At 43.1% G+C, this 71,879-nt stretch overlaps 2 long non-coding RNA genes across 2 annotated transcripts; both read left to right on the top strand.

Annotated features, from left to right (window-relative positions):
- Nucleotides 1-13,773: 13,773 nt before the first annotated feature.
- On the top strand, nt 13,774-39,558 carry LOC148124861 (uncharacterized). Its single transcript, XR_015744916.1, has 3 exons — nt 13,774-13,841; nt 15,421-15,496; nt 39,511-39,558. It is a non-coding gene; the product is annotated as an uncharacterized LOC148124861 (long non-coding RNA).
- Nucleotides 39,559-57,874: 18,316 nt separating this feature from the next.
- On the top strand, nt 57,875-64,127 carry LOC148124860 (uncharacterized). The gene is made up of 2 exons (XR_015744994.1): nt 57,875-58,092; nt 62,208-64,127. It is a non-coding gene; the product is annotated as an uncharacterized LOC148124860 (long non-coding RNA).
- The last annotated feature ends 7,752 nt before the right edge of the window (nt 64,128-71,879 follow it).

The raw sequence follows: 71,879 nt of genomic DNA, 5'->3' as shown, positions 1-71,879 counted from the left end.
CTGGTCTTGATGTTGCTACTTGTAGAAATGCAGAACAAATTTCCAACAGCCGAAAAACTAGGCCATGTTAAAACAACAAATAAATATTCTCAAAGTGCTCACTCAGTCCTGAAATGAGGAAAGTGAAAAGCAGGACTTGGGGCTGTGCTCTTGTTCCCTCGGCAGTGCTGTTGAAAGACCTACTGCTGTGATATGATAACATATATGAACAGGATCTCCTTCCAAAGAGTTTGATGTAATAGTTTTGGACAGCAGCGAATACAAAGTTAGCGATGACAACAGATTATCATCTACCTCCTTGACTCCGCTCTAATCAAACAGCACCGATGTTGTTTCCGACCCTTCCTAACCCAGCCTGCTGCAAACCCAACGTTTACATCCTCAAACTGTTGTTTCATCCTCAACCTCCCCCAAAAAACTTTAACCTTAAACTGTCTACCGTGCCATTACCATTGTTCCCATACCTGATAAAATACTGACGCTTCCTTATCTTTTAAACTCAGCATTAGTTTACCCATTTCAGCACAATTCGTAACTTTTTGTATAACCAGTTCCTCTACAGGTGTATATGGCTGTTTTATAGCTGGATAGATCGGAGACAGATTAAGGATAGCTAATTATTAAATATAGAATACAGATAGAATAAGAATATAATTATGCACAAATTAATATTTGTAAATATTGCACAAATGATTGTTATATGATAAGCACCACGAATAGCTGTTATTGAATGATATATTTTCTTTATGTTTTTAATGTAATAAAAATTCAATGAAGTTTATTTAAAAAAAAATAAACCATGGACCTCACTCCATTCCTCAGAGATCTGCGTGCATAAGCACACCAGCCTACCATCCTTGTCCTACTGGTCCCATTTATTCGCACTCATTTATTATGTATACCCATTCATACTTATATGTTTATACGTTATGTTCACACTTATACTTGTTTTCTCATACATGCTTGACAAACAAACAAATAAATTAAATAAATAAATTCAGGGAACATCTGGCCCTCTCTCCATCATCTTTCAGAACCAGAGGCCTGGCGTTTGCTTTTTCTCAACGGGGTAACAATCGAGCCCAGTTGCAGTGATTCAAACCCTTCTCGTGAAGGTCCAGTGCCAAAATATGGGCCTGATTGTGAGAAGCTATAATCAACAATGTGTCACAGCTGTTGTTTGGGCTTATTATTAGATATAACTGCCTCTGGCGCGCTCAGGCTGACTGTTGACTTCCCTTCCACAAATGAGAACGCATTTGCTTTGCTAGCAATTCCCCCTCCACCCCTCGGTGCAAAGTTGCACGGTGCGGCTGAGATTTAGACGCCATGAGCTGGCTTTGGTGTTCAGATGCCACAGCCAGGAGGTCAACCCACACGCTGAAGTTAGGAAAAGGGAGCCGTTGGATTGAGGAGGCTTCGTTTCGGACTCGGTCAAAGTGGCTGCTTCAAGCCCAGGTTGCGTCTGCAGTGACAGCGGCTAACGGTTTCCAGAGCCGAGGAAAAATTGGCAATGCCTTTCTGGAATGTTAGAAGGTAAACGTTTATTTTTGTATTTCCATCCATTCCTGGACGGGCTCATTCTCTCTTTCCCTCTCCCATCTATATAATGTAACGAGACCACCAAGCCTGCCTCTGTCTTCCAACCCACAATATTCAATTCACATTTGTTGCTTTTTGTAAGAAGTTTCCCTGAGGTCATCCACCTAGTTCCCCCCCGCCCCCACCTCCAAACAGGAAACGGCTTTCAGATGTTTATATGTTAAAAAAAAGAAAGAAAGAAAGAAAGAAAGAAAGAAAAAGAGGGGGGAAAATGTAAGACAGCTAATCTACCCATTTAACATGCATTGGCAACTGGCAAGGTTCCCCCCCCCTTTCCTGCCCCTTCCATGATATTAATAGCTTTTCCGTTCAAATTACATGTTCACTCAATAAGACTCTCTGATCCAAAATATTGGATAACCCTCATTTCCTTTCGGGACTGATTGGAGTTAGCCAAGCAATAAACTCAGGATTCAGATTAAAAAAGGAAAAGAGAATAGGAAAACTATTGTGACTGCATTGCTGATCTTAAATAAATCCCTTTCCTTTCCTTTCCTTTCCTTTCCTTTCCTTTCCTTTCCTTTCCTTTCCTTTCCCTTCCCTTCCTTTCCTTTCCCTTCCCTTCCTTTCCTTCTTTCCTTTCCTCCCTCCCTCTTCCCTCTCTTTGTACTTACTTCCTTTTCTTCTTTCCTACCTTTATTCTTCCTCCTTCCCTTCCCTTCCTTCTTCCCTTTCCTCCCTCCCTTTCTTTTTACTTATTTCTTTCTTCTTTCCTTCATTCTTCTTCCTTCTTTCCTTTCCTTTCCTTTCCTTTCCTTTCCTTTCCTTTCCTTTCCTTTCCTTTCCTTTCCTTTCCTTTCCTTTCCTTTCCTTTCCTTTCCTTTCCCTTCCTTTCCTTTTCCTTTCCTTTCCTTTCCTTTCTTTTTTTCTGTGTCCAAAATTAGCAGCATGTAATCTGTTTGCAGTGCAATTCCAGAATATAATTTGTATTTATTTAAAACATTTAGACGGTACTTACATTTATAAATTATTCTTTGTTTTTTTGAATTTTCCAAGGGATAGACACTTTCTCTAGCCTTGGGGTTTTTTTCTCCAGTCTTTCATCTTAGCCTAACAAATTTGTCTAGCAGTGACAAAAACAAACCACCCAACAACTAAAATAATAGCTATCTAATAATAACAAATTTGGCCAGTATCAATGTGACAAATTTTTGTGTCATTCATTTTTATTTATTTTTTTAAAAAATATACCCAGATTTGTAGATGAACTAAAATGGAGAACGATGGTGGGTTGTTTTTTTTTAACTGAATGTAAAAAGACAGTAAAATAATGCCACAGGCTGACAAATGCTTCTTTCTTTAAAAAAAAAAATCTTTAAGTTATCAGCCCCAGATCTTTCTCCCAAATCTCGCCCTGTTTCTTGGAAGCTCTGTGCAACTTCTTCTAATCTCAAATATGCAGTTTAAGGATTTAACTAATACAACCAATCAATTAGCCTGCGTTTTTAAAAGTCAAGGGATGACACTTCCCACCCACCCTATTTCTTCTCTACTTGACCAGTAGGCTTTGGAATGTCAAATTTCTAAGAACATGGAAGTTTAATGGCATCCACAAATATATTGTAAAAAAAAAAAAGTGTAAACGAAATGCGGGTGATATTTTCCAAGTGAACACCTGGAAGGTGTAAATCAAAAATATTGTAAACACTTCAGAGGGAAGCCCATGACAGAAACACTGGTGTGTTGTCCGATGTGGTTGATCATTCTGGAGAAGCTTAAATCGATAAATCAGACAGTGAACTGTAGACTAATAAACAGTTCTTCTAATGAAAAGGAGATATTCTCTGCGCTACGAGACTAAACTTTTACTCTTTGCTACCCAAGAAAGCTGATACGAGGGTCAAAGAGACTACGTTCTAAAGTCAGATTTTGATTAAAACCCAAAATAAATCTGACGAATTCCTTAAAATGCTCACAACTGTGGGAGAGGCCAGGTTGGGGTATATATCACACTTTTAAGTATCAGTGGGGAAGGGGAGAAATTATGTAGGACTTTGAACAAGATATTGTTGCAGAGATGAGCTCTGTTCCTTAATTTCTTAATTTTGGAAGTCATTTTAGTGTTCTTACAGTTTTCCCCTCATTTTTATTTATCTTATTTGTTTACTAGCTTTATACTCTGCTTTTCTGGAGCGGTTCAGAGTCCTTCTATTTTTCCTGGAATTATTTCTGCTAAACTTTGGAAACATCTGGAGCTAAGTATTAGAAACACCCATCTCATTAGTCGACTTCTTTCTCTTTACAGAGACTCCTAGGAAGCATTCCGCCGAGACCTGTGATATTATTTTTTAAGGAAACAGATTTTTATTTTTCAGGAAAAATTCTGATGAATTTTAAAAGAAAGGTGCTAGTGCTTTTATTCTAAAGTGTTCTTAGATATTTATACCCCACCCACCCAAAAAAGAAGGAAGGAAAAAATCCCCCTTCTCCATTGTTGCTGCATAGAAGCGGGGAACTTGGAGATGGCTTGAAGGCAGTTGGGAGAGATTCAAGTTGAGAAGAGTTGAGTTGAGAAGAGGAGAACAGGCAGGGGGCTGCATTCGCACAACACAATCGATCAGGCTACAATGATTCAGGTTGGTTATCTTTGTCTTTGGACAGTGTGCAATTTTGACATAAACTGAGGACACCCTGCATAGAAGTCTAATATTGGAATGGCCACCAAGGCCAACAGGAAGCGATATTTTGGGGTTTTGTTTTGTTTTGTTTATATCCTGCCTTTGTTATCAATAAAGGAGAATATTTGTGGCTCATGCTTGAAATGAGGGCTCCTTAGTGCTCTCTGAGCTTGGTGGTTTTTCTTGCAGAGGTTTAATGACCCAAACTAGATAACGTCATTGGCACTAGCAATTCTATATTATTAATAAAGTGCCGTAATTAGTTTTTCACAAGTAACTCAGGATGGGAAACTTGCCTATAAAGGGCACACAAAACAAGAAAGAACATTTCTCCAGAACGTTTCTAACGTGTGCACAATGAGCTTGGGATGCACAGGAGAATTTCGCAGCTTGCCCTGGGCACCTACGGCTGTTTGCAATTTCCAGATGTGCTCCCTGGTTCCAAACAGCCACGCTCTCTCTTGCCCCAAGTGTCATTTCGTCAGTCCGAACCATTTTGCGTTCTCTCTGAGACAGTCCCCAGAAATTATGATCCCCTCTTGTGTTCAGGTGTCAGTCCATTGTTCCGATCGGGAACTTGGCGAGATTTAAAATACATAATATATAAGATTAGAGGCAGGGAACTTTAAATATTTACTTTTTAAATATATAGGCTGCCAGTTAATGTTAGGGGTAATCTAATGTAATTGTGGGTGTCATCTGGTTGCCGGATTCTCACATCCATTATGATAATAAATCTGCTTCTGGTTTTAGTATGCCTCTGAGGTTAGGCTGGCCTTAAAGATAAGGCAATGTTTTGCTAAGAAGGAGGAATATTTCATTTCCCAAGCAGGCGACTTTTTTGTTTTGTTTTTTTAGGATGTTGGAAAGGTGCAGAAAAAGGCTGCTTGCTGAGATCCGAGAGCCAGACGCTGCTTGAAAAGCAATGAAGAAAACTGGCCATACAGGTCATCCTTGACTTAAGGCCAGAACTGAGCCCAAAAGTTCTACTGTTAAGCAAGGCATTGGTTAAAGTAACTTTTGCTCCCTTTTATGACCTTGCTTGCTGCGGCTATTAAGTGAACCGTTGCAGTTGTTAAATGAGTAGTACGGTTGTGAAGTGAATCTGGCTTCCCCATTGATTTTGCTTGCCAATCATCATGTGACGGTGAGTTCTAGTCCCCCTTTAGATAGGAAAGCTAACTGGGTACTTTGGGGGCAATCGCCAGGTGATGGTGAAATCTAGTCCTGCCTTAGGCATGAAAGCCAGGTGGTTTATTCTCTCTTGGCCCAACCCACCTCACAGGACTGTTTTTGTAGGGAAAATAAGAGAAGGAAGATGTGTTGGATATGTCTTCCGCTTTAAGTTGCTTGTAAAAATAATAAAGGCAGGATATAAATGAATGAATGAATGAGTGAATGAATGAATGAATGAATGAATGGATGATATCACTATTGTTGTATATAGAGCTTACGCACCGGAAACAAATTCCTTGTTGTTGGCCATCACACTTGGCTAATAAAGAATTCTATAAATAAGGAATATTACAGGATTTTCATGTATTGTGGCCCCTGCTGAGCTTTCCATTCTTATTTTAATTGTTTTGAGTTTTTTAAAATCCTCTTTGTCTCTTGAGTGCTTTGCAAGGAGGTGGCCTTATCAATGAAATAAAGGGGAAAAAATGAAAGTGTAATATGACATGTGACATTTCCATTAGGCAGGTACCGGGTATCGCCTTCAATCTGCATAATTAAACTGCTTGAGGATATAGGACTGAGTTTCCCAAACTGTTTCTTTCATTTCCTAAAGCCACTTAATCAGAATGTCCTTATTTAACTGTCCCTGTTGTGATTGGGTCAGGGATTCGTGCGTCCTTACCCAAAGAAAAGCCACATTTACCTAATTTTGGGGTCATTTTCTCAGGGTTGGGAAACCCTGGCACTGTTTCACCCCACAGAAGCTTCCTGAACTTAGCAACCAAATTAACATCCTGTTCAAGGACAAACAACCTGCAAAACAAAGCAATAATCGGCCGTTGCATGACACATTGAGAAAAGATGGGTGCAATTAGTCATGTTTCTCAAAAGTAGCTCCTTGATGATCGCCCACACATCCCTATAAAATTCTCTCTTTTCAGGCCAGTTGGAATTTTGATGGAATCTATTACGTTAATTCAAAAGGTTATGAGGATTTCTGGAAAGAACTTCAAGTAGGATCATAAATTTCTGACGAGGAAAATCCCATAAAGATGGGCAATAGACTAGCTATGTGAGCCTCCCCCAACCTCAAACCTTCTAGAAGTGTGGGACTTTGGCATCTAAATGTAGTGGATGATGCACACTGAAGGTCATCATGTCACAGGCTGGAGAAGTCCAAGCTTTCAAAGGCCAAGATCTTGAGTCATTTTACTGATGGATGGAAAGACTGCTTGGAGAGGTAGAGTTGAGGACTGTCTGAATGCCTCAAAGTGGGGAAAAACTCAGCAAAGTAATTTTGTAACATTTGCTTAGTTTCCCTCCCAGTTTGAGATGCTTAGATGGTCTTCAACTCTATCTATCCAAGCAGTAGGACACGTCCTTTCCATCAACCAGTAAAATTTAGGCTCTTAATTTAGAGACGTTGTCCAACACAGGACTGCAGGCCACCAAGGTGGAAAAAGATGTTCTAAAAGCCTTGAAGATCGAAGAATAATGTTGTGTGTTTGGGGTGGCACTTTGAAGGTTGGAGGTGGGGTGTCCCAAAAGTCAAGAAGGCCACCTAATTAAACCTCTGCTCCAGTGGTGAGATTCAACATGTTTTACTACCGGTTCTGTGGGCATGGCTTGGTGGGCATGGCAGGAGAAGGATACTGTAAAATCTCCAATCAGAGGTGCTATTTGCTGGTTCTCCGAACTACTCAAAATTTCTGGTACCGTTTCTCCAGAACTGGTCAGAAGCTGCTGAATATCACCTCTGCTCTGCTCCCTTTCTCATGTGTGTCTCCTACTCAAGGCATGTAAAAAAAAAGGAGCTGTGACCACCATTAAGACATTTTGACCCCACTGCAGATACTCTTGAGATGGGAACATAATGTTTCATTTTCCCAACTGGACACTTCTTTCTTCACCCCCAAATTTCAGGGTGAGCAAAGACAGCTCTTTGTACCCTCTGAACTTGGCTTTCTTGCAGATGTTTAAGGACCCAAACTAGGTAATGTCATCAATCCTAGTTGGAGTGGGGTTTGCAACAGCCCAGTCAAGGAGACACCAAGACTTTTTCTACCAACACTGACAGGGCAAGCCACTAGTACATAAAATCAGAGCAAACCTCACTCCTTACTACGGTAGCACTGATGATGTTACATACTTTGGGTCATGAAACATCTGCAAGGAAGTCACCAAGCTCAGAGAACACCAAGGACCCCACAATTCAATCCCTAGCTACAATATTCTCTGTCTTTTTTTAAAATTATCTCTTCTATTAGAAAAGACAGCTCCTTCTAGAAAGTTTGAATCCAATTTAAACTGAATTTAGAAACCAGAATCAAGGCTGACCCGTAGGATGCGAGTTGCTTGCAATAAGAGTATGTGTCAGGACTTATCAAACTCAGAGCAGCAGGAGAGGGAAAAAACAGGCAACGTTCATGCTCAGAAAGAAATTGTCTCCTCTCCCACCTGCAACATATCCTGGCCTTTAATTAGCTCCTTAATTGTAACGAGGAGAGGCTGCTTCAACACAAACCGGGCCCCTTTTGCCGAAATGGCGTCCAGGGTCTGAACCGCTCTGTATCTGCCTCTTTGCAAAGCTGAGATTTCTCAAATTACTAATTCTCCTGATGGTGTTGTGGGGAGCAAAAGACAGTTCATTCCTTTTCTTGGGAAATGACATTCTTCCTATCATTCCTGGACACTTTTGCGGTAAATGGACTCATATCCGTTTTAGCCAATGATGCAGTGTCAGGCTATCACATAAATCTGGAACAAGATGGATAGATAAGTGTTGCCTTTAAGCTTGTTTATCGGGTTGGCATTCCTCGTTCTGCAGATTTGGGAGCAGAGTGTTCACATCTCTTTCTTTCTCTCTTTCTTTCTTTCTTTCTTTCTTTCTTTCTTTCTTTCTTTCTTTCTTTCTTTCTTTCTTTCTTTCTTTCTTTCTTTCCTCCCTCCCTCCCTCCCTCCCTTCCTTCCTTCCTTCCTTCCCTCCCTCCCTCTCTTCTCTCTCTCTCTCTCTCTCTCAGAGAGGGAGGGAGGGAGAGAGAGAATGTAAAAGGAAGCCATCATTAGGGTTAATTTAATCTTTGCAAGGGACTTTGTTTGGGGGATTTAATTTGTTTGCCTCTTGTAAATCCCTACAGGACTGCATAAGTGGCTTTAAAACCATTGGGAAACTGTGCAAAAAAAAAACATAGAAAAATGGGAGGGTTTTCTCCTAAAACAGAGAAGAACACTCAAAGTTGCAGGCATGTTTCATCTATGTACGTCACTGAACTGATGCAACGAGAAAGACAAGAGAAAATGTTTTCAAAATTATATCCCTGGTTTTGGGTTCTGGGTCCAAACTTGGCTAAGAATTCGCTCTTCATTCTTTAGGGGTACTTGTGTGTACGTATAATTTTTTGGATTTTGTACACATTACGTTTGGGCAGAGGAGAGGTCTGGAGACAAGCATGGATCAAAGTCGAGAGGATGAGTTTGATTGTGTGGTTGTACTTCAGGGCTCTCCAAACTTGGCAACTTTAAGACTCGTGGACTTCAACTCCCAGAATTCCCCAGCCACAAATGATCCACCTCCTTCTCCTTCTTCTTTCCCCCTTTTCTTTTTCCCATTATTTTTCTTTCCTTCTTCTTCTCCTTCCCCCTTTCCTCCAAGAACTTGTCCCAAAGAGATGGAGGTCAGCTCTGTTTCTAACTGTGAACCCAAACCAATTTTCCCCAAACCTCTGGAATAGTCAGAGCAAGTCAGACTTGGAGAGTTAAGCGTGCCAGGCACCCACTCACCAACCTACAGTGGAGAGATTCAACCAGGAGGGCTTTGAGTCGACCCTTCCAACGGAGGTGGGGTGGCCAAACCCGCAACGCCCAAGCCTTCCATCATTAAGGGAAGGACAGTACAAAAGGTGGGATGGCAACTGAGTCTTCAAATCCCGTGTAATTTGAACACCGAGAAGACCCCCAAGTTCTTCCAGCATCTGTCTGGATATGTCCATCACAGGATTCCTACCCTCCTCAGGCAAAGCTCGGTGTTTCAGTGGGGCAGCTGCCAACGAGAGAATGCCAACTATTTGTCTGCCTTGACAAGATTGATCATCGCTCTCAGTAACCGTGGACCCAGAGATGGTTGGTTGGCAGCCAACGTTGTAATTATGGGTCCCCGGGAGATTAATAAGTGACAGTCACTAGCCTGGTGCGAGTTGGCCACCTTCCTCTCTGCCTCCCCACCATCCCGATGCCTCCTAAACCCCGCTGGAATGTGTGGGACCTTTGCCAAGTCCGATGCATTTCACTGGGGAGAGAGAGAGAGCAGGGAAATTTTCAGCTGAATTATAGGTCCCCAGGTATATAAAAATAGGCAGTCTGGAAAAATAAAAATCAAGAACTCCCGGCTAATTATTTGGAAACGAGAAGACTGAAGGGCAGAAAAACTGCCAGGGGGATGTTAAATGAAAACCCCATTTCAGGCAGTTGGGTGAGAAGGAAACTCCAGCAAATGAGTTTTGCTGACAATGAAGCAACAATCGGGGAATTTTGTTTCTGGACTGTGGAATCTTTTAATTTGCTCACTTGTCTCGCTGTCTCTCTCTCTCTTAGAAGCAACCGCAGGATTTTTTTGCACTGCAGCAGGGACAGTGGGTGGCTGATTCTTCCTTTGCCACAAATATCTTCCCCCTAAGGCTGTAAATGAAAAGCATTTCAGTCTGTTTATGGCTCTAGTCCTCATCTAACAAAGCTTAAGTTAGCTGTTGGGGTTAAGAAAAAGGGCTTTGCCACTTGCCACGTTGAAAAATGTGACTGAAGGGTTTCCCTCCCAGTATTTTTCTCCTGAGAACCTTGTCTGGGGCTGCACAAGACTCCAGATCCCATCTGTGCATGGATCAAGGTATCAATACTATAATTCTCAGAGATGTCTTAGATCAGGGGTCCCCAAACTTGGCAACTTTAAGACTTGTGGACTTTAACTCCCAGCAGACCTCTGTCCCAGATGGTAACTGGGAGTTTTTGGTGCTAACACATTTGGAGAAACCAAAGGTTCGTGGACCTTCTGGTTTAAAGATCTAACTGTGGGATTGTAGCATGTTAAACAGGAACAGAAACAACAGAAAGTTTCCTGCTTTTGATAGGCTTTGGATCTACCAAGTGGAATATAATCTGGTAGATTCCCAAAGAGAATGAAATTTTATGTGGCCAGACTTGGTTTTTAATCAGCTGTTCTCCCAGCTTTGATGAGCCTTGATGAGCTCCTTTGTTCTTCAGCTTTTTAAAGTAAACATTGCGTTTTATCTACTGAAGCTTTTTGAAAAACTGGAATGTCTTAAAAAGCGTTTCAGTTCTGCAGATTTGGATGCCTTGAACCCTGTCTTCTAAGCGGCATGGCAGGAGAAAAAATGATTTTAAAGATCACGGAAAAACCAGCTGGAAAAACCCATAAGGGCTTGGAAGGGCAGAGGTGGGGGTGATGACAGGCGGGACTGTCTCCAGAAAAAGTGAGACAGGCCCAAAGGAAACTAGAAGTGATTAATTTATACATTTATTCGGGGAGTCTTTGGTGCAGTCTGAGCTTGATAGTTGGTTTGCAGATATTTCACTACCTGACTAGGTAACATCATCAATGCTAGAAGGAAGTGGGGTTTTTGAAGAGGAGGAGGAGGATTGTTGGGTCCATAATGCTCTCTGAGCTTGGCTGTTGGCTTGCAAACATTTCATTACCCAACTAGGTAACACCATCAGTACTGGAAGGAAGCAGGGTTTGCAGAGTGGCGAAGAACTGTAGGGTCCTTGAGCCTCTCTGAACTTGGTTGTTGGCTTGCAGACATTTCATTACCCAACTAGGTAACATCATCAGTGCTCTAGGTTGGAAAATAAAATAAATAAATAAAACCAAAACAAACAGAACATCCTAGGAAGCTATGCAAATTGTTCCTGGAAAGCCTACGGGGGTCCCTAGAGCTTGATTTTGCATTTTAGATTAAACGATCACCGTTACGAATCCATTGAAGTCCATTTTGAATTTGCTTGAGTCAAAAGGCAGAGGGTGAAGTATGCGTATGCATGTGTATCAGTCGGAGGTCTCCAAACTTGGCCACTTTAAGACTTGTGGACTTCAACTCCCAGAATTCTCCAGCCAGCATAAAAATAGGTTGAAATATTCACCCTGGACATTGACCGAGCTTAATCCTGGTGGGACTGAGTTCTCTGGAACTGGATAGAAAGCCGACAGATCTTGCCTAGAGGTAGCGGAAATTTGACAAAAGTTCGAATGTGGTTTGAACGTGGAGCTCCAGTTCTCTGGCTATAGTTTTCCGATCTTGGCAACGGAGCTAAGAGCCGTGACTAAATCAGAGCCGATCCAAGGTTTCCCAGAGCCTATGATCAGAGAAATTAATCACTTCATGCTGTGTCGAAGCGTTGCTTAATTCTGGAGGATCTTTCGGTTATTGGTACATGCTGGGTGGTTGAGGGCCCATGTTGGACAGATTCCCCCCAATGCAAGTTTAAGAAGCAACGTCGCATCTGTTTCTTTCCATGTGTAGAAAGTTAGCACCCATCCCTCTCTCAGAAGAAGGAAATATTCTAGGAAGTATTAAAAAGGCCGAATATTATATTTCCCTGGATGAGAAAAGGAGAAACATGTCTTTAAAGACAAAGCAGCTTCTTGCAGCCCCAGGCCCCTCACCCCTTCAGCACCAGGGTGATGGGATCAGGGCATGATGGGATTAGCCCTCTACCCATCTCGCCCCTCGGTACCTGGGAAGGTTGCAGCACCCAGCAAGGTTCAACCAAGCTACCCTGTGGAGTCTGACAACCCATCAGGAGACATTTCTTGCCACAGGAACAGGAAGCCATTTCAAAGCCCAGAGAGGGCATAAAACTCAGAGACCCCGAGCCTCTCTGCCCTCTTCTCTCAGGAGCTCCAAGCCACGTGGTCCCGTCCATCAATAAGCCTTCCTTCCAAGCAACTTCCAATGAGTTCAGTGTCTTGTTCTTCGCTTGGAACTGAACCCAGAAGGATATTTCTTCCAACACACGCAAGAGATGGCATGGCCTTAAGGGGCAAGAGAGAGAGACACACATTACAGTTCCTCAGAGGCAATGAAATCTCTTTGTTTATCCTTGGAAAGGACGGGTCTCCCATCTCTGCTGCCCTCTCCCAGCCCAATAGTAACCAGATTCCTTCTTGCACCTTCTGTAGAGACCTTCAAGCAGTGGTGGGATTCAAAATTTTTGTACTGCTGGTTCTGTGGGCGTGGCTTGGTGGGCGTGGCAGGGGAAGGATCCTGTAAAATCCCCATTCCCTCCCCACTCCAGTAGTAAGGTTACTGCGTAATCCCCATTCCCTCCCCACCCCACTAACCTGCTTTCCAGCTCCGTTCTCCTGTTCAGGGCAGTCAAAGAAGACCCAGCCAATCAGCTGGGGCTCGGGAGGCGGAGAATAGATGGGGGCAGGGCCAGTCAGAGGTGGGATTGGCCGGTTTTCCAAATTACTCAACATTTCCACTACTGGTTCTCCAGAACGGGTCAGAACCTGCTGGACACCACCTCTGCCTCCGAGGCATTTGTTCCATTGAGGTAGGAATGTGGGCAGAATCCGAATGGATCCCTCTCTCTCTGCCTTTACTGATAGACACACGGATGGAGGTCGTTGTTTCCAAGACGGAGGTCGTAACCTCTGAGGACACGGATGGGATGAAAGTCACATGCCCTTTCAACCATTCCATCACAGCTCCGTTTCCCTTGTAAGCTTTGGAGGGCTGGTGCGTGTCTCAGCCAATGCCCGTTAATGCACAGAAGCTGAGATCATGTCAGGAGTGGTGGGCATATTCTCACCATATAAGTGCACAAACAGCGCGAGAAAGTCTCGGTTGCCAGCTTGGCGTTGTGGGGCACCTGGCATCTTGCAGCCGGCAGGAAAAATCATTCATCACGGACTGGCTTTCTCTCCGTTCTCTTTCTGCAGAAATTGAAAGGAGTAGAGAGGACAGGAGGGTGAAGGAGGGGCTGTTTCTCAGGGGAAAGGAGGAGGAGAAGGAGGAAGAAGAAGGAGAAAGAGAAGAAGAGGAGGAGGAGGAGGAAGAAGGAGGAGGAGGAGGAGGAGGAGGAAGGAGAAGGAGAAGGAAAAGAAGAGGAGGAGGAAGAATGAGGAGGAGGAAGAGAGGAGAAGGAAAAGAAAAGAGGAGGAGGAGGAAGGAGAAGAAGGAGAAGGAGAAGAGGAGGAGGAGGAGGAGGAGGAGGAGGAGGAGGAGGAGGAGGAGGAGGAGGAGGAGGGAGAAAGAGAAGAAGAGGAGGAGGAGGAGGAGGAAGAAGGGAGAAGGAAAAGAAGAGGAGGAGGAGGAGGAAGGAGAAGAAGGAGAAGGAGAAGAGGAGGAGGAGGAAAGAAGAAGTTGAGTTCAACCTGATTTAATGAGACAATTGAATCCCATCCATCGATGAGACCTGAGAGAGAACATTGTAATTACACAGCTGTGCATTTAATAGCACAGCACACAAGTTTAATGAATTGTTATTATTAATTATTTTTAATTAATAATTTAATAATAAATAAATCCAGCCCGTTAACCCTGGGCTGGTTATCATTCCTAAACAGGATTGTTGCAAAGGTAAAAATGGATATTCCACTGTGAGCATCTTGGTTCTCTGATGCATCATCGGGGTATGCTCAAAAAATGTCCAGATGGCTGCCATAATCCTTGCATTCCTTTGCCCCCCCCTGCCCCTATTCAAGGGTCTCCATTCACCATTCATTTTACCTCCAGGTAAAGAAAATACATAGCATTCTTCACCCGCTTCGATTTTTCTTTTCAATTCCTTCCAAATTGATTACGGTGATTTCTCCTCCTCCTTACCCTGATCTGGAATAGAATAGAATAACAGAATTGGAAGGGGCCTTGGAGGTCTTCTAGTCCAACCCCCTGCACAAGCAGGAAATCCTATACCATTTCAGACAAATGGTTATCCAATCTCTTCTTAAAAACTTCCAGTGTTGGAGCGTTTACAACTTCTGGAGGCAAGTGGTTCCACTGATTAATTGTTCTCACTGTTGGGAAATTTCTCCTTAGTTCTAAATTGCTTCTCTACTTGATCTAGATTTTCTACCTGCAAATTCCCTCCCCTACTTTATAGGAAAGATGGAAGTCAGGGGAGAGATTCATGGAAAACTCCAAGACCTACATATGTTGGTTCATAATTTAATATGCTGTTTCTTAACTCCCAACACCCAAATGGGTCCTGAAACCTGCCTATGTAATTCAATCTTCAACCTCAGAATGACTCCCTCTTAACCTCCTTTTATAACCTGCCCTGTTTAGTATAATTGGATTATCAATAATCCCCTGGTTTAGCAATGTATCCATAAAGGTTAATAGATTGAGGCCGTAAGAAGGGCATAAACTAAACTATCCTGTACGGTTGAAAAAAATAGATATAATATCCATACAAGCAACTTAAATGCTCCGAGTGTCAATGAAATTGGCACAGATTTCCCTCATCTCCTTTCAAAAAAAAATGTAGGATGAAATTCTAGACAAGAAACTAAAGTGAGATGGGAATGTAATCTCTAAAGGGAAAGATTTGGCCATTTATTTTAAAGTTGGCTTTCTGTATTTATCCCTGTAAAGAAACGGATCTGAAACAGAAATTCACATTTTCCAAAGCAAAGACAATGTAGTGAAGATAAATTCAATTTTTTAAAAGGGTGAATATGAATGTATATTAACCCAAACTTTCTTTAGGGTTCAAATGGATGCCCCTTATTGGCACAAAAATACAGGCATTATTAAATCAGAGACGAATGCCATAAAATGAATATCGCTATAGAGCAAGTCACATGCATTTTTCAGTTTTCCAAGGCATAAAAAAGCTTTGTTTATCATATATACTGCAGTCTATTAAGTGTGCAGTAGCGTTATGTCTAAAACATGCACGTTATCTCAGTTAAAGAAAGACTAGCAAGTTTTGATGGTTAAAAAAAAGCTAATTGTCACCTGAGCTTTGAGTGAGTCGTAATCTTTTTTTTTTTTTTCTTAAACAGGCAGTGGTGGGCCTTGTTAAAACAACAGCCACACAATCTTTGCAAAGCAGGCTAAAGCGAAGCCCAATAAAATAAGGTATGCCTGAATTCCCTCAGAAAACTCTCTAGTGTTAGTATAATGGATTGTGTGCTACATCTTGACTGATGAAGATAGATTGATGACCAGGACGTGACTGGGTTTGAGACATGGTCCTAAGCTATAAAAATGATTAGGGTGAGGTTGATGTAGCATGTTGGGTGAATCTGGCCATAAAAGTTGATAAGCCATGGTTGATGGCTCAGCTTCATGCTCTGCGAAGGAGTTAATTCAACAAACTGCAGTTTAAGCAAATGTCTACGGAGATTCCCCGTCATCCAGGTCCTGGTTGTACCAATGGCGCTTTTTTCAGGGGGCAACTGGACTTTCTTGTTTTCCTTTGGAAGACGTTTCGCTTCTCATCCAAGAAGCTTCTACAGCTCTAGATGAATCCTTCTATTCGCCTTCATCCAGTCAGAGCTGAAGAAGCTTCTTGGATGAGAAGCGAAACTTCTTCAAGGAAAAAGAAATAAAGTCCAGTTGCCTCCTGAAAAAAGCACCATTGGTACAACCAGGACCTGGACGACGGGGAATCTCCATAGACATTAATCGAATTTCACATTAATTGAAACTAAGTTTGAGGAACTTTGATCTCAGTTCCGAATGAACTGATATTTATTCCAAAGGTGCTTTTTTTTTTCAAGAGGCAACTGGACTTTCTGGTTTTTCTTTTGAAGACGTTTTGCTTCTCATCCAAGAAGCTTCTTCAGCTCTGACTGGATGGTGATGGAGAATGGATGCAGTTTAAGCAAATCACAGCTTAGCGTAAAGCACAAAACGGGCCTCTCATTCCCTCATTTACTTCATGGAGTAGTTTTGAAGATATATATATATATATATATATATATATACCTTCCTTTTTAAGGTATCCATTTTCCCCATTTGAGTAGCTTAGACTGAAGAGTTTCAGCCCTCAGGGGTGAGACGCTGGGTACATGAAGTCATCGTAAACATCTGGTTTCGGTTTGGTTGGGAACCAGCCTGGAGGCATGGAACAAGGACAACTTTATGTGATCTATTATTATAGTTGCACCATTAAACCAATCAGAGAGAGTTCTCAAAGCACCAGAAGGAAACGTCTTGTCCTGAAGGCTACTTTGTCACTTCTGAATCCACCTGGGTTGACCCCTACTGCCATGGCTGCTATGCTAAAGAGAAAGTGTCTCCCCCCGCCCCCACCATGTTCTGGGCCAGCCACTGCTACCTGGGAACCCCACAGAACCTGGAGTCTGCTTCACACAGACTGTTGCTCCAGTGTGGGGGTTGCAAATCGGACAATCACTTTGCCAATAGAAGATAATTTTTGTAGCTCAGGGTTGAACTGTGGGGTCCTTAGTGTTCTCTGAGCTTGGTCGTTTTCTTACAGATGTTTCATGACCCAGCTAGGTAATATCATCAGTGCTAGAAGGAAAAGGGGTATGAGGGGAGGAGGAGGACTGTGGAGTCCTTGGCGCTCTCTGAACTTGGTGGTTTTCTTGCAGACGGTTTATCACCCAGCTAGGGAACATCATCAGTGCACTTGCACTGGTTGGGTAATGAAACGTTTGCAAGAAATCAATCAAGCTCAGAGGGCACCAAAGATCCCACAATCATGTTCCTGTTCTCTGTCCTCCTGTTGGTTTGGGGGCATAGATTCAGGAATTGCCTGTATCTCTATGGGTCAGGCTCAGGTGGATAATAATTCTGATCCACCAGGTTGGTTTTTCTAGATGAAGTCTTACAAAAACCAACCAACCAACCAGCAGCTGATGACTTAGCATGACAATGCAAGAACCAAGTGAAGGATGACTTATCCAGGAGTCCATTGCTGACTGCAGGGTTCAACTTTCAGAATTCCCCAGCCAGAAATCCACAAGTCTTAAAGTTGCCCAATTTTGGAGACCACTGGCTATTGTGATGCAAGACAGCCGGTAGTTGATTACTGAATTGGTCATGGTGAAATGTGATGAAAGGACCAGTCAAAAAGAGTGTGGGTTTTTTTCCACTAGATTATGGTCAGAATGTGAAGCTCAATTATAGCCCATTCAGTAGATGGTTAACCCAGCAAAGCAGACCAGGCTAGCCAATCAAAGATGCCCAAAATAATGCTATCTTTATTATAAGATTATAGTAATAGATTCTTGCGAATCTGAATGTTCCTCTTCAGGATCACCTGATCATCTTTATATATACATTTTATTTTATTTTATTTTATTTTATTTGTCAATTGTTTACAAGATAATAAGTATAAGTGTATACATAGTTATGAATACATGAAATGGGTACATATAAGAAAAATAAAATAAAAATAAAAGAAACAATACATTCATGAAGATTGGCATGTGGGTATTAATTTAGCAAAGCCTGGCGATGAAATGGCCCGATGGTTGTTTTCAACCTCTTTTCAGAAAAGAATAACAGATGGAAGGGACCTTGGAGGTCTTCTAGTCCAACCCTCTGTTCTAAAAGCAAACCCTAGCCATTCTGGACAAGTGGCTGTCCGGGCTCTTCTTAAAAACCTCCAGCGTTGGAGCACCACAACTTCTGGTGGCAGGTCGTTCCACGGATTAATTGTTCTCACTGTCAGGATGCCTCTTTAGCTGTAAGCTGGTTTTCTTCTTGATTAGTTTCCATCCATTGATTTTGTTTTGCTTTTTCCCCCAAGCCAACCCGGATCCAGATAATTCCACTGGTTTGTTAAAATACAACTGAGCTTGGTTTGGATTGGAAGGATTTTGCTAATTCTACATCCGCTGCATAGGAATCGAGGTAATCGTTTCAAATCCGCTCAGTTATGAGCTTGAAAATGTTCTATGGATGGTTTGACTGAATGCTGGCGGAGAGGCCGATTGACTGACTGCAAGGGAACTCAAAGCCGAGGTTCAGGCCAATATTTATTGTTGCAGGAGCCGAACACTGAGGCGGTATTCTATGCAGGAGCCAAAATAGCCCCCTTTCTTTTAAACTGCCCCCTGGCCCTCCCCGTGCAGTGCAAATTCCTGTTATGCATAATGTATTATGAACTAGAATTTCTGGATAATGTCTCTCTTTATGAACTGCCTTATGGCTCTTTACTCCCATTATTGACCTCAGATTTCAATGCAACTCGTAAGAAAAGAGGCAATGTTATGGCGCGGAGGGATCGCTTCGTAAATGGGCTCAAAGAGAAACCCGGAACCTGGGAATGGCAGGGAGGGGGCCAGACAGGTCCTTTGGAAAGGAAATGCTATCAGGTGGGGGGCTTGGGGGAGGGGGTGATGGTAGAGAAAGCTCCTTTGGAGTCATTGGGAAAAGTCAAAGAGAAGTTTTTAAACCACCCTCATTTGTGATGAAGGAAGGAAGGAAGGAAGGAAGGAAGGAAGGAAGGAAGGAAGGAAGGAAGGAAGGAAGGAAGGAAGGAAGAGGGGGAGGGAGGAAGAAAGAAAAGAAGGAAGGAAGGAAGAAGGAAAAAGGAAGGAAGGAAGGGGAAGGGAATGAAGGAGAGGAGGGAGGAACAGAGAAGGGAGGGAGGGAGGAGAGAAAGAAAGAAAGAAAGAAAGAAAGAAAGAAAGAAAGAAAGAAAGAAAGAAAGAAAGAAAGAAAGAAAGGAGGAAGGGAGGGAGGGAGGGAGGGAGGAAGGAAGGAAGGAAGGAAGGAAGGGGGGAGGGAGGGGGGAGGAAGAAGGAAAAGAAGGAAGGAAGGAAGAAGGAAAAGAAGGAAGGAAGGAAAAAAGGAAGGAAGGAAGGGGAAGGGAATAAAGGATAGGAGGGAGGGACAGAGAAAGGAGGGAGGGAGGAAGAAAGAAAGAAAGGAGGGAGGAAGGAAGGAAGGAAGGAGAGAAGGAAGGAAATAGAGCAGGAAGAGAAAATTCCAAACTCCATCTTATGAAAGCTGGACCACAGATTCACAGGCGGCATCTTAACAGCTATTGTTCATCAGTTGCATTTCTCTTTTTTTTAAAAAAAAACAGTTACTGACATTTGTATATAATGACTCAGGTCAGAAACAGTTCACTGGTTTAATTGAGATTTAACATTTAGACATCAATCTTTCCTTTGCTTCATTGTGAAATGATTTCTACCCTCAGTTCCTTGCTCAGATTAAGAGTTACGGGGCTGGAGTTTTACCTATCCCACATTATATTATGCTGGAAAAGAGTTTGGAGAATCCTCTCCATTGTCCCTGAGTTAATTTTTAAGAGGAGGAGCTGCATCCATGCAGAGGTGTGTTTTTTTTTTTAATGGTTTAGGGCAGAGGTCTCCAAACTTGGCAACTTTAAGACGTGTGGACTTCAACTCCCAGAATTCTCCAGCCAGTATAGCTGAAGTTGAAGTCCACACGTCTTAAAGTTGCCAAGTTTGGGGACCCCTGGTTTAGGGGATGAAGTGAAATAAAACTCTTTTGATCTTAGAAAGGCAGGGAATCCTGGAAAGGAAAACACTCTGGACTGGCTCAGGGGCTCGTTGGTTGCTTTCAGTATCCCAAAACTGATTTAAGAAAAAAAAAAAAAGGAATTCTAAGGCCAACGCAAATCAAATAAACGTGGGAAATATCACCCCTGCTCCTTAGCCCTGCCAAAATTCTGGTTTGATGCTTAGTTTTCATTCATCCAGAATTTAGTTTTTCATTTCGACCGAGCCAGATTGCACAGATCTGAGACAGACATTGGGCGGTGGGAGAGTAGGGACGAAAATGGAAACAAAATTAAAATTAAAACAAGGGAAAAACCCTGAACATCTCAAGCGTGTTCCTTTTTGTTGTGAGATGAACCCCGCTCCCCACCCACCCCGCCATGAACAAGCCAGGGCTGTGGTGTACTTTTAACCCGGGTCGACCTCGGCCGTCAGAGGTTAATTTTAAGGGTCAGAAGGCTTTATTTCGAGGTATGGAGGCTGGCGCCCGCGAGAGCATTGCCCCAATTTGCAAAGAGACCTGGGTCCTCCGAGTCTATTTCCTTTTCTGCAGGCAAATTAGATAACCTTGGGACTGACATAATGCCCTAGCTAGGAGGCTCCGACGTTGGTCCTGCTTACCAAATTTCAGAGATTTACTTACCCTGGGGGTGGGGGGTGGGGAGTCAAAACGTTACACTGGTGACTTAGAAGTCATCTGCAAAGAAACTTGTCCCTTCCTCGGGATGGGTGCTCAAGGCTGTCTAATTTTCAAGGGGTGGATTGCAATTTTGGGTTTTTCGTTGCTTCTGAATGTTACTCAGTGGCCAAGAGTTGCCCCAAAATGAGTGTTTGGTTAATTGAAGATTTTTTTCCCTTCCTTCCTTCCTTCCTTCCTTCCTTCCTTCCTTCCTTCCTTCCTTCCTTCCTTCCTTCCTTCCTTCCTCCTCCTTTCTTTCTTTCCTCTTTTCTCCCTCCCTCCCTTCCTGTCTCCTCCCTCTCTTCCTTTCTTTCTTCCTCCTTCCTTCCTCTCTCTCTCCCTTCCTCCCTCCTTCCTTCTTCCTTCCTTCTTTCTTCCCTCCCTCCCTCCCTTCCTCCTTCCTTCGTTCCTTCCTTCGTTCCTTCGTTCCTTCGCTCCTTCCTTCCTTCCTTCCTTCCTTCTTTCCTCCCTCCCTCCCTCCCTCCCTTCCTCCTTCCTTCCTTCCTTCCTTCCTTCCTTCCTTCCTTCCTTCCTTCCTTCCTTCCTCCCTCCCTCCCTCCCTCCCTCCCTCCCTTCCTTTTGGAAGGAATTTCTTTCTACTATTAATTTCAAGGATTGAAGCCATTGGGGGAACCACAGTAGATCTGCTAGTCTTTAAGTTGTTCCAGGATATTGAACTGAGATCAAGGAAGGAGTCACCGGGCTGTCGTATTTTATCTGGCCCATCAGGCTCTCCAAAATTCAAACTGAATTATACACTTTTTAATGATTTTAGCTCTTGTGACCAGGAGTATGTTTTTAAGCCTCTTTTTTTTTACATTGAATCAACTCTATTTCTTATGAGATTTCTTGACAATGGTTGAGTATTATTTTATTCTGTTAATTATTGAGCATCCTGGGCTAAACTTATTTCCCAAAGCATTTCTTTGTGTGTGGGGGGGGAACATTTCTCTGTGGGCCACCAAAATTTTCTCACGGACCACCAATGGTCCCTGGCCCACTGCTTGGTGGCCACTGGACTAGAAGAGTTGAGCTTGTCAGTACCGTGAAAGGAGACCCAGGCGGAGCCTCAAAATACTTGTCGTTAAAAAATGGTCACCAAGGCACAAAAACAGACCACGAGAAGCTCAATGGGGTACCCACCCCCCATCGCCAGTTTGCATGGGGATAGGCTAAGGACCCCGGGTTCGATAGGTTACCCAGATGGGCATGCCCGTTATCACCAGACCAAGCCTACCCCACCCCGCTCCCCGGGTCTCGTGCACCCTGCACGCCTTCCCAGATGCGCCGTGTTCCTGCCACCGACTTGCCCACCCGTAGAACAAGATGATCCCCAGATGCACCTTTCCCCTCCCCTTCCCCTCCCTTGCCTGGATCCATCTGCATATTTTTATTGCCACTGTCAGGAACACGAAAACTCTCTCTGCCAGCACTCAGCACTGGAAATTTATGGGCCGCCTCTGCTGGAGCGAGTGGCTGCCAGAGAGAGAGAGAGAGAGAGAGAGAGAGAGAGAGAGAGAGAGAGAGAGAGAGAAAGAGAGAGAGAGAAGTGGGGGGAGTGGAAGAATGATGGAAGACAAAATGCCTATAAACTGTTGGCCCTTGATTTATGGGTCAACGTAGCCTGGTTGGTAGGATCTAGCCATCCTCCTTGGGCTTTAGCAACTCCTGGATCTCTGTTTGTTTGGCTCTCTCTCTCTCTCTCACACTCACACACACACACACACACATGCATACGCAAGGACGGGCAGACACACACAGGCACGCACACACAGAGAGAGCCTCCCCCTCCCTCCCTCCTCTCTCTCTTGCCTTCCCTGTCCTACTTTGGGTCCTGAGTCAGCCCAGCTGGTGGACGACAGCGATGCGAACTCTTCTGGTGCAGACAGAGCTAAAGTAAACAATTGTGATCATTCAGCAGGCAGTTAGCAGCCTCTGGACAGATGAGCAGGGCTGAAGGGAGACCACACACGCAACCCCCTCCCCAGACCACACAGGGGCCAGACTGCACTGACATTGCACGCAACACACACACACACACACACACACATGCTCCCACATGAACGACCGACACTTCTACTCTGCCTGCTAAGAATACAGGGTTTCTCTTTTCTCTTTTTTCTTTTCCTGGGCCCAGAAGACATTGCAGAAATGGTCTTCCTAAATCATCCCCTTCTTCTTCTTCTTCTTCTTCTTCTTCTTCTTCTTCTTCTTCTTCTTCTTCTTCTTCTTCTTCTTTCTTCTTCTTTCTTTCTTCCTCTTCCTCTTCCTCTTCTTCTCTTCCTCTTCCTCTTCCTCTTCTTCTCCTTCTCCTTCTCCTTCTCCTTCTCCTTCTCCTCTCCTCTCCTTCTCCTTCTCCTTCTCCTTCTCCTTCTCCTTCTTCTTGGTCTCCTCCTCCACCCCCCATTATTATTATTATTATTATTATTATTATTATTATTATTATTGAAATGGCCTTCTTTTGTTTCTGATAACACTTTGGTTGCCAGGGATGGATAGCATAACAGGCATTTCTGGTTTTTTTTACTCGTAAACGGTCCACCAGGGTTGCTTAAAAGTGAGATGGCCAAATGTACAAATTTGATCCATCAAAATTTCCCCGCTAGGTCTTGATTTAAGCGCTACTCCTAAATGGAACTTGGTTAAGGCTGGAAGAGTGAGGCATAAAAGGTTAACACTGATTTATTGTTATTCATGATCGTGATTCATACGAATGATGGTTGAGACAGTCAAGATGTAGACCTGTAGGTATTCTACCCTTAGAACAGAATAACAGGATAACAAAATAACAGAGTTCTGCTGGAAGGGACCTTGGAGGTCTTCTAGTCCAGCCCCTTGCTCAAGCAGGAAACCCTATACCATTCTGGATAAAGGGTTGTCCAGTCTGTTTTTAAAAGCCTCCAGTGTTGGAGTTGCAACTTCTGGAGGCAACTTCTGTTCCCTGGGTTAATTGTTCTCCCTGTCAGGAAATTCCTCCTTATTTCCAGGTTGAATCTCTCCTGGATGAGTTTCCATCCGTGGCTTTTTCTCCTGCCTTCTGGGGCTTTGGAGAATAGGTGGACCCCCTCTTCCTTGATGAAGCTGCCCTGATGGTGGGGGTGGGAACAGTGAGGGCAATGGAAGCAAATTTGGGCATGTAGATGGGTGCCGTAGCTGAGCCAGGAAAGCCCCCCACCCCCACCCCCAGCCTTAAAGGACAGGAGGGCGTTTTGGGGGGGGGGGGTGACCCTTCAGGGCGAGCAAAGTGAGCAAGCTTTCCATCATCCCACCACTGGGCGCCTCAACTCCTGCTCTGGGGGCAACGCCAGGCCGAATTCCAGGCCCGGCCTCTCCCTTCTGCAGTTCTTCAAGGGCCTGCAAAGAGCTCGGGATCTCCGCTTGATAAGGTCACTGGCAGGGAGGGGGAGGGGGAATTTTCCACTCTTGTGGGCTTTCTGTTCCCCTCCTCCTGGCACACAACCTCAGGATGAATCAGTTAATCTGGCCAAAGATCTTTCTCTTGCAAAAGACCAGAAAGAAGAGGGGTGGCGCTTAAGACGGAAGACAAGCTATTGTCTCTCTTCCTCCCTCCCTCCCCCTCCCTCCCTCTCTCTCTCTCTCTCTCTGTCTTTCTGTCTTTCTATCCATTATCTGTCCCTTCTATCATCCATCCTATCTATCTATCTATCTATCTATCTATCTATCTATCTATCTATCTATCTATCTATCTATCTATCTATCTATCTATCTATCTATCTATCTATCTATCTATCTATTTATCATCTATCTGTCTCTCCCAGCTTGTTTTCCTATCTATCTATCTATCTATCTATCTATCTATCTATCTATCTATCTATCTATCTATCTATCTATCTATCTATCTATCTATCTATCTATCTATTTATCATCTATCTATCTATCTATCTATCTATCTATCTATCTATCTATCTATCTATCTATCTATCTATCTATCTATCTATCTATCTATCTATCATCTATCTATCTATCTATCTATCTATCTATCTATCTATCTATCTATCTATCTATCTATCTATCTATCTCTCTCTCTGTCTCTGTCTCTCTCTCACACGCACACAAACACACACACACCATTACTGGTCTCCCATTCTTATTCCACTGTGACAAATGAGAATCAAGAAATCTTATAGGCTGCATATTCCCTGCATGCACCCTTCCCTCCCCACTCCCTCTCCAAACACAAACAGCCAAATCAGTCCGGATCTCTTGAACAAATGGACAGGTCATTTGGGATCAGCTTCCCCGCTGGATCAAAAAAAAAAGAAAAGTTTTTCCAGATATAAGAGACTTTTGACAAGGCCAATCTCACAGCAAAGCAGCAAGTTCTCCAAATCCTTGCCTTTTCTAAAAATTCAAATTTTGTGTTTTGTGTGTGTGTGTGTGAGAGAGAGAGAGAAGGGTGGGAAGAGAGACAGACAGACTATGGATGGTTCTTCCATCCGCCTGAGAAGGCAGCAGGCGCCTGTTATATAGGCAAAACCAATCTACCTACTTATTTTGTTTTGTTCTAAAAAAATATTAATTATGTGTCCAGAGTTTATAAGGCAAACTTTTAGGCCACATCCTTCTATCTGTGGGAAAGCAATTCCTCTCAGGTTTTGCTTTTCCAAGAAGAACTTTGGGGCCAAGTTGGGTCAGCTGGATGAAGTTCTTGTGCTAATTATCATTACCACATGACCAAAGGGGGTTATGAACAGCCTGTCTGCATCCTCCTCAGCTCTCCTTAAATCCTGAGGAAATTTTTCAGGAACAGCAAACATCTGGTAGGAACTACAAGTATGTCCCACGATGACATCATGATGTCTTCACTCCAATATCAGGAATCTGGCGATATTAGGCAACATTGATTGCATCATATATTTGTTTTGCTTGAGAATGTCCTGATACATTGATTTACATGGCTCGTCCCCCCATGTCTTCAGAAAGGAAATGCGGTCACGAATGTTGACATCACAATTTTTTAAAAAATCCGAAAGCAGTTAAAAAGCCTTATGAGAATGATGCAGACAAATGAAGGCTATCTGTCTGTTGTGGTTAGCTGGCAGCAGGTGCAGATGGCTGAGGAGAGCGATGACTCTGATGAGGGGCCAGGACCATCAAGGAGTGGACTGCTGCCTTCAGGGATTGTGGGGGCTGGCAGCAGCAACAAGGAGGTTCCCGAGGAGCCTGTGCCAAGTGTGGGTGAGCGCAGGATGATTCGTAGAAAAAAAACAGCTGGAGCAGCACGGGTGACTCGGGAGTAAGGATGCAAGGTAATAGCCCCCCCCCCCCCAAGAGGATAAAAGCCAGGTTTGGAAAAGCGTTCTTTGCAGACAGCAAAGAAGCTCTGAAACTCAACAGGTGGACATCTTAGTTCGTGTTTGGAGAATCTTGAAAATTAGTTCTTATCTCGGGGTTTTTGGCAGCCTTGACAAACAACTTGGCAAGGGTCTTTCTTGTCAGAGCTAATTGTTGGAAAGCAGCCTTTTAACAGAATTGTGATTAAACCTTAAAAGGTGGGGGCTGCTGGCTTTGTCTGCGTTTGCTCTCTGGGGACCCGGTTGGGTCAGAACACCACCTCAAGGGGAAAAATAAAGAGAAGGAGGAGGAAGTCAGAATTTGACTAGCATTTGAACTTTTGACAACCAAGGATAAAATTAAGCTGAAATGGCTGGAATTTTAGGTTCGATCCAGAAGACCAATGCCAAAGTAGGTCAAGGATTCTTGGTCTGATTTATTAGATATGAGATGTGTAACAAAGAGCTGTTGCTAGCCCTAGAACACCCAAGAAACGTTTCTCAACTCTAACATGGATGCAACTTTGATTTACAGTCCCACCACAATAGGTTTCACAACATTTGCTGTGTCACAAAGATCTAAATCCTGCTGCATTCAATACAATAGCGTAGATCCAAGTCATAATCAATAACGCAACAACAATCATAATCAAAAATGATGTAAAATATATTCATCAGGAATTCTGAGATCTGTTCTAGGCCACACAACTTTCTGGGTTGCTTAGAATAGGTATGGCCAATAGATATTTTAGGTCACACAAGGTTGTGGCCACACATATTCTACAATATTCACACAATATTACATATTCACACAATATTCTGTAGGAGCCACTGTCTGCTCTCCTCCACTATCTGCTATCAAAATATTATCAATTAGGATCGCTATTTTCTGGCTAGGATTCCTATTTTCCAAAGGAGGAATTCCAAGGGATTAGAGATCATGGATTTTAATGGACGTGTTGATCTCACAAAAGCCACAGCCAATCAGATGTCACATCTATGGTGACATCACTAAGGAGAAATTTTTAAAAAGTAGAATATTTTTAGTTAGTCATATGATTCCATGAGTTAGGAAGGCAAACAAGTATGTTAAATATAATGGTTAGGATCATAAAGTATCTGGTTTTTGGCTTGTTTTCCGTTGGTCAGATCTAGTCCTTGTAGTTGGCAGCCTCTGTTTTATGGTTTCGTGTGATATATGAACCCAGGCACTTAAGATTTATCCAATCTATCATGGTTAAAGCAATTGTGGCTTTGTGAGAGGATAGGGCCCAGCCCCAATTTCCTAAACATTTTATAGCTCTTTTTGCTTTAATCCACCTCAAATTACTCTCCCGTGTGACTCTCTCTAGTTGCTTCTTGACCTTCCTTCAACTTCCACAACTCTTCCTTTTGGCTCAGCCCCAGTGATGTCCTTCCTCCCCAAAGACTTCTACAGTGTATGGGAAGAGGAGTGACTTGGGTGAGGGGCTTCCCTGAGCAGAGTGCTTGCTTTAGGGCAGGTCAGTCCCAGGTTCCAGAGGAAACCAAAGGTCAGCTCGAAAAGGAAATGGCTGTTTCATAAACTCATTGCCAACTAGCGAGAGCAGTGACTCAGGGCCTCACAATGCCTTCAGCCAGGCGGCCACAACTTCCTCCTGTGCTTTGGGTGTCCAGTGGGATGGCCTTGAAGCAGCTCAGGGCCACCAAAGGCCCCACAGCATGTGATTTCGGCAGCTGACCTCGAAAGAGAATAGAATAGAATTCTTTATTGGCCAAGTGTGATTGGACACACACAAGGAATTTGTCTTGGTGCCTATTTATTTATTTAATGTATATTGCCGCCTATTCGCCCATGGCGACTCGAGGCAGCTTACACAATGTAAAACCATATTTAAAACAAAAAAATAAAAATAAAAAACAATAAAAACTAAGAGGATCAAATAAATTAATAAGATACAATAGAACAAAATCTGCCCCGCCCTGACAACAGCAGATCACAGTAGCCATTTGATGGGCTCCATCCTGTTCTGGGTTCCCCAGGCCCACTGGCAGAACCAGGTCTTTAGCACCTTCCGGAAGAGTATTAGAGTGGGGGCCGTTCTAATCTCTGGGGGAATGAGGTTCCAGAGAGAGGGAGCCACCACAGAGAAGGCCATTCTTCTGGTATATGTCCCTCAGGGTATATGTCCCTCGGGGATGGGACCCACAGCGTTCCTTGCCTCCCTTCTCTAATGGGTTGGGTAGATGTGACCGGCCAGAGACATTCCCTTGGATAACCTGGTCCCAAGCCATGAAGGGCTTTAAAGGTGACAACCAGCACACCTTGAATTGCACCCAGAAGCAAATCGGCAACAAATGCAGCTCTTGCAGGAGAGGTGACCCTCCTCTGCACAAAACCATGTGGGCCGCTGTATTTTGCACCAACTGGAGTTTCCGGATGCTCTTCAGGCAAATGCTCTCAGTGTACATAAAAGAAAATATATTCATCAAGAGTAAAGAATCATCAAGTGCAACACTTAATGATAGTCAGAGGGTACAATAAACCACCAAATCATACCAGGAAACAGCCAATAAAAATCATTAGGATACAAGCGACAAGGCTACAGTGCAGCAACTCCATCTCCAACAACATGGTAGAAAAAGATTGTTTTTTCTTCCACGAGTTGAAAAAAATGGAAATGTTGGGCTAAGGTGAGCCTCAGAGCATTGCAGAAAAAAAAAAAGAGGGTTTTGCAATCTGGATCACTCATCCCATTTTCCTAGATATGATTTTTGAGGAAATCGCCATTGTTTACACGTTAAGACATCCGTCATGGACTACAAATCATGATGAAAAGCTTCATTCAGCAAGCTAAGCCAAAACAAACATGGTTGATCTAATAAGGTAAGACAACATCTACTTAGAATGTTCTTTAGGGCACAGCTTGTAATCTGGTGTGAATTAAAGGACGTTCATGTCTATTAAGGACCACTCCAAGTCATAGTTCTGCTGATAGTTGGATCTTGGACTCACTGTTTTGATTCCTATAGCTTGGAAATTGACAAGCAGATTCTCACCAGCTTTACTTCACCAGCGCAAATATCTTTGGGCCAGATATGTTCCGGTCTGCCTGAGCAAGTTTTGGACATGTGACTGAAAAAGATACAGAACTAGCAACTTCTAGGAAGAAGAGATAGCCTAGATATGAAGAGGTCAAGAGCAAAGAGGTTTTGCTGATTAATCTTAGGAGTATTAGACTAAGATGACTCGTTTTGCTAAGCTAGAGGTTGCTGACGTATGGTGTGTTCCATAAAGCTTAATCAGATAAGTCTGTAGTAGGTGTTAAGCCATCAGCCGGAGTTTTCAATGGTGGCTTCCCATAACTCAAATAAAATTGGTCTTACTAAGAGAGGATTCAGTCCTGTGCAGGACAGTTTTTTAAAATCATAAAATGGTTTTAATACCACCAAAACAGTAGCCCATCCATCTTATTGCTTCACTTCCTGTGACCACACTTGGTTCAACTCCTGGCCAAGATCTCCAAAGAGTTGATCTGAAATGATACCCAATTCTCAGAAGATGTTTGAAGATTTCTTGCATTTTTCTCCCCCGCCTCCCTTCTCCTTCATGTTTCCTTCAGTTTGGGAATCTGGAACTTTGGAAGGTTGAGCATTTGGACTGAATTAAGAACAGGATCCAAGCAACGTCTTCGTCCGCTTCCTCCCTTATGCAACAGGATTGCTGGACACCTCCAATCTGGCTGGGATTTGGCTCCGTTTGCAATTTGAAAGGAAACAGCACAATTGGCTTTTTCCCTGATACTTTTTCCTGAGGCAAAATTCTCCGCGTTTGCTGAAACAATATGAAATGGAATGGTTCCCATCCCTATTTTGAAAAGAGAGAAAAGAAACTCAAGTCAATGAAGATTTAAATTTAGATCTGTGGTCTCCACACCAAGCCATCCAAGAGTTTGTGTCTAAGCAAGAGAAGGCTGCTAATGTGCTGTTGCCTTCCCTCTGGGTCAGTTTTCTCTTCTCTTCTCTTCTCTTCTCTTCTCTTCTCTTCTCTTCTCTTCTCTTCTCTTCTCTTCTCTTCTCTTCTCTTCTTCCTCTCCTCTCCTTTCCCCTTCTCCTCCCTCTCTCTCCTCCTCCTCCTCTCCTCCTCTCTCTTCTCTTCTTCTCCTCCTCTCCTCTCCTCTCCTCTCCTCTCCTCTCCTTCTCTCCTCTCTCTCTCTCCTCTTCCTCTTCTCTTCTCTTCTCTCTCTTCTCTCTCTCTCTCTTCTCTTCTTCTCTTCTCTCTCTCCTCTCTTCTCTTTCTCTCTCTCTCCTCTTCCTCCTTCCCCTCTCCTTTCCTCCTCCTCTCCTCTCTTCCTCTCTCCCTCTCCTCCTCCCCTCTCCCCCTCTCCTAACCTACCTTTCCCTACCCTTACCCTACCCTTTTTTGTAAAAAACCAAACAAACAAACCAATGCATATCTGTTGCATAGAAGAGCAAGACACCTTTGGTGTGTTACTCCTCATCACCGAAACATTATATTAATTAATTCCCTTCCCACTATTATTTAAAAAAAGAGTAACTATGTTTTCCACGAACATTCCACTGCAGGATCCCCATTTATTTATTTATTTATTTTTGTAACTCTCGACTGGTAGAAAAATGGAAAAATGGAAAATTCACCTAGAACAAAGGGAAGAGATCTCCATATCTCTGACAAAGTCAATTTTTGTTCACAACCCAAGAATAGTTGCAATGATGACCACCAGTTCAGAAGACTTTTACAAGTGATGAATCAAATTCTGGGGAGAGGGGAGAGGTATAAACTTCAGTTATAGAGCCATGGATTTTCCAGTTGTTGCTGTTGTTTTAAATCTTAAGTTATATATTTCACAGAGCAAAGCTACCACCCCAGACATCAGGTCTCTCTTTAAATTTGATTTAAGAACAACTTCCCAGCAAATCTGAGTCGGCATCTGGTATTGGTCTCTCTATCGTCCTTCTCCCTTCGCCACTCCTTCTGATCTGGGGTTTGAATCTTTGCTCTGAAAACTCTGATAAATTTCTTCTTTCTTTCTTTCTTTCTTTCTTTTTTTTTTAAAAAATACCTCCACTCCCTGAACCTGGGGAGATCAATCTGATTAGCTCGGGTGGCTCAGGAATCTTTTGCTGGTAGATTCCACTTATCAGATGGCTGCTGGAGGTTCCAGCTTAGACGATGAAGAAAACTGACATGAATCCCAGCGGAGCATCAAGGCCGAGAGCCGTTATTAATTGGTTTCAGTTACCGAGGATTGAAAAAGGCAGAACTGTGTGTAATGCATTTTTCTTTTAATCTCCATCGTTTGATCCAAGCCAGTCCTTGCAGTTTAACATGGCCAGGAGAAACAGGGAAAACGGGTGCGGATAGAATTCACAGCAAGGACTTGAACAAACTCCCGTGTAGGTGTCTTTACTTTTAACAGCCTTTCAAGGGCACCATAATCAGCGACATCTCCAGAATACAGAGTGTCCTTGACTTATAACAGATCATTTAGTGATCCTTCATGGATACATCACTGAAAATAATTGATGTGTGTGACCGACAAATAATTAGGGTGAAATAACCGGTGTGTTTGTTCTTGGACATTCACGAGGGAAAGCCTATTTATTTATTGGTCACAATTACTTCCATCTGATCTTCTGGGAGAAAAGTCCATCAGAAATAGCCAACAAGCCATGTAAATGATAATAAATCAATATTCTAAGATGCCATCAATCCAATAGATCATGTCCAACTGTTGGAAGGTCATATCTCAGAGACCTTTTTCCGGTTGTCACAGAAGAGATCTGTTGACCAGGCCCTGTCAGGTTATTGTAAAACCATCCCCTGACCATCTATGGAGGTTCTCCATCCTCCAGGTCATGGTTGTCCCAAAGGCGTTTTTTCAAGAGGCAGATGAACTTTCTGGTTTTTCTTTGAAGACATTTCACTTCTCATCCAAGAAGCTTCCATTCCCCACCAATCTTGTCAGAGCTGAAGAAGCTTCTTGGATGAGAAGCAAAATGTCTTCAAAGAAAAACCAGAAAGTCCAGTTGCCTCTTGAAAAACCGCCTTTCAACCAAAGATCCCAAGTCCTTTTTCCCCCCTTCCTTTTCTTTTCTTTTTTGCAAATCGGCAGACTTGGCGACCCAGGTAAGCATCAGGGATGGTTTTGCTGGACTATTTGACCTTTCACCTCTTCTTGCTAAATAGACTTAATTGCCACATTGGCCTGTCATTTGAGCTACAAATAATTCTGCTGAGGTCACCCAAAGAAAGCTTGGCTTCTCAGCCACCATCAGGGAGCCTCTAATTTAATCCTGCAAGGAAAGAAAAACACCAAAGGCATTGTGGCTGGACAATAGACCAAGTGGTCTCTGTGAGAAGAGATGGAAGCCCAAAGGTAAGGATTTACGGGGGTGGTGGTGGTGGTGTATTTTCTAGTATAAGTTATTTGTCAAATGTTAGCCAAACTAATTCCAGGACCTTTTGAAGTATTACCTGAACCCAATATCCAATTCCTTAAGTTAAAAACAACAAAGTATAATGTGGGAAAAATAAAGTAGAGGATTGGGAGAGAAAATCAGACAAAAAGAGATTAGGAGATTAAATAACACAAGGATATTTGAGTAAATTGCTTCAAAGATCTTCTTTCTTCTTCTCTTCTGAGCATTGGCAGAGAATATTATTAGCTTTTTTACAGATGCAAGTCAGACGTAAGTTGCAGTCTTCCAACACAAACTCTCTCTTTTTGGATTTTTAAAAAATATGGTCCGTTTTAGAAGGTTCCCTTGTTTCCATATATACTTGCTATCTTGCACAAACTGCCAGTTTCCCTGGATCCCAGAATCTGATAGACTGATGAGGTTGGTCCCCTGGGATGAGATCTGAAAATCAAGGTGTCAAGATTCAGGTTAATGTCAGCGTTCCAACGAAACTCCCCTTACTCATTCAGCACCCAGAAACAAGCAAGAATTTATTGGGGAAGTCATATTGGCATATCTGGGAAACCCCAAATCTGAGAATCGCTTCCCCAAGAGAAATTCAAAGATTCATCCCCTGCCCCCATAAGTCCATCACATGGCCCAATCAAACTTCATCCCAACTGGAGCCATTCCTCCAGACCCTCCTCTCCCGGTGAAGGGCAACTTGTCCTTGACTTCTAAGACAGAACGTTGCTGAGTCTAATCTTCTACTCACTAAGAAATCCACCCCTCCCAAATTCCCAGGCACTAAATGTGACAGCCTTGAAGTTTCCAAGTAAAATATGGCTTTCAAGGTTGACACAAGGTAGAAGATGTTGAAACGCTTCTTGACATAGACAGTGCCTGGTTGAAGCCGGTCCTTGGATGGCATAAAAAAATGGCCATTAAAAACAGACTCAACCATAGAGTACAACAGTTTACGGTTCCCAAGAGATAAGGATGGGCAGAGTGTTACCAATTTTCTGAACCCGAGAGGGGCACCCTTGCTTTGGGGAAACGAGCGTTAGCACCCTGCCTACGTCTCCTTCAACTTCTCCCAGCTCTTTCTTGTGTTTCCTCCTTTTCCTTATAAAGACATTGTTCCCTTTCAGCAGCAAAAACACTAGTGACTCCAGGGGTCCATGACCTTTGGACTGCTAAACTCTCGCTAACTAAATAAAAGCAGCGCAAGAGAGAGTGAACGAGCATAAATCAGGGGGGCCTGACAGAGACCACCTGGTATGTGCTTCCTTGCTACAAGGAGGCACCAAACCGATGGTTCTCAGCTGCTGATTTAAGAACACCACCTTGGAGATGCAAGGCAGGGGGAAGGGAAATGCAATCCAGTTAGGAATGACAGTGTTTCAATTTCCAAGGTGGGGGGGTCTGCCATAAAGAAGAAGGGGGTCAATCTATTTCTCCAAAGCACCTGAAGGCAGGACGAGAAGCAACTGTTGGGAACTCATCAAGGAGAGGAGCAACCTAGAACTAAGGGGACATTTCCTGAGAGTGAGAACAATCATCACTGGAGGTTTGGAAGCAGAGATTGGACAGCTCTTTGTCTGAAATGGAAATAGGGGGCTAGACTAAAAGACCCCCAGGGTCCCTTCCAACTCCGCTTTTCTGTTATCTTCTGCCCAACCCAACTTCAGTGAACCAGGAATGAGGGGTGCTAAGGGTTGTAAGAACCTGGCGTGGAAGAACCGTAAGAAGAAGAAAAACGAGAGCTCTTCTTGAAATGTTGCCGGTGCTTCACTGTTTCCCGTTTTTAACAGCCCGAAGAAGGCTGGAGATCGAATAGATGCAAAATTTGTGAATGGCTGCTTGTTCTTGACCTCTGAATGATGAACCGAAGAAGCCCCTTCATACGTAACCCAAGTTTGTTTTTTAAAACATTTTTTTTTACTACTTTCTAACTGAAACTTTTACAATGGCGTACATGCAGCAAATCTCTATTTTTGCGCTCACAATTAGCTTCTGATGGGAGATTTTTGAGAAGCAGCAAGAGACCAAAGCTATTTTTATTACGGGTGGTCCTATGGTGACCACCCACCCCTCAATCTTCTGGCAGCTGTGGGTTAGTGAAGGAAATGAATATTTGGCCCCGCCTCTTACATTTAGCTCCACCTACTGTCACTCTGATGCACCTGCCTCTGGACAGGAGACGAGAGCGTTGGTTGAAAAACTAAACTCATCGCTGCTTAACCCCTGGATGGAAGTCTGCAGCAGACCATCATGTCTGGAGGTTAAAGGAGAAAACTGGGCTAAGAGAAGGGTTTTGATTTCATCTGCTCTGTGGTTGTTGATCAGTTCGTGGTCTCCATCCAATATTTATCCTTAGGGAAAGTTTGAACCGCTTCCCTTTATATCAATTTTTATGAGTAGATCTAAAAAAAAAAAACACTGTAAGAAAGTGTTTGCTCATGCCTTTTGTTCTTGCTATTTACTGTTGAACAGACTGTAAGTAAAAAATGGCAATTGTTTGACATGCCTAGATTTGCTGGAGCTTAGAAGTTTTGCAAAAAGAAAAAAAAGAAAAGAAAAAAAGAAAGAAAAATAATAAAAACAATTTTCATTCATAAGTGAATTACCAGAAGCTGGCTGGTGTTTCTGCAGCGCTCGTCCTTTTACCGCCTATTCAAGCCCCTTTTCTTCAGCGTAAACAGAACTAATCGCTCTATATCCTCTGTATATTGTTTCTTAATATGAATGAAGCGAAGCAGGCTAACTGGTAGTTGTTCAGATTATTGTCTAACGTAAACTTCGAATGGGCTTTGAAGGGTGGAAGCTTTGCAAGCGGAAAGCAGAGCTGAGTAACCACAACAACAATCTGTAGTGTTAATGTGGAGCGGTAAATATTCGCCCGACATTAAGAAATTGGGATCTCTGTGTCAGTTCATGAAAATGTGAACTGACACATTGTTGTGTCAAGAAAGGAAGGAAGGAAGGAAGGAAGAAGGAAGAAAGGAAGGAAGTTTCAGAAAGAAGGGAGGGAGGAAGAAAGTTGAGAAAAAAGAGAAGGAGGAAGAGAAGTAGAAAGAAAGGAAGGAAGAGAGGAAGAAAAGAAAGAACAAAGGAAGGAAGGGGGTGAGAAAAAAAGAAAGAAAGAAGAGAAAGAAGGGAAGGAAGGAAAGAAAGAAAGGAAGGAAGGAAGGAAGGAAGGAAGGAAAGAAAGAAAGAAAGAAAGAAAGAAAGAAAGAAAGAAAGAAAGAAAGAAAGAAAGAAAGAAAGAAAGAAAGAAAGAAAGAAAGAAAGAAAGAAGCAATCAACATATGGTGGCTTAATGTTGAATAAGCTAACTCTGTGTTCAAAAATAAGTGAATCCTTCTGGGTTTTACGGAGTTTTAATGCTGGATATCTGCAATCAAACAGAGAAGAGAACAGCACTGTAAGGAATATTTGGCTATTTTCTGTTCTGCCAAAAGAACCCAAAGCAGCTCACATTTGTTTTTTATTTTCCTTTTATTAAATCACTCTTCAAAACCGCTCACAAAGTTTAAGTTTATACAGTGACAATTAGTTTATGGTGTTTCTGAAGTGGATTTAGATTTGAGTGATAAAATTACAGGCCAAAATTACAACCATGGTGGAAAATACTGGTTTGTGTTTGGCTTTGCATACCACAACTGAAAGATCCCCAGGTTTTTGCCCATCAGCAGAAGGAAGTCACTATAACAGGATCTGCCTTTCCAAAATGCAAACTGGATTCCAGGACATGCCACAATAGATTTGTATAAAATGAGCAGGGAATAACTTTGCTTCCTTTCATTAATGGGTGGGGGGGGGATATATATTTGTTCTCAAAGTTGGCAGGTTAGGAAAAGAGTAACTGAAGTTGCTCTTATGCAGGCTTCTTTGAATTAAAAAAAAAACAGATTAAGGAATGACTTAAAACAATAAATCTTGGATGGTTCATCCAATCCCAAAGCTTGGAAACGGTATAAAGATGGGTCAATCACACACCACTCTGGAGCCCCATGGCTTGCTTAGTCTTGGTCTGGCATCTTGGGGTGCAGCCAACCCTTTTGGCTTGTCAAAGCAGGCTTCATTGTTTACTGCATTGTACAGAACCAGGAAACCATGGTTTGTCATGCCCGTCGGAATCTGACTCGGAGGAGGAGGACGAACAGGGAGTGGAAGTATGGCTCCATTGGCTGTGGAGGAAACTGGGGAAGGGCAAAATCTGGCTGGGCAGAGCAGGGGAGAGGGAAAACAAGGGAGAGGGAGTTTAGAGGAAGACACAGGCCCATCCCCTCTTCATCCTAAGGGCACGCAGGGAGGAATGGAGAAGAGAGCAACATGAGTTGCGTGGCTTATGTGGGAGGAAAAGGCCCTGATTCCCTTCATTAGCTGCAGCTGGGAACACAGTGTATAAAAGAGGAAGCTGCGCACAGGAAGCTGTTGGGAGCAAACATGACTTTATCTTGTACGGTCATGGGTTATCTGTGTTCCTGGCATCTTCCCAACCATGTGAGTTTTGCTGTACCTTCAAGTCTGAAATTCTTGCTCCCGCCTTGCCAAACTAATTACTTCAGTTTGGCTTGTTTGGACTTTAAGCTACCGTTTGTATTGACCATGTTTTGGACTTAATTTTCTACAGTTAAAGGCTGTTCCTGGGAGAGTTTTTCTCCAGCCAGAAGGGAACCTGGATATTGGGGGCAAAGTTGGAGATAATAAAGGGATTCTTATTGCTTATTTGACTGTGTTGCCTTTGTGCCATGCCCTGGGTCATTGCATGGTTAAACCAACCATGGCTTTGTGAAACATGTGGGGAGCTCAGCTTTACAAATGTAGAACTGAACCCCAGAGATTGAGAGACGCTATTCTTTACAAAAAAATTTATTGAAAAAAAACATTAAAAATATTGAACGTGGTGGTCTTCTTTGACATACTTTTCAGTCAAAACATTTTACGTTTGAAAAGATTGAAAGATATAAACATTTATGTATGTATGTATGTATGTATGTATGTATGTATGTATGTATGTATACATTTAAGCTTTGTACCATTTTAGTTCTTATTCTTGTACCTCAGGTATAAGATCTTTCGCCTCATTTCTACTTCATCTTAAATTCTTATTTCAGTTTTGTGAACACCCTTTCATGTCCCTCTAATAATAAAATTTGTTCCATATTTTATAATATCCTGATTTATCTTGTTCTTTCCATTCTAGTGTCAACCTATCTATTTCAGCACATGGAAAAAATCTTATCCGTTATAGCATCTTCACTTGGAATTTCATTTGCTTTCTAATTTTGGGCGAATAGCATTCTTGCTGCCGTGATTACGTGATTATAATTAAATAGGTATCAGCTTCATTAAAGTTCTCTTCCATTATTCCTAGTAAGAACATCTCTGGTATATGACTAATTTTAACCCCATCATTCCCTCTAGCCATGACCAAATTTTGTACCAAAACTCCATGGACGATCATGGTTAAGCCAACCATGGCTTTGTGCAACGTGTGGGGAGGTCAGCCTGAACATTGTAGAACTGAACCCTGCATGATTCAGAGATGCCATTCTTGAACTTAGCCCAGAGGTTGAATGGTTGGTCGAGTTTCCATTTTCCACATCTTTCCAGGCTGTAAGGAAGGCATGCAGACTGGATACTCAACACGGTTGAAGTCTGGCCGGTCTCTGGAATGTTTGCTTTTAGAATTGCAAGCAAGATGGTTTAATTTCAGATCCCTTTAGGTACGGTGCGACATTCGGCATTCCTCTTCTTTGTAAAATCTGAGGAGCTTTCATTCTTCGGTGTATATTTTAACATCCAAGGTCTGCGAGCCGCTTTGTGCAAATTCAACTGCCCCTCACCCCCTTCCTTCTTTGCAATCTTGCAATCGTGTCATGCAAAAAGAAAAAAAAATAAGCACCCCCTCCTCTGCTATCCTCCAAAACCCAGAATGCCAGGGGAAGTGGGGGGGGCTTTGAACCATTTTGTAAAGTTGTCTCTGCAGCACTCTCTCCCCCCTCCCACCTCCCTCCCAGCCGGCTTTTATTGGCTTCTGCAGAAAAGTTTCCATAAGGGACAGTCATTTCCTTTCGAGGCAAAACAAAAAACAAAACCAAAAAAGAAAAAAACCCTAAAGAATCAAAACTCTGCGAGATGGGAAAGTTTGGACAAATAGACGGGATGAAAGAGCTGGAAGCATCCGAGAGGCTACTTAAAGCAGCATGCCGAGAGGTGCCGAAGCAAATCATGCTGGCATCGTCATGATTTTTGCACGCCTGTAGATCTGCTCGACGTCCAGAGAACATTTTTGCAAACATCTGGCCTGCTCTGTTTTTTGGACAGGGTGGGTGTGTCGCCATCTTTGCTTGTAGGGGACACCTCTGTCAGGACCGCAGGGACAGCGTGAGGGGAAGAACCTGTGCATTGGGCAGGCGTGTGCTAATAATATTTGCCCATGAACCTCTTTTCCAAAAATCTCTCTTTCCCCTTTTAAAAATCTAGGTCCAGTTATGAGGGTTAAAATGTAAGCGATTAGAGCATGGATCTTCAAACTTGGCAAGTTTAAGACTTGTGGACTTCAACTCCCAGAATTCCTCTTCCAGTCATGTTAGCTCAGGAATTCTGGGAGTTGAAGTCCACAAGTCTTGAAGACTCCTGATCTACTGTATCTATCTTCTATCTCCCTATCTCCCTATCTATCTATCTATCTATCTATCTATCTATCTATCTATCTATCTATCTAATCCAAGGGTCTTCAAACTTGGCAAGTTTAAGGCTTGTGAACTTCAACTCCCAGAATTCTGAGCTAACATGACTGGAAGAAGAATTCTGGGAGTTGAAGACCAGAAGTCTTGAAGACTCCTGATCTACAGTATCTATCTTCTATCTCCATATCTATCTATCTATCTATCTATCTATCTATCTATCTATCTATCTATCTAATCCAAGGGTCTTCAAACTTGGCAGTTTAGGCTTTGAACTTCAACTCCCAGAATTCCTGAGCTAACATGACTGGAGGAGGAATTCTGGGAGTTGAAATCCACAAGTCGTAAAGCTGCCAAGTTTGAAGACCCCTGGATTAGAGGATCCATAACTAACTGGGAAGCTATGAGACATTTCACCATGGAGGTTTTTCAAGAGTGGAGGGAATGGGAGGGAGAGAGAGAAGAGGCTGGATAAACATCTGCCAAGGATGATTTACAACGACAGAGTCCTGAAAAAGACCACAGTTTGAGGAGATGCCCCGGAGACTGCTAATTTTCTTTTTCTTTTTAGGAGAATAGTAACTCAGGACAGTTACTTCATTTGCTGAAGTTGTAATGGTATCAAATGGAAAAGGTAATTTTTATCCCCAAGCAAAAGGTACCAATATTTAGCAGGGTGGTTTGTTCTCTCAACAGTAGTGACCAGCTAAAATTTCCAGGGCTGCAGAGATGCTCAAGATCAAAGCTGGCTCTGTTTGCATCCAAAGCTTCAGCGACAACAAGATTGTGATACCAGAAAGATCTATGGATTTATTATCTCACAAGCAACTTTGCGAGACATGCATATGCCAGGACATAATAAGGTTCCTTATCACCTTAAGGGTTGCATTACACCGGGAGCAGGGGTGTAACAAGTTCCTCTATCATTGAACAAGTAGATCAATTTTAATACACATTTTAATTTGTATTAAAATGGGGGGAAAAGACAAGGATTCCGCTTTGGGGTTTCCCAATACAGGAAGCCATCGACTTACAATCCCAATTTAGCCCAACATGTCTGTTGCTAAGTGAGATATTTGGTACATGAGTCTTGTCCTGTTTTACAACTTTTCTTGCCATGGCTGTTCAGCAAATCATTGCAGTTGTTAAGTTACTAATAGGGCTGTTCAATGATCCTGGCTTCCCCATTGATTTCACTTGGGAGAAGGTCACCAAAGAGGGTCAGGTGACTCTGGGGCATTGCAACTGTCATAAGGACATGGCAGTTGCCAAGCGTCTGAATTGTGATTACATGACCACGGGAATGCTGCCATGGTCATAAGTGTGAAAAACGGTGGAAAGTCACTTTTGTAGCTTCAAATGCTTAATAAACAAATGTTTGTAAGTTTGAGGACTATCGGTAAACTATAAGCTAGACAAGTCAAGAAATATTTTTTTATTTCGGACCCACGATTGAAATGTAAAATTTGCTGCCTTAATTCGCACCCCCACAACTTCAATTCATTCTTCAGTGATTTCAAGAGGGGAATTTCAGTAACGCACACAGGATAAGATTGTTGGCAGCAATTATAATATATAGCGGTGGGATTTTTCTATTCTGCGAAGGGTAGCTTTGAAAGTACATCTTGCTGCTCACTGTAGGAGACGGGAAAGCTAGGTAAACAGATCCTAGGATCACCTCCAGGAGAATCATTTCTTATGGGTGTTTTCGGATTGTTTGCAGCCTCAGGATCTGCAAAAAAAAAAAAGAATGGATTGCGAAACATCAAATAGTACTTGATTTTGAGGAATCGCCATCTGAATTAAAATATTCACTTTTAGGAACCAAACTGCATCACTTATTTACAGTACTTACTTTCCCACATACAATATTTCCAGGATAGTCACAATGAAAAGAATACATTTAGGTAATATAAGAAGACTGACATGGATATTAGAATATTATTATGCAGACCCAGCCATACCATGGGAATAACACCAGGTAATAATCTGCCATCATCAGGCTTCTGTATTGTGTTCGTCTGTGAGTCAGACTTTTACAGTTGTTTCAGTTTAAGTCAGTAAAAGTCTGACTCACAGACGAACACAATACAGAAGCCTGATGATGGCAGATGAGATTCTGCTGAAACGTTGCTACAACTTTAAAAGCACAACTATAATGACGTGGGAAAATACCGAACAAAGCTGAATACCATACATGTAAGTACTCACGAAAACTTAAGAATATATATATATATATATATATATATATATATATATATATATATATATATAAACACACACACACACACACACACACACACACACACACACACACACACACACACATATATATATATAATTATTATTTTATATATATATATAATATATATATATATATATATATATATATATCAAGAGACGGAAGCTTCTTATTTTCATGGAAAGCCTCTTATAATATCACCACTTCAGCAATTCTGTTCCAAAAGTGCCCAATTTTGCACCCCTCTGGGGTTATTTGAGTCATTCCAACTATGGGCGAGAAGTATGGAAGAAATTCACATGTGATGGTCCACAGGTATGTTTGTTTTGAAGGATGCACGTCCATCTGTGTCTGCGCTGTATCAGATGATCTCTCCCAAAAGCCAGCTTTATGCTGATTGCTAATTTGCAGAATGTTTATGCGTTGACCTGAAGGAAGGCAAAGCTAATGAGGTTGGGGTATAATTGCCCATGATTGCGAGATGAAAACAATTTACTGAAGCTTGGAAAAGGGTTTTCGGTGGCAGAAATATTGATGCCAAGCTGAAGCCGATGATCTGGACAGACTCTTTCCCTTCTCAAGTGCATTGGCTAAGTCCATCCAGCACCAACTCATCTCCAAGAATCCTTCAGAAGACTTTGGTGACATAGTGAACAAACAACAGAAATCTAATTTTTGTGTCGGACAAACAGAACAAGACTCCTGAAAGTCTTTTGGATGAACTGAAACCCAATTCTTCTCTATTATATTGGGGTAGGTGGGACCTGGTTGGGGTATCATGTATGACTAAATGCTTGGACTTTCAAAATTCTCCAGGCACAGAGTGCTAATGGTTGAGTACATGTCTATGGAGATTCTCAGCCAGCCATGTCATGGTTCTCCCAAAGGTACTTTTTTTTTTCCCAAGGGGCAACTGGACTTCATTTTACTTTGAAGAGGTTTCACTTCTCATCCAAGAAGCTTCTTCAATTCTGACAAAATGGGTGGAGGATGGAAGGATTGATAGTGATTTATATTCCTTGATGACCGCAAGGAATAGAAATCCTTCTATCCTCCACCATTCAGTCAGAGATAAAGAAGCTTCTTGGATGAGAAGAGAAACGTCTTCAAGAAAACGCTGTTGCCTTTTGTAAAAGCACCTTTGGGGCAAGACCTTCGTTCTTCTGCTAAATCTACAAATGAATATGGAAATCATTAAGAAATACAGAAAAGCTTGTAATCATCATTCATCCTACTGGATAAGGAACGGGATTCTTCTAGGACATATCCCTGAAGTTCTACCTTCTGTGGACTTCCAGGTTTTGTGGGATCCCTCTTCTCTTTCCTCCCTTCCAGTTGTCTTCTTGGACCTCACAGCTTCACATTTGGCTCTGAAGTTCCAAATCACCAACCCTCTGGTCCTCCTAAGAAGGAAGCCAAGTCTGAAGCAATCTTTGTTCTAGCCAGGTTCTTCCTCACTTTCGGGGCCCCGCCAACCCCTCATTTCTAGAGCGCTCCAAGAAGTGAGATCATCCCTTGCTGGCTTTTATGTCCCACCTTTCATTTGCTACCCTTCTCTTGACCTTCCCACATCATTATTCACATGGAATCTCTACCGCCTCAGAGTCATAGGCCAAAGAAGAAAGTGCTGCAGCCAGATCCTCAAGCTAACAATGTAGAGGTTTTGCAATGCTTTGAAAAACCTAGTTGGCAGAGTTCAGATGTTTTCCTCCAGTGGGTTCTTTTTTTAAAAAGTTTTATAATGCATGTATTTCATTATTTCCTAAGCTCACTCTGACATGTGCCTCATCTTTCTTTCTTTCGAATGCAGAAGAAATAAAAACCACAAAAGATTCTGCGACTAACCCAAAAAAAAAAAAATTAGGAAGATCTCCATCTTCTTACTTACTTATTTAGACTTCTTCCATGCTTCTCCATTTTCTGCAATTAAAAAAAAAAATGCAAAGAAGTGAATGATTCATCAAACCTTGATAACATTTTGGGATGTGTCCCTGTACTGTAAAATATGATGGAATAGGAACAGAATTGTATGGTTTGGGGATTAATTGGCTCTAAAAACAGGGCAGGTAATAGGTTGCTGGGATTACCAACGACAGACAACAATCGATACCAGTCGAAACAATGGGCCCACCTCCATTTCAGGTTTTTCTTCTTTGGAAAGCTCCAAATAATCTGGACAGAAATTGGCAAAGGTTGTGCGTGAATGTCTCTCTCTCTGTATGTGTGTGTGTGTTGTGTGTGTGTGAGAGAGAAAGAGAGCGAATCCTTTCCCTCCTGTTCATTTGCCTTCAGTACATCTCCAACTGTTCATCTCAAGGGCTGAGCATGTCTAAAGGTTGAATCATGGCACCTGGATCACACTTCGTTCAAATCTGAGACGTTTTGTTGCTCATGCAAGCAGCTTTGTCGGCCAGAGTAAAAAAGGAGTTAGGCAGAGAGGTGGAGAGTCGTTGGAAGGTACCAGCTCTTGCCACACCAGGGGTTCTCCCCCAAATGCTTGCCAATAGGTCAATAGGTCAGATGATTGAGTCTTTGTGGTCATGAGGGTTGAGCATCTTTCCCAGTTCATTCCCACGGATGAAAAGAGATCGATGAAAATGACGCTACAGAAAGAGAAGACGGGGAAAAAAATGAGGACCTTCTCACCATCCTGTCCTCCTTATGCCAAATTGTCCCAAATCCCAGGGCGTTTTGAATTCTGAAAAAAGAAACTCCAGTCAAAATACTATGTCATTTATACACGTGATTGAGGGTCTCTTTAACAACACAATGGGCAGTAACCCAAGGACCATTTGAGAGACCCTGACGGATGATCCAAACAGCAGGTGGCACTGTGGCTAACCAAAATGTAATGGTGGATTTTTTGGGGTGTGGGGGGGGAAAGGGAGAGGGAGGGAAATGTTTTAGAAGCAAGAGAGAAAAAGAAAGAAGGGATAGAAGAGACTGGCTTATGTGGTCTCGCAGTTTAAATTTGTCACTTGGGAAGCATTTTCTAAGTGGAAATCGTGAGGTCATATTCAACTCCTAGCAACAAGATAGGTAGATAGGTAGGTAGGTAGGTAGGTAGGTAGGTAGGTGGATGAGTGGATGGATGGATGCTAAAGAGAGGAACAGGGAGAGACAGAGAGAGACAGAGAGAGGGAGACGGAGAGAGGGAGACAGAGACAGACAGAGAGACAGAGAGACAGACACACACACACACAGAGAGAGAGAGAAAGAGAAAGAGAAAGAGAGAGAGAGAGGATAGATAGCTTTTCTTCATGATTGCAAATAACAACAATCTAATTAAATGAAGCTAACTTCCACCTTTTGGAACCCCATCTCAACCCAATGCTATCAGAAGCCATAGTATCTGTCCTTTCGGGGTCAGGTGCAAAGGATTGGGACCATGCATTAAGTTACAGTTCAGAAGATTTATTGCTCATGTCTATAGATGAGAGTGTGGCCAACTAAACTTCAGTAGCAAATTGGCTTCAGATAAGGTTTGACAGAATTCAAGAGGACTTGTATTATTTGTGGGAACGTAACGACTCTAAGCTGATGACTTGCTTAACTCTGCCCCCAGCTGTGCCGGCTCTTCTCCTACAGTGCCTATGTGTAATTGTGTATGAGAAACAGGTGACAGGGCCTTTTCTGCCAGCAAAATGGATGTTCTTTCATGACTGCAAATAACAACGATCTGGATTCTTCGTTGTTGGATAGGCCCCAAAGGAGCTCTACAGAGCTTTACGCTGGAAAGCTCCTACCCTGTTTTCCCCACCCAGCCTCTGAACTCACAGAGGTTAAGTCGGCTTTGTAAGAGGAGGAGAACCTGATTCCATGATGACGCTGGCAAAGAAACATCATGTACCAGAATTCTGAGTAATTGCTGGGTGCTATTGGCCGAAGGCGACGAGCTCACCAATGCCAAGAGATCAATCCGGTCTTTAGCTCTGCACCAGCAAGTGAGTTATCTCCCTTTAGAGTGATTTTATATCACTTCTTAATCTTATTTGTAAATGTGATCCCTCGATGACACGATGCGTAAGACTTTGGCTCGAGATATCCAGCTCATACCATGAACTTGGCAGGCTGCAGAGCAGCCCCTGGAGCACCGAAGAGCTTTTTAAAATTTATTTGTTTTATTCTTTTTGATACCCGCTCAACAAATTGTCACAGATGCATGCATGAAAGGAAACTATTGCTTTCTTTTCTTCTTGTTCCTTTCTTTTCTTTTTTCTTTTTTTTTTTAAACGCTGTCTAAAAGAAAAATAAAACACAAGCCATCCCGGGGGTCCTTCTGGCGAAAAGAAAAGGAAAAGAAATTAATTTTTTTTTAAAAAGAGAGAGAGAGAGAGAGAGAAAGAGAAAATAGAAGCTTGATTAAAGTGAGCTGGAAAAAAATGAAGACAGAAAGAAATCCCAGCGAGATCACAGGTCTTCTCCCAAGGCCCACATTTCTGGCATCGCAGAGATAGATGGGTTTCGCTCGTTGGAGGCTTTCCTGCCTAACTATTGGAAATAAAAATAAATTTATGCAATAAACACATTGGAGTCGTATTTCTTCTATTAAAGATATACTGTTTCTGGAGTTGGAAATTTCAATTTTCAAGGCACGCTTAATAGCCCCCGAGAGAGTTCTCTGACGTTTATTCCGTTTTAAAACATAATCATGTTAGCTCCTTTTCCATTCATAGTAAATCTTCTGTTTTAGTGACATCCCTCCTCGTTAAGACCTACGGGAGTACAGATGGTCCTTGACTTATGGCCACAATGGCGCCCAGAATTTAGGTTGCTAAGCAAGACAGTTGTTGAGGGAGATACTGAAGTTAAAAGCAATTGTGAACATCATTCAGAAGGATAAAAGAGATCCTAAGAATGCAAACCCGTGAACAAACATTGTGCCAACAACTTGAAAGCCAGCTGAACCGCATCATGTCGTTGTGTCCTGTGGGGACCAGGATGATTGTTCCATGCGATGTGGTTTGCTTCTTTTGGCTTAGCACGTTGTCTAAGGTCAACCATTGTGATTTATTAGCTATGGTCTGTGGTTTGGTGGAGCTGGCAAACCCGGCTTGGCCGCTCTGGAGTTCAAAATTACCCAAGAGATTGCAAGGGGAGTTAAACACGATTCTGGTCTGCTGCTGGCTTAATGTTTTTGTGAAACAGGGACTCAAAAGGAGGAGGCCAAATTCCAGAGGTGGGGGTACATTTCAGGGGACATCTGCTTCTATCCTTCCAAAAAGACTTGGAGCTGGTTCGTGCAGGATGTAAAGCGAAAAGGAACTGGGCTTGTTTGTGGCTGAGTGTGTCGTACAAGTTCAGCCAATGGGAGTTTATCAAAGGAAGGTGGTTTCGCCTACCATTTAGCCCAATTAGATATTTATCTAGTGTTTAAGATGATTTCTGGAATCATTTAATAGAAGGATTTCAGGAAGAAAGGTTTTCCTTTCCAAGATCAGGACCCTCATTTCTCTCCCTCTTCTCTCTCTCTTCTCTGTCCATCCATCCATCCATCTATCCATCCAATCTCTATTTTTCTGTCTGTCTGTCTGTCTGTCTGTCTGTCTGCCTGCCTGTCTGTCTATCCATCCATATCTATCTGTCTATCCATCCATCCATCCATCTTATCTCTATCTATCTATCATCTATCTATCAATCTCTTAATCTGTCTGTCTGTCTATCTATCTATCTATCTATCTATCTATCTATCTATCTATCTATCTATCTATCTATCTATCTATCTATCTATCTATCTATCTATCTATCTATCTATCATCTATCGATATCTGTCATCTATCGATTCCATTATCTATCTATCTATCTATCTATCTATCTATTCATCCATCTTATCTCTATCTATCTATCATCTATCTATCAATCTCTTAATCTGTCTGTCTGTCTATCCACATCTCTATCTATCTATCTATCTATCTATCTATCTATCTATCTATCTATCTATCTATCTATCTATCTATCATCTTATCCCTGACTGTGTATTCTTCACATAATCAACTTAAATCTCTTTGACTGTTGAAGACTAGGTTTTCTGTCAAGTTGTCCTCTCTTACAGTGACTACTCGGTGCACATGGGCATTGGTGTGACTCCCTCCTGCCTCCCCCACATATTCTTTCCTCCTCCCGCCTCCCCCTCCTCCAGCTGCTGCTGCTGTTTCTTCTACGGGAAATTTGAAGCTTACTTTCTATCCACTTACAAAATGAAACAAAATGATAGATTTGCATTTGACTGCATGGAATATGTAGAGTATAAATACAGGCAATGGGAGGAACCTTCTCATCCTTGTTAATTGGCAGAATTACAACATGGTTTCCAATGTTCAATTCCAGTTTTGAAGGCAAAGGTTATTTAAGGTAAGAAGAAGGAAAAGCAGGTATTTAAGTTGTCCAGCTCCTGGTGATTTTAGTCAATATTCCGTGCCTCTAAATTAGAACATGTCTTTCTGGCAGATGATTGTCCTCCTTGGTGCCTTCATCAAGGTTCAAGAAGTAACCAGGGGGATGAAGTGATTTTCTCTCTGTGTGTAATCAAGTTCACGATGGCCTCTGCGACTCATTTTGCCCTCTTCCCAAGAGGAGGGAGAGAGAGAGAGAGAGAGAGAGAGAGAGAGAGGGAGGGAGAGAGAGAGAGAGAGAGAGGGAGAGAGAGAGAGAGAGAGAGAGAATCTCTCCTAGCATTCAGTTTCAAATGCAGTTCCTTGGAAAATTCTCAAGACTTTCCATCAAAGGAAGCTACAGAGCCCTTGTATGCCTCTGACCCTGATCTAAATTTGCATTTCCTTTCGAGTTCTGATTCTTTTTTTGAAAAAGAAATAAGAAGAAGAAGAAGGGGGGGGGTGGAGTTCTTGATTTCTTTAATGGCCGTGAAAGCAAGCGATTGAGAGCATTTGTAGAAGGGAGGCCCTGAGCCAAGTCCGATTGCCAAGAGATTCCAGCCCAGGGTTCTGGATTGTAACCCAACAGCTACTTAACAAGTCTTGGCTATCCATTCTGCAAAGCCTGCCAGTTGTTATAGGCAGCAGTGATGCAAACTGGACTGTTTTGGCAATGCGCTCTTAAACAGGAGAACAAGATTACCTATGGTTTTTTTTTTCCAGCCTAGCCTCCATGTAGAATTCAAAGGAAGCTCCCAAAAGGAAGCTTTCCAGTGCTAGTTGCTTCTGCAAATGAGGCTGTTGGGAAGATTGATAAGTTACATAGCCTGTCAGGAGTTTATCGTTTATTTTATCTAAAAACACAAGGTTAATATCATTCCCATCTCAGGACTCACTCGGGTTAAGCTGGAGGCCAGCAGTACTCTTAGCATCTTCACCCTTCTCTCTGAGATTTCTCTTGCCAGAGAGTTTGCTTCTTTCATTTAGCTTCCAGATTTCGTAAATCTTCTTTGAGATCTCAAATACATACACAACTGGCAGAATTTCCATGAAACCACAATAGAATTAGTGTCTTTCTTTGCTTTGAAGTTGAGTAGGTCCTTCACAAACCCATAGAGTGTCACATTTCTGGGCTGGGCGTTAACCTTATTTGATCATCCTTAGATATTAAAAAACCTCAACTATGTCTCTCCAGCCATAGCGACCTCAACTCAGAGGAAAAACTTGTCACTGGGTGACATACCAGCTTTTTATGAAAGAATTATCCTCTCATCATTCCATTTTTATTTCAAAAGGCATCCTGGGTTACTGTCGAGCTAATCAATTGATTACACCCAGCTCCAGATTTGACAACAATAATCTGAACATTGTTTTTACATTGTTCTGTCTATGCCTAATCAACCAGCTCTTTGGGGGGTTAGGATAAATAAATGAAGAACATCTGCCTGGGGAAATTGTTCTTATAATAATGCAATATTAATGTGTTACTACTTTGTGGAGCCATTGCCGGATTCTTAAAATAGACAGCTCTTGTTTATAAAAACTCTGACTTCATATCTTCTGGCAAGAAGGATTTTGTTTGCAGTTTTCAGGAGTGACTGTGCTTTCAAAGCAAGGACTCCAGAAATGAAGAAGACCGAGGATTAAATCTTAAGATTTCCAGCTACAAGTCATGAATGGAACAATTGGCAATTTCCTCGTTGGTCAACCAACTTTCTGAGCGCCTGTCTGTTGGCAGTCACAAAGGACTAACTTAGCTGGCCTTAAGATCTGTGCTTGAGATCATGAGTGCTGGCACGTTGAAAGATGTGTTTTGATCTGCTAAAGCTCACAAGATCGCACACTAGAATTTGAAAATGTCCTGAATGCTAAAATAAAAATAAAAATCAAGTCTTGTTTCATCATCCCTTCCTTCCTTCCTCTCTTCCTCCCTTTCTGTTTATGTTTTATAAATACAGTATATTAAGCCCAACCTACCTGACTAACCCCAGCTTGTTTCCGATGTGTGTGGGTGTGGTTTTGCAGTACAGGTAATCTTTGACTTATGACCAGTTGTTTAGCAACTATTCAAAGTTACGACAGACCTGAAAAAAAGGTAATGTATAACCTGGATTGAAGTTCTGACACTCAACCACACTGTAACCTTTGTGATTGTTTGCAGTGTCCTGCAGTCAGGTGACCGTGTTTTACTATGGTTTTACCAAAAATGGGCACTTACATCCAATTTACAGCAAAACCATGCCATTAACGAACAGTGGGTTTCACTTAATGACAGCACCATTCAGTAAACCTCCGTTTCTTTTTTATGACAGCCAAGTTTACTTAACAACCACTGGAACAACAACAATAAAAAGAGGTAAAATTGGGTCGGCCATATGACCAATCCGTTTAACAATGTTTGTAGCTTATGACTGCTATGGACTGGCCCCATGATGGTTATAACTGAAGGACTATCTGTAGATCAGAGGTTCCAAATATAACTGGGCTTAAAAGCGACTCCTGTGTGCTTCATCCTACCCTTCAATAAAAATGATGACATTTTTCAGCCTCCAAAGACTGCAGAGGCTTCCTTTGAACCTCTGGGAGGCCGAAAAAGGCCCCCCAATCAGTTGGGAGGCACACGCCTGTGCAGTGTAGGTAAGGGGATGGCAGGGGGGATCGCACGCATACGCTCAGGGGGCGTGGAGGGGCTGCGCGCGTTGCCTTCTGGGTGCTGGCAATTTTCGGCACAGGAGCCCAGAAAGGTTAGCCACCACTGTGCTAGAAGCATCTGCAAGAAAGCAACCAAGCCGAGAGAGCACCAAGGACCCCTCATAATCTGGATCAAGTCAGAGAAGAAGAAGGAACACCTCTCACTAAAAGTCAGGATCTCCTCCAAACAAGCAGCCCATTTCCAAAAGCACCTTCTTCCATCTAGGACTGCTTCGTTCTGCTGCGCTTTTTTATCCATTCTTTCCATTCAGCTGCCATGTTGGTGGCATGGCAAACTGGCCGTCTCAGCATTCAGCATGGCATTTTGGGAGGCGCAGCTGGCAAAGAGGCCTCCTTCACATGCCTCATTGTTTTCACAGCCAGTGGTCAAGCACCGTGAACTTCGCCCAGGAACAGAATCACCCCTCTGTGATTCTGGCATCAACCTGTACTTACTTGCCAGACAGCAGAGGTGAACAAGGGCTGTTGAACAAGCAACTCTTGAAGCGTGAAGACAAAGGCTGGGCTTCATTTTTTTATTTTTTTATTGCCTAGACATCAACCGGTCTTGATGATGCTTGCCTGACTGGCATCATGTGAGCTAGCCTGTTTAGAGGAATTCTCCCTGGGTTCAGTTTCAGGGCACTGAAAATTTCCTACGAGGCTCAAATTTTAATTCAGGGCTCCCCGGTGCCCAGGGTGTCCCAATGGGATCCAGCCAGTGGTTGCTGGGATGGGAGGAGAAGGGCAGGATTCACGATCAAAAGCAACCAGTCACATCTGTCTCTGGTGCATTTATTTTCTATCTCTTACCAGATGTATTTATTTTCTATATCTTCTACATAAGAGCTGCGTGGGCGCAGTGGTGAGAGTGCAGTACTGCAGGCTACATCTGCTGACTGCCGGCTGCCTGTAGTTTGGCAGTTCGAATCTCACCAAGTTCAAGGTTGACTTGTCCTTCCATCCTTCTGAGGTAGATCAAATGAGGACCCAGATTGTTGGGGGCAAAAGGTTGACTCTGTAAACCCGCTTAGAAAGGGCTGTATAAAGCACTGTGAAGCAGTATATAAATCTAAGTGCTATTCTCCTTCCTTCCTTCCTTCCTTCCTTCCTTCCTTCCTTCCTTCCTTCCTTCCTTCCTTCCTTCCTTCCTTCCTTCCTCCCCTTCCTTCCTTCCTTCCTTCCTTCCTTCCTTCCTTCCTTCCTTCCTTCCTTCCTTCCTTCCTTTCCTTCCTTCCTTCCTTCCTTCCTTCCTTCCTTCCTTCCTTCCTTCCTTCCTTCCTTCCTTCCTTCCTTCCTTCCTTCCTTTCCTTCCTTCTCTTCCCTGCTTCCTCCTTCCTTCCTTCCTTCCTTCCTTCCTTCCTTCCCTTCCTTCCTTCCTTCCTTCCTTCCTTCCTTCCTTCCTTCCCTCCTACCTTCCTTCCTTCCTTCCTTCCTTCCTTCCTTCCCTCCTCCTTCCTTCCTTCCTTCCTTCCTTCCTTCCTTCCTTCCTTCCTTCCTTCCTTCCTTCCTTCCTTCCTTCCTTCCTTCCTTCCTCCTCCTTCCTTCCTTCCCTTCCCTACCTTCCTTCCTTTCCTCCTTCCTTCCTTTTCCTTCCTTCCTTCTTCCTCCTCCCTCCCTCCCTCCCTCCTTCCTTCCTTCCTTCCTTCCTTCCTTCCTTGGTGGCAATATGCTTAGAATGCAATATTGTAGGCTGATTCTGCCCACTTTCTGGAGTTCAATCCTCACCGGCTCAAGGTTAACTCAGCCTCCCATCCTTCTGAGGTGGGTAAAATGAGAACCCAGATTGTTGGGGGCAAATAGGCTGATTCTGTAAAACTGCTTAGAGCGGGGCTGTAAAGCACTAGAAAGCGGTATATAAGTCTTAAGTGCTATTGCTATTTTGATCCCATGACCATGGAGATATGCCACAATTGTAACTGGAAACCCCAGTGGTACCTCACTTCTTCCAGTGCCCTTATAGTTTCAAACAATCACTGAATGAATGATGGCAAGGCAAGGCTTCTTGTACAGCCTTCCTAACCTGGATGTCCTCCAGATGTCAAGGGTTTCCCCTCCCCAAAATTGGTCTCCCCCTGGAGGTATTGTTTCAAACCCACTGATCTAGAGAAGCCACTTTGTGTTCATACCGGACATGGTGACCCGGATCTCTTGCCCAATGCCATATTCCCATCAGTGCCACTTTTCATTTAAATCAAACACAAGTTTCTAGCCCTTAAGTTTCCAGGGACGGTTTCCGATATGGGCTTTCCATGTGGGGTCCTTGGATCTGGTCTGTCTTAGATTTGTTTGGGCCTTTATCTGGTATGTTGATTGCGGCAGCTAAACACAAAATTCAGCTGCGCAATGAAACCCGAAACGGGTTATCCCTTCAGTCTAATAGCTTTTTTTCCTAATCTCAGCATCTTTCTAAACCAGGCCCACATGTTTTATGGTATTTTTCCAGCGCATTCACAATTAAAGGCCAATTGCTGAAAAGGGCATGAACGTTGCCAGAGCGATTGGTACCCTCCGCTCTTCACTTTCCTTTCAGGGCGAGAGGAATGAAGGAAATTTCGCTGAGCCAAATGCTAAGCTAGCCCTCTGGTTCCGGGTATAGATGATCTCTGTTCGAATCTGTTCCAAAATGCAAGCAAATCCAAGGGATAATTTTTTGTTTTTGTTTTCTTTTGCAGATAGCCAAGAGAAAAACAGCCGCCTCGGTTGTGTTTGCCAGGGTTTCTAGGGGCAGGGAGTTCCACAGATCAACCTTGCTGTAAAATAACACTTTCAAGGAGACCTCACATCTTCTGAAGACATGGATGCTCAGTTTCACATTGCTTGCGGACCCCCGTGAATTTGTGTGGCTCAGAAAGAGAGATGGATAAATTCACAGAAGGCAATTTTTCCAATTTAGGAGACACGGTGCGGTATCCAGGGTGGGATTGCCTCTCCAAGTATATTTTTGATTAGAGTAGGTCTGCCTGCTGTTTGCAAACATTGAGAGGCACCGGATTGGTTAGAGCAGTATTTTCCAACCTTGGCAGCTGTAAGTTGAAGTGTCACCTGTAAGTTAAGGTGGACTTCAACTCCCAGAATTCCCCAGCCAGCCTTGGATTAGAGCAGGGCTCTCCAAACTTGGTCACTTTAAGACTTGTGGTTTTCAATTCCCAGAACTCCTCCGTTTATGGTAACTTTCTTAATAGATGGTGGGTATGCAGTAAGCATAATATATCTTGACTTCAGCAAAGAGCTGGCTGGGGAATTCTGAGAGAGTTGAAGTCCACAAGTCTTAAAGTGGTCAAATTTGGAGACCCCTGAACAAGAGGAATAGGCTGAGTCTTGAACTAATCCAGCAGAATTATTGTTATGGTCCAAAAGTTGCCAGGCACATTAAAGGCACATTACCACTTAATTTTTTCAAAAAAGATAAGGCAGACAGAACGGCCGATCAGCCTCCATGGACTTTGCTTGTTGGAAATTGGCTGGGAAAATTGCAAATGGTGACCACGCTATCCTGTGATCCTGCAGCCACTCTAAGTGCATGCCAGTTGCCAAGGAGCCAAATTTTGATCACACGGGGCCGCAGTGATGATCATAACTACAAGGACTCATTGTAACTCCCCTTTTCCAATGCTGTTGTAACTGTGGTGTAACTAAACCAGGGGTTGGCAACCTTAAACACACAAAGAGGCCACGAGGACCTGTTTCCCACAGAAAAGGAAACACCAGGAGCCAAAAAAAAAAACCCTTCCCCATGCCTGACTATTTCCCGAGGGCCACAAAACTAGCATATATAGTTGAATTAAAGATTCTGTTTTCTTCTGAAATGTTTCTTTTCTTGGATTTACCCATGGTTAGCCTCCTGGGGGTCGAAAAGCTCAATACATCGCATGACGGTGGGCGTCGCACATTGGCAATTGCGGTGCATATTTTGAGAGACAGCAGAGGGATGAAAGAGCCGCACGTGGCTCCAGAGCTGAAGGTTGCTGACCCCTGAAGTAAACCAATGGTTATAAGTTGGGAACTGCCTGCAACCCTGTTTTGGGGATGCTGCTTCAGTGCTGCTGGGCAGAATTTCTCCTGCTTTGAAAAATTGGGTGGCTTGTAGATATTATATCTCTTTGTTAGTTGTTGTTGTTGTTGTTTTTGCACTTTGTTCCCAAGTCCCCCAAACGAGACTCGACTTCTATTGCCCCAACAGCAAGCGAAGACATCTCGTCACGTTGATCTTCTCGGGATCCCAGGGAGATGATTCAACCTGTAGAAACATCATCCCTATCTTGCCCCCAAGGCTTAGTTGAAAAGGTTTTGGAGGTTTTGGAAAAAGCCAGTGCTGGAAAAGGGGCCACCCTTTCAAATGGCAGGCACAGACATTTTGAATCCAATCTTCCCCCCCCCCCCCAACAAAAGTTTCTATTTTTATCTGCAGGGCTTGGAAGGTTGACACTAAACGTCGAGGCTACACTTCAATTTGTCAGCCACCACCTCGTTTGTCAATCGGCAGGCAGCTTTTCGGTTGTCAAAGGCGGCAGGATCCATGCCGGAGCATCGATCAAACGTCTGACGTAAAGAGGACAAACAGCTGCCCCGGGGAAGGCTCCTGTCAATGCCTGGATTAGGGGCCTCCAAGGAAAAGGAGGGAAAAACATCCTGGTTGAACCGCTGTGTTATTGTTATTTTTTTTTCTTCCCCCCCAGGTCAACAACAGAACCTCGACTCGGCATCGCCTTTGAGGGAATGAAACAAATACCTTTCAGAGGTTAGACAGGGAGGGCTTGACTTTGGGAATGGTCCGTAAGCAGTTTAGGATTTGTTTGCAGAGGTTGCTTTTTTCTGGGAGAGTGTTTAGAATTATTAATCCCTGGATTAATTTGGGGAAGGGCTGGGATGCAAATATCGTGCGGGGAGGTGTTGCGATAAGGGAGGTTTGGGTTGGATCGTGGAGGTGAGGGCTGGTTTTCTGGGTTTTGTTGAACTGGGAATGTCTTGAGGGAGGAACGGTTTCTCAGTTCCTTTGCTTTGCTCTCCTGCCCTTTAGGGGATCGCTCCTGGACTGTTTTCCTCCACCTCTAATTTCCCGTATTAGTTTCTCCACATTTCACTGGCTGGCTGGTGGGATGAGCTAGCTTTCTTTCTTTCTTTCTTTCTTTCTTTCTTTCTTTCTTTCTTTCTTTCTTTCTTTCTTTCTTTCTTTCTTTCTTTCTTTCCTACCTTCCTTCCTTTTTCCCTCCCTCTCTTCCATCCTCCTTTCCTTTCTCTCTCCCTCTCTCCCTCCCCTCCCTCCAACCTTCCGTCTCTCCCTCCCTCCCTTCTTCCTTTTTCCCTCCCTCTCTTCCATCCTCCTTTCCTTTCTCTCTCCCTCTCTCCCTCCCCTCCCTCCAACCTTCCATCTCTCCCTCCCTTTCTTCCTTTCTCCTTCCCTCCCTTCCTTTCACCCTTCCTTCCTTCTTTCTCCCTCCCTCCCTCCCTCCCTCCCTCTCCCCTTCCTTCCTCCCTCCTTCCCTCCCTTCCAGCCCTCCTTCCTTCTTCCCTTCCTTCCTTCCTTCCCCCTCTTCCAGGAAGAAATGTGTTGGTTTTCCATGATGGGCTTTCCGACATTGGAAGACCCAGAACATTGGGAAGAGAAGAGCTTGGAGAAAGTGGTCCTCCAGGGTCCTCATCTCATGGTCCTCCTGCCCCTTTGTGTGTGTGTGTGTGTGGGGGGGTCTTATTCCCTCTGCCCAGTTTCACCTCCTGAACTCCGTCGGGCTGCTCAGCCTCCGGATCATATCAGGGTTTATGGCGATGGGTGTGGTGGACAGGGCTTCCTGCCAGAAAGGATTACTGTCTCATTGCAGCCCAAAAGCATGACATGCTTTCAAGCAGGCAGGCCTGGGGGATGTTGGGTGGGCTGATGTATGCCGTCATACGTGATATATGTAGCCTCCCCCATCTAGCCTTGCTCGGGTTGCAAATTAAAGCGCTATTGATAGCTATTCTGACCTCACTTTGATTCTTGGCCCCTGCAAATGTATTCCCTCCCTCAATTATGTCTTGGTCTCCTATAAATGCAGAGGCGGAAGTCTGATCCCTGGTCCTTAAATCACCCAATCCCGCAAGAGCTTCCTGAATCCATCACCTACCTCTCGCATATTCCAGCTTGCTCTATTGTAATTGTGGGGTTTAAGGGCCTTTATCTGAGTTGCACTTAAGGGACAGGGCTGTTCTGGGGATTCCCTGGGGGCCTGCTGGGAATAAAAGGGATCCCTTGTATTGGGTGTCAATCTGGTTTCGATACCATCCATTAGGAGCTCTCCATGGTGCTGCAGAACTCCTGTTCCCCCCTACTCAGGGGGTATTTGCCAGCTCTTTCCAGACTGGGGGTTCTCAACCTTGGCAGCTTGTAGGTGTGTGGACTTCAACTCCCAGAATCCCTCAGTCAGCCTGAGTTCTGGGAAGTGAAGTCCACACTCCTTCTTCAAGTGACCAAGGTGGAGAAATACTGTTCCAGACTATGTCTAAGGTCTCCCAAGGCTCTCAGCTTGCTTGGAAGAGAGGAAGGGGTGGAGGTGGGGTCATCTAGTCTTTTAATATCTCTCAGGTTGATGTCCTCCATATACCTGGAGACAGCAATTCCTTCGTCTGTGTTGCTTAGGTGGTCTGGAAATGGCTAGAGGGCAACTCTTTGCAAAATCCTGATCCAGCTTATCTAGATTCCCATGCAATGCATCATGGTTTGTCCAGAGAGGAGCACACTTCAACTCCTGCATTATCTAGAGGAGTCTTTTTCTCATTCTGGATGAATATTTGTGAATAAAATGATGGGGAGACCGAGAGTCTAGTTTTTCTTGTGTTCTTCATTCTGGAGGTACTTTATTTGTCTTCAAAATCTGATAAAACCCAGAAGATCGTTTGGGCTCTTCATAAACTCCAGACCCTTCTAAATGCTTCATGGTAATGGATAAATCCTTCAGAAAGCACTGAATTGTCTGAATTGGGAAAAGGAAAAAAAAATAGCAGGAGGTTGTGTTCTACTATTTATTTATTTATTTATTTGTATGCAGTTTGTCTGTTCAGTCTCTCTAAGGTAGCTAGGTGAGGATGACTATTCTCAATATTCCCAGATACTCTCTGTGTGTGTGTGTGTGTGTGTATGAGAGAGGGGGCGGAGGGAGGGAGAGAGGGAGGGAGGGAGGGAGGGAAGGAGAGAGAGAGAGAGAGAGAGAGAGAGAGAATGAGAATGAATGTGTGTGTATGTGCATGAATACTACATTTCTTTTCCTGGAGGTTGGAAATAGGGATGTTAAATATATGTCCTTTTTTTTGCAATTCATTTTTTTCTCAGTATTCTGAAATAGGATACGGTGTCCCAGCTCTTAGTAATCCTGTCTTGTCAGGTTGTTGCACAGTGAAAGTTGATTTAAGAGAGAGAGAGAGAGAGAGAGAGAGAATGGCACATAACCTATAATTCCATTTTATTCTAATCTCTCCATTAATCCTCTGTGGGTGTTTTTTTTTCTTTTTTTACAAAAAAACACGCACTTGTTGAATTAGAGAAAATAAAGCGAAGTCAGTCAAAGTCTTTGCTGAATCACTTCCCTGCAATGCGGCTTGCCTAGCTGCAAAGCAAACAGGCCCCGTGTAAGACAAGGGAGGTTAAAAGAAAGAAAGGACAGCCGAGTTGTTTGCTGAAATCTCGGCCTTTTTATATTTGGCAAATGCGGCCTGTGGTTTGTTTCTTCATCTGAACTGTTCACATGTGGCCAGACAGAGCTGCCTATTTACATACTTGTGTTCAGTTTATAAATACAAGCGCATCAGACTGAAGAAATCAATCAACAGGTGTGAATAGCGGTGAGGATACCTGTGTGAAGTCTCAAACACCCAGGTAAATAAATACGATTTTTCAGGAGGTCACTGTCGCTTTATCTCAAGGGGAAATTTGTTCTGTATGCAGTGGGGTGTGTGTGTGTGTGTGTGTGTGCACACCAAAGGAAGTCTTGTTCCAAGGTGCTGGTTTACAAGATCTGGCATCGAAAAGGAAACTTCCATTATTAAAGTATTAGCTCGATATCCATGCTTCGCTACGAAACTATGTGATTGGGCTTAGTTTTGGGGGAGGAAAGTAAGGGGAGGAAAATTCAGTATCCATCAGTATTCGTCTGGCTAGCGTCCTGTCAGTGAGGGCTGTTTGGAAACTGAAACAATATTTGGTGTGCGTGCAAGAAGGAGACAGCAAGGAGCCTGGGTGTGGCTTAGCTCAACTGTTCTGTACTAAAGCTGGTTGCTGCTGTGAAACTAAAAGTGAAACGGAAGCTCCTCTCCTCCGCTTGTGTTTTGCATTTGGCACAGATTTCTTTCCAGGTGGGGAGGGGAAGTAGAACACCTTAGCATAAGAGCATGTTAATAATATTAATAACATACGAAATACTAATGTTCTGAGGGTCATTTTGAAAAATCCTTTCTTAGTGAGCCCCTAGAAGCCGAGAGGAAGATACATGCCAAATGTCAAGTTTGTAGGCTTTACAGTTCTGGAGAGGTTGTGATGATGCGTGAGGGGCTTTTCGCTTTTATATATATATAGAAGATTGGGAGAGATTTTTGTGAGATAAGCTTATTTCCAAGTATCAAAGGTTAGCTGTGAAGGACACAAAGTCATTGCTTGTTTTCCCGTTTTGGTTTAAATTAGCATTTTCCAGATGGGCTGTCCCAAAGGCGGTTCAGATGAAGTCTCCAGAAGCCTTCAAAGGCTTCAGAAGAAAACAATCGTTGAAAACAACAATGACACTAACAGACAAGAAAAGAAACCTGAGTGAAACTTGAAGGTCCACAGAATATATTTGACGCGGACTGGATGCCAGAAAGTGTCTCTTCCCGATCTAGAAGGGCTTCCATTGCTCTCCTCCCCCCCCTCCCAACGGAAGCAACTTTACAAAGGCAGGAAGGGACTTCAAAGAAACACGCTTGGCATGTAAAAGTGACTGTCAAAAGTACAAAGGAACAGCTAAGATTTAGAAGGCAACCTAGGTCAGAAACGCTTAATGCCTTTACCTTTTGGGTCTCTGATCAAAAATGGTGGATATGTAGAGGAAATCTTACTCATTTGCATATCAAAGAACAAAGGGCAGGATTGGGTCCTATTTACTAAAAGAATAACAGCACAACAGAGTTGGAAGGGACCTTGGAGGTCTTCTAGTCCAACCCTCTCTTCAAGCAGGAAACCCTATAGCATTTCAGACAAATGGCTGTCCAATCTCTTCTTAAAAGCTTCCAGCGATGGAGCACCCACAACCTCTGGAGATAAATTGTTCCACTGATGAATTGTTCTCACTCTGAACACTCTCAGAGTGATGGGAAAGGCACGCTTTGGATTCTGGGTGAGTGCCACACCCACTGGCAAGTTTCCCAACTGAAACCGACATTGAATGGCCCAATGAAATCCCTTTTTACAAATAGGGCACTTCTTAGAAGGACGATTCTGAGGCATAGAAGGTGTAGAACGACAGTCCTTCTGAAAGTGGCCAGGCTTCTTACACTTAAAACAGTTACCAATTGGTTGCTGTCCTTTCTGAATAGCAGCTGCTAACATATGCATTTTATAAGTTTGTGGTCCAATATCCTGGCAGACTCGCAGCATATCTGCCAGAGTGTAATGAGCAGTAGCCTTTAACGGCTGTAAAGCTCTTTTACAATCTGCATTAGCATTTTCAATAGCTAACTGGTGAAGAAGTTCACCAGCAGCTTCCTGATGATCAAACTGCTGTCTAATTGCTTTGGACAGACACTCAACAAAGTCAGCATAAGGCTCATTGGCATTCCGTCGAATGTTTGAAAAATTTGCTCTAGGTTCTCCAGCTTGGGGTACCTTAAGAAAAGCACGAAAGGCACATTCAGAAACAATAGTTAATGTAGCTGGAGGAAGAACAACTTGAGTAGGAATTGTACCAAATGGTCCAGAACCAAATAGCTGCTCAACTGTATATGCTCCTCCCCCTCTTAAAGCAGAAGCCTGAGCATGTCTCATATATTCACTCTCCCAAACCACATATTGCATGGATGTTAAAATCACGCGAAATATTTGCTTCCAATCTTCAGGAATCATTGTATAACCATTTTTTATTCCTTCTACAAGTTCTCTTGTAAAATTACCACTAATCCCATAGTCTGTAACTGCCTTTTTGAACTCTCTTAAGATCTGATAAGGCAGACCCTCCCATTCTGCTACTTGCAGTCCAAGCTGTGACCCCTGACCAGGACGATATTGTACTGAACAAACAGACAATAATTCTGCAAGTTCTGTTCCTGAGACAGAGGCATCCCTTTTACAAGTCTCTACCATTTTCTGAAAAGAAGACTGAACAATAGAGTCAGGAGGCTTTTGCCCTGTATCTGCAGGAGCTGAGGGAATTGAAGACATATATTCAGGTGAAGAAGGGGGACAAATGACAACATTAGTATAACGTGAAGGTGGAGGTGTTAAAAGAGAAAGTTCGTTGTGACCAAATTTTTCAATTGCATGCCTACATAAATGCCACACATGAAAACTTCTATTTTTGCTCGAGGTTCAGTATGCAACGTTTTCCCAATACGTTCCCAATCAGTTAATTTTAAAGACCCCTTTTTTGGGTACCATAGGCACCGAGGTGCAATCTCCTGGACCAGCCTTAAGAGATTTCTCTGTGGTACCTCGGTATTATTTTTCTTCAACAAATAGCCTAATTCATCTACATGCTTCCTTTGTTCCTTAGAAAGCGAAGACTCAATACTTACAGAAACCAAAAGGTTGAAGAAACCACAATGGGTTGAAGGTGCACCAAATCCTTGCTGGACGAAGTAAGAGGGTCCCTGTTCATGTGCCACTTGTTGTAATGATGAGGCAGTTGAGTTGTTTGATCATGAACAACTGAATCATGATGATCTTTATTGGAGTCTAGTCTTGCATTTATACACATTTTTAGTTATCCTCCATCGCTGGTTAACTTTGGTTACTGCTTAACTTTCATTACTGTTTAGCACAGTAATCCATACAATTAATTATCTCTAGTTAAAGTCTAACATATGTTTACTTCCTCTCTCTAATCCTCCTTTAGATTAGTGACTTTGTTTGCCTGAGTTGTATTTGCTTGGAAACATTCTTTATCTGAGGTTTGCCATCCGAGATTGGAACATTCCTGCAATTACAACTCTACGAATATTGTTATATATCAGAAGTGTAAAAGTGAAAGACTTCCTTGGTGCTTTTTTTTTTTTTTTTGCAGTTTTTGGGGACATGAAGAGCTCCGAAGACAATATTAATATAATCAGTCTGGAAGGACAAATTACACCTGTCTTCTCTAACAGAAAAAGTCACCCTAACAAATAAATACTTCCTTCTTTAAATAGCCACAGAGAGGGGTATTTCCACCTCTTCCTTTCCTCTCCTCTTTCCTTCCTCCTTCCCTTCCCTTCCTTTCTCCTTTCCTTCCTTCCCTTTTCTTTCCTTCTCTTCCCTTTCTTTTCTCCTTCCCTTCCCTTTTTCCTTTCCTTTCCTCTTCCCTTCCTCCTTCCCTTCCTTTTCTTTCTCCTTCCCTGCCTTCCTTTCCTTTCTTTTCTCCTTCCCTTCCCTTCCTTTTTTTCCCTTTCCTTTCCTCTTCCTTTCCCCCTTCCCTTCCCTTTTCTTTCCTTTCCTCTTCCCTTTCTCCTTTCCTTCCCTTCCCTTTCTTTCCACTTCCCTTCCTCCTTCCCTTCCCTTCCTCCTTTCCTTTCTTTGTTTCTAGGCCCAGATTGGGGGAGGGGATGCATGAATGAGGTTCAAACGCTAATGAAAAGATAAAAGGTCTCATACCCACAATGTGGAGCCAACTACTTACCAATATAAACAAGAACCTAGGTGGTAACGCTAAAGGGTTGCCTTTTCCTTTCTTTCTGTATTTTCCCCCCTTCTTCCTTTCTTTCCGTTTTGACAGCTTGTGGTGGCAGTGATGAATCTGTGAAGTTATCTAATTTTCCACTGTTTTAATTAAGGGGCCTGCAAGCTGAGGGCGAACAGCTGGATTCTTTGTACTGCTTTCTGTTGCCTGACAGAGAAAAATGTTGGACGGCGACTTCAGCCAAGCTCTCGGCCTGACCTGAGCAGATGAACGTTCTGGGATTCATAAACTTGTGGTTGGAAAGCAGAAGGCATTTTGAGCGGCTTCTTGGCCTCCTCACAGGCCAACGAGCGGGTCACGCAGCGAACTGCCTTTGTAGTCCTCCCTGCAGCGAAGATGGTAATTAAAAGGTGAAGCCTCAGCTTGGAAAAGGAAACCTACAAGTGGATCCGTTGTCTTTAGTGGAGGAGAGCTTTCGATGGGGCAATTTAGCTTTGCTCGAGATGTGTTGGTCAAGATCAGGAGGGAGTTTTTCTGGCCTTCCAGTGGGGTCTTTGGTGGAGGAGAGTTTTTGATGGAACAATTTAGCTTTGCTCGAGATGTGTTGGAGAAGTTCAAGACAGGAAGGAGTTTTTCTGGCCTTCCAGTGGGGGGGAGCTGGGAGTTTCCTCCAAGGAGTAGGTGGGATCAGGAGAAAAGAGGAGGTAAAAATCTCCACTTGACTGCATGGAACTGTCAGCATTCTGAGTAATGCATCTGCAAAAATCAGAAGTGAGGCAGGTAGATGCCTCAAAGAACATGTTTATTGGATACATCATATTGGCACAGCTAGTGAAAGCCAACTCTAAAAGTTCCCTCGGTTTTTCCCTAATTAAAAGAATAAATATTTCCCTCCCCAGATGTCCCCAGTCACATTGTCCAATGAAAGTAGCTGGCAGGCTGCTTGGGCACTCCTCTCCACCTTCAACTACCACCTGTTGGGATGACCTTGGTTCCCACAAGAAATCTTTTTGTTTTGACTATCTAGTTCCCCTCCCTTCCCCCTCTCAGAATTCGTGGCAACTATGACGCAGCACAAGATGGCTTCAGCCAGGTTTGCTTCAGAGTTGACAGTAACATTTGAATAGAGAACCAGCATGGTGGAGTTGTGAAGGTACCAAGATGCAAACCAGGAGTCTGTGAGTTACAGTTCTGCCTTAGGCGCAAAGCCAAGTGGGTGACCTCAAGCCAGTCCCCTTCTTGGAGCCTAGGAAACTAGAAATGGCCAACCACTTCTGAAAAACTTTGCAGAGAAAACTGTCCGGGCAGTTTTTGAGAATTGGATAAACATTTTTTGAAAAATAAAATGAATGCAATTACAAATTCTAAAAGCAGATGAACACATTCCTAAAAGGATAACGCTTCCAGTGTTTTGTGATTTTTCCTCTCCTGTGAAGTTGACCGCCTAGTGTATGAACCGGAATTGGATTCTAAGATCACCAGTGGCTGAAAAAGACATATAAAAGAATGCATTTTGGGGGAAAAAAAGGAAAAGAAGAACAGGCATTTTAAAAGCAAACACGTCTGAGGAGTCTTCGTGGATCAGTTTTTGGATAGATTGTGTGTAGGAGGGTGTGGGGGTTAAGGTTAGTGCCTGAGGTCTTCTGGTATTGTGCCTGAGGTTTTCTGGTTCCAAAATTAAATCCTTTGATGAAGAAGAACCCAATGGAGAGGGTCACATGAGGCAGCCCAAATAGACAATTTCTATCAGCACCCAATTCATAAGAGGAATGGAGCTGGATGAGATCTCCATTAAAGGGAAAATTGCAGTGTTTGCTTAATGGCTGTGGAGTTCGCTTAAGGACCATGGCAAAAAAAAAATCACACCCAAAGCGAATCAGGTTCAGTCACACGATGCCTCCACTTGCAGCCACAATGACTTACGGCCGTTATTCCAGGCTCAATTAAAGTTGTAAAGTTGAGGTTTCTCTGTTTCTATGAATCTCTTTTGGCCTCTTTCTTTGCCCTCTCTGGACGTGACTGCTTCCTATCTGTCCAGAAGCATTTCTGTATTTAATAAATACAGATATTAATATTTGTTTGTTGCAATTTTTTCAAATTGTCATAAATGCCTTTGGGCAAAGATCCCTGAACATTTATCATTCTAGATTGTCCCCGATGATCATTTTCATGAGTAGGTGTGAACACGGATCAGTCAAGAAATGGGTGGTTGAGATAAGTCACACTCAAGCCGTTGAAAGTGGGCAATCCTTTTCCACGATGTCTACACAATCATTGCTTCTGGTAGTGATTTAATCAGCTCGGGATTGAATGACCCTAAAGACACTTTGGAAGACGGTGATGGGAATATCTTGAAGTGCCTGCTTGTCTTTCTCTTTCTCTTTGCTGAATTTCTTGAAAGCCCAGGGTGATAACTCTCTAAGAGAGCCAATGATTTGGGAAGCAGTTGACCGTTGTCAGATAATCAGTTCTGGGAAGGAGATGAGTTTTATTAGTGGAGCAAGAGATACAAGCCAGTGACCCTGCTGTGTTTACACTGAGTTGCTGAAAGACACTGTGTAATTGCAATTAGCACAAGGCGGCTGGTTTGAGTTTTTGTCGAGCAAGATTTTTCTCATTGACAACGTTGTGTCACCGGATTCTATAGGCTGCGGCCAATCCGATGATTGTCAAGCCTACCAGGGATGGTTCACACATGCAGTAAACACAAAAGGACACTTTGGTGAGCTTTAACCGGATTTACATTTTTATGCCGTCCCAAATAACTGGTTGTATTCTCCTAATGTACAGAGAACTGCACTCGCTACTATGTTTTTGCCGGAAGAGCAAGTTTATCCCTGCTGGAATCAAGTTGTTTGCCGCACAACTACTACAAGGACCCTATAACTGCTTGATTGCCTTACAATTTCTCTCCAACAATACTGAGCCTCTGACATGGTCTGCGTGCTGCTCTGTTCTAAGCACACACGTGAGTGTCTAAGCACAGAATTAATATTGCCATGGCTGCTCGATTCCGGCAGGGAAGGTACAACTCAAACATTTCCCTAGAAGAAAGCCAGAGATTTGTCTCTGCGAGAACATCTCCGGTTAGCCAAGCCAATCGCTTCTCTGGTTAGGACACTTGTCAAGGAGAAACCGGCTTTTGTAGAGTAAACAACTGACTTTCGGTGGAGGAAAAGCAAGGAAAGGAAAGGATCTGCCAATTTCCAGATATCCTGACTGGTGGTCAGCACACTTCCTTCAGCTGTCGAGGAGAAAAATGTCACCAGCTTACAGCCAAATCCACCTTGTTTTCAAGTTCGGAAACGGGGATCGAGTTGAGAAGGAGGAAAAAAAGCACATTGTGAAACTCTTCAAAATCCCACCCCCCCCAAAAGAACATCCCTGTTTCTGTTGGTCTTTGCTTATCGTCACCATCAAGGCACTGGTGGGAATCAATTTTTTTTACTACCGGTTCTGTGGGCGTGGCTTTGTGGGCGTGGCGTGGCAGGGGAAAGTTGCTGCAAAATCCCCGTTCCCTCCCCACCCAACTAACCTGCTTTCCAGCTCCGTTCTCCTGGGCAGGACAACCAAAGAAGAGCCAGCCAACGATCAGCGGGGACTCAATGGGAGGCGGAGAAGAGATGGGGTTGGTGGGGCCAGTCAGAGGTGGGATTGGCCGGTTCTCTGAACTACTCAAATTTTCCGCTACTGGTTCTCCAGAACTGGTCAGAACCTGCTAAATCCCACTTCTGCATCAAGGCTACCTCTGTTGACCCAAACATGGTTCTTTTAGAATGTTTTCTATCTGGATGTCATGGGACGGACATGGGTCCTTCGTTTCTAGAGTCAACCTGCCCCCGCCATATTACAGGTCATCCTCAACTTATGACTGCAATCGAGCCGAACATTTCTGTTGCTCAGAGAGACAGTGGTTAAGTGAATCACTGCAGTTATTAAGTTAAGGTTGTTAAGCAGATCTGGCTTCCCCACTGAGTTTGCTTGTCAGAAGGACACAAAAGGAGATGACACGACCCCGAGACACGCCAACCATCACAAACATGAGCCAATTCCATGCATCTGAATTTTGATCACATGTCCATGAGGATGCTGCAACGGTCGTAAGTGTGAAAAAACGGTCACAAACCCCTTTGTTCAGGGCTATTGTAACTTCAGTTGGTCAATAAATCAACTGTTGTTAATTGAGGACTACCTGTATATATCAAGATGTCTCACTTATCTTTTTCATCCAACAGACACACCTCCCTCTAACTCAGTGGTCACCAATCAGTGGGCCGGGGACCACTGGTGGTCCGTGAGAAAATGCTGGTGGTCCACAGAGAAATGTCACCCCCAAAGCAATTAATCCAGGCTGTGTGGGAATGCAAGGCTTTGCCACTCACATGGCCTGCGGGAACACAGGGCTTGCATCACTTGCATTGTGAACAACACGAGGTAGTGAGGGGTGGCGCCAAGGGTGGAGGGAATGAACTTGCCCCACTTGCCCCACGTACCTCGCTTGGCCACCAGGCTGCTTCTTTCTGCTTTTTTCTTCTTCTGCTTTTGGCTGCATGCAAGGAAAACAGCAAAAGTCTTCCTTTCTCTCCCCCAAACTCTGCCAGAAATGAGTCTTTGGGACCCTGCAAGGCCTCCTGCTCCAAGAAGTTGTGTTGGTGTGACAAGTCTCACAAAGACTCATTTCTGATGGAGTTTGTGGGAGAGAAAGAAAGACTTCTGCAGCTTCTGCTGCTTTCTTTGCATGAAGCCAAAAGTCTCTCTCTCTCTCCCCCCTCTCCTCCTGAGAATGGAGCTGGAGATGGTATCCTGCAATCCCAAATAAAGAAAGATCGATTAGTAGGAAAACAGGGTGGGAGATTTCTCTGCAGACTTTTGGGAGGATTTTCCCAGAGTCTCTGGTCCGCAGGATTTAAAATTATGAGTTTGGTGGTCCCTGAGGTCCAAAAGGTTGGCGACCCCTGTCTAACTGGTACTGGGGTATGCTTCCCATCAAACCCAGCCCAAAGGCAGAACGTATCTCAGTTCTGTCTTCTTTAGTATGTTGCCCTTAAATGTCATAGTTGAGGATGGTTAGAGCTTCTGATAAGTTCATACCCCCCCTTTCTCTTGGCACCATAGCACGTCCATCTGTGTTGTACAATAATCATAGTTTTCATTGAAGAGGGTTATTGTTTACCTTGAAGGAGACAACTCCTTAATCCCAAGAAGATACACAAGACGAAGTAAGAAAATGTGGTTTATGGTACAAAAGGCCAATAAAGTTTAGATCTTTACTTAGTTATCAAACTGAGCTCAATTTCCATCTTTTTCCCCCAAAGGGAAACATGTGGGTTCCATCCCAGCTCATCAAAGGTGGAACACATGTGGTTGCTAGCTTTGAAAGGAATTAGACCAATTTGTGAATAATTGGCCTTGGACTATTATAAAGGGCTATTAATCACAGCAAGTGTGGAACAGTAACAAAAGGTTGCGTTTTGTCCACCATCCTAAAAGAGGCTGCTCTTGTTCAAGGTTGTCTCACCCGATGGGTAGCCATTTTGTTAATCTTTCAAACAATTCCTTGCAGTGAAGGTTGATCCCACTCAGTCATCACAGGATTGTTTCGGTGGGCCTTCCTTGCCTCCTGCTATGTCTTGAAATTGAACTTTTACAACTGCAAAATCAGCGTGACATTGGACTTTTGGAAGAATTCCCTCTAAACTAAGATCATTAGGTGGTCAATCATCCAATGATCATGACCTTGGAATGACAGTTGTGGTCCGAAGGAAAAGATTGGACTGTAATGGGTGACATGATAGCAGGGTTCCAGTATTTGAGGGGTTGACCCAAAGAAGAGGTGGTCAGCCTACTCTCCAAAGCAATAGAAGGCAGGACAAGAAGCAACGGATGGAAACTCTTCAAGGAGAGAAGCAACCTAGAACCAAGGAGAAATTTCCTGACAATTAGTACAATTAATCCAGCTTTCCTCTAGAAGTTGAGGATGCTCCAACACTGGAAGTTTTTAAGAAGAGACCGAACAGCCTCTTGTCTCAAATTGTATAGGATCTCCTGCTTGATGGGGTTGGACTACAACAGGGGTCTCCAACTTTTTGGACCTCAGGGACCACCAGACTCATAATTTTAAATCCCACGGACCACTAATATGAATTTGGCCCTTTGCTCATCCCGGAGCAACTGCTCCTCCACCCGGGCGCACCGGCCTGCCATGGACTGGAGGAGCTGCTCCAGGATGACCAAAGGGCCAGTCCTGTGACTACTGCAGCTCTGGACTATGGGACCAACTTTCCCACCAAGGTCAACCAGACACCCTGGGGCAGATTTCCCTCCCTGCCATTGGTCTTACCTTCCACTTCCAGCTCATGTGGCTCTACTCAAGGTAAGGTTTGCACTTGGCCAAAGAGTGGGGGCCAGTGGGTGGTTGAGCCATGCGGGCGGCCCAGCCTTGTTTTCCTGTGCAGCCTGGATTAATTGCTTTGGAGGGGACATTTCTCTGAGGACCACCAAAATTTTCTCACGGGCCACCAGTGGTCCCCAGCCAAGGTCCCTCCAGCTCTATTCTGATGAGCAGATATTCTGGTGAGCAGAAATAACATCCTTCTTCCTCACCATGTCTGGCTATTGTGTCTGGGCCAAATCTTGTTTTGATGCCATGAATTATTTTATTTTTTATTTTTTGGTAGCCTTCAATTCTGCCATTGTGGATTGAACTGAAGAGTATCTGGGTTTTAAAGAATTGTGCCTGTGCGTGAAACTGCAATCCCCTGTTTGGGATCTGTTTCTGGCATTTAGCTATGGAAGTGCGATTTCCCCTCTTCAGTGTGGCCTTATCCCACTCTATTTCCACTTACTCTGTAAACAATGTTTTGTGAAATCTCAGCTCAACAATGGAGACAAATTCCTATATTTGCTGTTCCTAATTTCAATAGGTCAGATTTAATCAGAGAGAAGATGTGAAATGAATAACAGAGCTGTGTACTCAAGATTGTTCCCTGCAAATTTCTCTCTCTGTTCCTCCCTTCCCTTTCCTTCCTTCCTTCCTTCCTTCCTTCCTTCCTTCCTTCCTTCCTTCCTTCCTTCCTTCCTTCCTTCCTTCCTTCCTTCCTTCCTTTTTATGTTGAATGAATCTGTTCCAGCTTGTATCATGTTCATAAATCAATTTTCAAAGCATAAATAAATTCCCCAGTTATCACCTGTGCTTTGTTTTTAGTGTAATTTGATGTGGCTTTGTGAACCCCCAATTATCACCTATTTTTAATCTATCGATAAACAGTTCTACTTTATTTTATCTGAAACGCAAGTGTGCCTTTATTTTTTAAAAAAATAGGGCCCTGCCTCCCAAACTTAATTACGCATATGTAACTTGGCATGAAGGGTTACAAACTCATTATAAATAAGAAGAGGCAGGCATCCTGTTGGGAGAAGTTAGTTTACCCTTTGCAAATGATGCTTTCAACTGCAAAACAATCTTTAATTCCACCTCCTTTAGACTTTATAATTAGTGAGAAATATTTAGTTAGGCCTTTGAGGGGTGGAGACTTTGCTCTTGGCTTCATTGCCCCATAACGGGCCAAATCTTTCCACTTCTAAACAATGACTCATACTTTTTCAGAAGTTGGACAGACTTATTTTGGGGAGGTCTGGGACCCTTTTTTTCTTAAGTTTTATCTGATGATCCAACAATGGTGGGGAATTAAGGGAAGTTTTTTGGAAACACCAAGCCACTTTATGTGTCCAATATGGTACCAGACAACCCAATGGTTGAGTTGTGTTTGTGATAGAAAACTTGAGAGCTTGGGAGATAAGACCTGTTTTCAGCCAGAAAAGGCAAAAGATTTTCACAGATGTCTCAAAGGTAGTTTTTGAAAAGGCAATTGGACTTGGTTTTTGTTCTTTTTTTTTTAGAACATTTCGCTTCTCGCCCAAGTAACTTCTTGTTGTCTTTAATCAAAAAACAAAGTCTACTTGCCTTTTTTAAAAAACACCTTTGGGACAACCATGACTTGGATGATTGAAAAACTCCGTGGACATTTTCATTGATGGGCTTGGTCAATTTTGAAGCCCTGTCACAGACACTTTGTTAGAATTGGCTGCTATGGGAAGAATTCACCTGTACACAGATTTATTTCTCTGGTAGATGTGGCTAGTCACAAAACACAACATTGATATTCCAGAAGATCGATTCAGAGATTTCTCTGGATTGCACTCTCTCATACCTTACAAAATTGACTATATATTTCCATCATACATGGACCACAGTATTATGTGCTCCTTTTATATATTTTTACTACTACAATCCTTGTACTCTATGCCATAAGCTAAATAAATAAGTGCACACTCTTGTTTCCCAGGATATATTTTAATCTCTCAACTTACTTTTAGATTTTGTTTTCTTGGCTGGATGGACACACTTCTAGACAAAGAACTGGCCAATGTTTTACTCAACCTTTGTTATTTTCGAAGAATGCCAACATGGATCCCAGAGGAATTTGTGGAAACAAAGACTGGGCTTAAAGAAGGCTTTCAGCTTCCCATCCATGTTAATTTTCAATCCAAAGATTTTTAAAAAGTAGTTTAAGGATGAGGGGTTAACCAACCCTAAGATGGTTGTATCTCCAAATATATTGTTCTCTGTTCTGGACCTCTGGTCTGCATCTTCCAAACAACAGCTGACTTGCTCCTTAAATTAAATTTGAATTAAAAGCAGCCTCCCATGTTGATTGTGGTTCATACTTCCCTCTGTGAAATCACACAGAGAAACATATCCAAGAAAGGAGAGATTTTGTGTGGAATCCTTATAGACTTTCCCATTTGGAAAGACCCAACAGCCAGGTTGGATGGTTGAATGATGATCTAAATCAGGGGTCTCCAACCTTGGCAACTTTAAGCTTGGTGGACTTCAATTCCCAGAATGCAAAGCTGGCTGGGGAATTCTGGGAGTTGAAGTCCTCCAGGCTTAAAGTTACCAAGGTTGGAGACCCCTGATTTGAAATGTCCATTATCCCAGAATGCTTTGGGCTTCCTTAGTCAAGACAGCTGTAACCCAGAGCCAGATGTTCTCCTTTTTCGCTCCCAACGTTGCTGTTTCCAAAATAGTTTCCATTGGGGGCAGAGTTAATTCCCAGCCCATCAGCCCTCAAGATCTGTGGTGGACCTCAGCTACACTTTCCAAAACAGGCATTTTTGGGGGCAAGGGAGTCTTGCCAATGGCCTCAAAAGCCTCATTTTTATTTTTAACCACTTCAATGGGGGCTTTGCCCAAGTTTCTTTTAGTTTGTTTTTTGAGTGTTATTTATTTCTTACATATTTTTTTTAAAGTCCACCTCTATGTTCCCACTGAGTGGTTAACAGCTTGGTGAAACAAAACCATAAGCTAATAAAGTGTAACATTAACAGAGACGTACGGTTAAATAAATGCATGTATATATACCAGGCAGACATAGAAGGGAGGTTGAAAGTTGTAGCAATAGACGAAGGTGTAAGAGCTTGGTTGTCTCAAGAAAAATGTGGAGAAAGGAGAGGATTTCTGAACGGAGAGCAAAGCAGGAGAATGTACTTTCTCCCTGGAAGACAGAGTCTTAAATGAAGGACATCTAGGTTTGATATAACCAAACATTGATCCTCACAATTCTGACATACCTTTTCCTGGGGCATTTGCAGGAAGACTCAAAAAGCTCAACTTGGTGACTACATAAACCATGATTGTGGGGTCCTTGGTGGTGCTCTGTGACTTTGGTTGTTTTCTTGCAGATGTTTCATGACCCAGCTAGATAACATGACCAGTGCTAAAACCCACAATTCTTTTTACAGGCATCACCTGTGGTCCCAGCCC

The sequence above is a fragment of the Pseudonaja textilis genome, chromosome 11, assembly GCF_049901715.1.
Source record: "Pseudonaja textilis isolate UNSWEBS1 chromosome 11, rPseTex1.2, whole genome shotgun sequence".
Taxonomy (NCBI): domain Eukaryota; kingdom Metazoa; phylum Chordata; class Lepidosauria; order Squamata; family Elapidae; genus Pseudonaja; species Pseudonaja textilis.
The sequence above is the reverse complement of the archived record's forward strand: the minus strand, read 5'-3'. Positions and strand labels throughout refer to the sequence as shown.